The sequence below is a fragment of the Amblyomma mixtum genome, chromosome 2 (genome assembly GCF_055824585.1).
Source record: "Amblyomma mixtum isolate Tamu chromosome 2, ASM5582458v1, whole genome shotgun sequence".
NCBI classification, from domain to species: Eukaryota; Metazoa; Arthropoda; class Arachnida; order Ixodida; family Ixodidae; genus Amblyomma; species Amblyomma mixtum.
This window is the reverse complement of record NC_143013.1, coordinates 172,885,614-172,957,307: the sequence shown is the minus strand read 5'-3', so window position 1 is coordinate 172,957,307 and position 71,694 is coordinate 172,885,614. Positions and strand designations below refer to the sequence as shown.

Here is a 71,694-nt window from a genome sequence, read left to right as displayed (position 1 = left end):
AAAAAGAAAATAGCATAATCTGCCGTCTCCCTTATAAGTCTAAAGCAGCGCTTAAAGAAAGTAATTTTCCTGTTCAACTGAACCCCGGATCCTTAACTTACGCATTGTTCGCCAGAATTACTTATGTCCTAAGCTTAATACAGTCCGTGGGGCAGTTTGCATTCTGCTCGGCAATTATCACATTGTGAACATTTCCGGTGCACTTGCATTTTAGTTTAGCTTTCGTCATGAATCTCCAAGCGGCCGCTCGGTGTTTCTTTCAGGGAAGATGCGTGGTCCGAACATTGATGCGCCTTCCTTTCTGACCTATGCATCCGCTCCCAGAGGAAAGGGGAGCCTGACAGGCGATTCCTTGAACAGAGCGCATTGCGCATCCGCGTCTCCTGCAAATTTAAAAACGATTGTTTTTAGTCACGTAGGCTTATGAAGAAGTATCTTTGGTTTCGCTCTGATATAGCTCCTTCTCTTGTCATTTTATAATTTCCTCTTTGACAGAGCCATGTTTATTTCGTTGTGTGTGTGTGTGTGTGTGTGCGTGCGTGTGCGTGTGCGCGCGCGCGTGTGTGTGTGTGTGTGTTTGTGTTTGTGTGTGTGTGTGTGTGTGTGTGTGTGTGTGTGTGTGTGTGTGTGTGTGTGTGTGTGTGTGTGTGTGTGTGTGTGTGTGTGTGCGTGCGTGCGTGCGTGCGTGCGTGCGCGCGCGCGCGCGTTGTGCGACTGTCGCAGTCACTTCGCACGGCGAAGACGAAAAGTTCTGTTTTCATTTCTTCTCTCGCTCCCGATCAACCGACGGGTAGCGACTTCTTCTGTTTCGGCCCGGAATTAGCCCGGCTCGGAGTAGAAGGGAAAAAGGCGCACTGCACAGACCCAGCTTGCGCAAGCAGAACGCTACTCTCGTGACGCAGAAGCTGCTCGGGGCGGAAACAATTATCCCCACCGTGCTGCGCGAACAAGAGGCGAGGCTGCACTGTCCACCGCCCTGTGGCGTGACTCCAAATGAGCCGGGGGCACGTTCGGCTGTGCGCTCTTTCCTTGGGCTGCCTGCGCGACTCTCGGGCAGGACAGAGGGCACGGAAATATCTATAGCTCGGACCAAGAGGGGAGGCGGCGACAAAGCAGTGCGCTGTGTGAGCTGGGGTGAGAGGTCGAGCCCAGACGTGCAGCCGAGACCTGAACCTGGAAGGGCCCGTTGTGAGGACGGTTGCAACCACTGTGTTAGGCACTCTACGCAGGCGTGATGTGGACGGCGCAACACTGCTCAGTTTATTCTAGCATGGTGGTACGAAGTATTTTGGCGAAAAGATGCACATCAAGAAAAAAGCGAGTTACACAGCATTTTGACATTAAAAAAAAATACCCTGGTGTAAAAAATGGTAGAAAGAAGGTAGGTAGATGGTTTCTTGACACTCACAATGCCAGAAACACAGTTCTTTTCAGTTTCGCAGGTCAACTGGTTAAGCCACTTCAGTAGACATGTCTGTACAAGATTCACCCTCCTCATCCCAACATCTTTCCCCCTTCACGCCTTCCTCCCCCTGACCGGGCCTTCCTCGTCGGAGGGAATACCAACATTGAAACCACTCCAATGATGTAAGCTTTGCCCAGATGAAGACAAGTCATCTTGTCGAAACGTTGCCAAGCACCCCGAGACATTCCCTTCCCTTGCTCACTTTGTTGGTGTAAACAAAGCAGGTCATCAAGGAAATACTGGAAACGGAGATGGTTGGTACTGCGCCGTCAAACGAATGCGCTTAGCGGTGGCAAAACGACAGCATGAAAGATCTTGCTATTATACTCGCGATATTGTGTCCTTATTTTGGTCCATTTCCTGCCACACTACGAGACAATACAATTTCATTTAGTGCAAAGTACTGTTGTTGTCATGACAAATCCACCCCGAAACTTTCTTATTGGTCTCGAGGATCATGACGTTTTCCGCACCACCTAATGCGAACATCTGAGGACTGGAATGTGCGAGTCCTTTCACTGGATAACCAATTGGGATTATGCTAATCAGACCCACTCTTTCAAATTAAACCATACTATTCCTCCCACTAATCCTCACTAATGTACATTAATCATCCCTCTATTCTACACTAAGACACCTAAGTACACCCACTAAACCACCGTAATGCCATTTCTGCGGTGGGCCTACTTCCATATGCTACTGCATTTTCTTTAAGAATGTGGTCACGAAGGGCCCAAGTTTTTTTTATTATATGTTCATTTTCGTTTCTGTTATTTTATTGTTCTATACTTTCTTGTTTAAAGTGGTACCTTTCGCACCTGCGCCGCCAATAGCCTTAAAGGGCTGCAGTGTGTACAAATAAATAAATAAGCACATAAATAAGTCAATAATTAAAAAACTGAGAAAAGACAGCAAAAGAAATACAGAGGCTGGATACAAGTCGCACGTAGACAGGAAAGCCAGGAAAAAAGGGGCACAACACCACATACTGTCGCAAGAGTAGCCAAATCTCGAATGCGGGGACGAAATCAAAAAGCATTTATTTTTGTTTGTTTATTTATTTATTGGGGTTTAACGTCCCAAAGCGACTCAGGCTATAAGGGACGCCGTAGTGAAGGGCTCCGGAAATTTCGACTATCTGGGGTTCTTTAGAGTGCACTGACATCGCACAGTACACAGGCCTCTAGAATTTCGCCTCCATCGAAACTCAGCCGCCGCGGCCGGGATCGAACCCACGTCTTTCGGGTCAGCAGCCAAGCGCCGTAACCACTGAGCCACCACGGCGGGGCCATTTATTTTTCATTTATTTATTTTACCCTCAGGGCTTACAAAGGATTGTGGAGGGAAGGGGCAGAAATTCAAATGACACTCTGCAGCTCATTAAGAAGGGGAAAATAATAATAAAGGAGAAAAGAAAGGTAACAACAACGAAAAAAAAAAGAAAAAGAAGCGGCATGTATCCAAACCACACGGGTGGGTAGCAAATACGCAATAGTTTGGTTGAACAGAATGCAACAGAATACAGCATCAACGTGTTAAAAAAAAATGAAGGAACAGTCACACAGAACATGATAAACGCCAAGTGCGAGTAATAAAATTAAAAAAAGGACTTCCAAATATGTTAGTAAGGAAAGTGCGAAAGTGATGGTTGTCGGTGATAGCGACCAGGGCAGCAGGTAGATAGTTCCAGTCACGGGATGTTTTTGGTAGGAATGAATGCGATACGTCATGGTGTCTTGGCGAGGTATGGCAATGATCGACACGCAATGATGACACTTTGTAGCAATGATCGACACGTGCAGAAACATGAGCGGCATCTGTGATCAGGCGCCATCTGAGTTGATGGTCATGATGATAAACCTTATGAAAGAGGCAAATACGAGAAATCTTACGACGGATAGCAAGAGGGGGCAAATTTAATCTTTGTTTCATGTTAGTGACGCTTGCCGTGCGGTGGTAATTATTGAGGATAAAACGAGCAGAGCGATCTTGTACGCTCTCCAAGGTTTTATTCAGTGATACATGGCCAGGGTGCCATATGGATGAAACGTACTCGAGATTGGGTCGGGCATAGAGCGCCACGGTCAGTGCAGGCTAGGGAATACTGGAACGCTGAACAAAGCAGCTCGGAGTTTTGCTGACTTGATAGAAATGAGTGAGACCCACCTTAGTGCAAACAACGGCGGACAATAATGTAATATAGCGAGGAGATTACGAAGCACTACAGTGCGCAGTACAATCTAGACAAGACAGGAAGAACAAAAGAAGGAAGATACCAGATGCGCTTTAAACTGTAGCTTATGCGTTCACTTCCTTCTCTCGTTTGTCCCGTCTAGAATGTTTTTTTTTTCACCATGAATATTCATGAACTAGCCCAAACCTCTGATTTTCCACAGTAGTACAAAGGCCACGGAGACAGGTGGGGAAAATACAGAATGAATGCAACAACTACAGTCGAGTGTGCGATGAGGACAGAGGTAGTAATGCTTAGGAAATTGAAGGCCTTCTTAAGCTACATGAGTAACGCTCACACATCGATTACATGGCGCAAACAGTATTATACAAAGTGCTGCGGAATAAAACACGCAAGCATGTAGAAAATTCGGCTTACGTACTAACCAGCAGCACGTAAGGAAGCACTTCGTACAAAGCACACTAGAGAAAGACAGTTTAAGAGCGCCAAGTAACCGGCACCGCCGTATGGCACCCGGACATTGAGCCCATGCAGGAACACGTCATACTCTACAAAAAGTAAAGAAAAAAATTAGCTAAGCTTTAGCTAAGCAGCGTAAGCAGCGAAGCTCAGCGGAAGAAAGCGTAATCACTGACTGCTCATTTACATCCCTGCCCTTTTAACCTCTTGTATTGTCGTAGGAGCCAGACTCAGGCTGATTTCAATTCGCCGCTGCGACCGGCGAAATGTCATTTTTTGACTGACTGCGAGCGGTAAAGGCAGAATAAGTCACAGTTTTTTTTTCTGTTGATTTCGTTGGCAGGCCTATGGGACAGGGGTCAATGCACTCAGTTCTGGCGAACCTCTGGCGACCAACGCGGCACGTAAAAACAGCCAATCCTGTCAGTGTAGCCGCGCATGCTCACGCCCAACTTGCCTGGAACCAGTCGTCGTCGCTAGATGCCGTGCGCGTACGTGCACAGAGCGGACCAGAGCATGCAGTTCTGGAGTTCTAGATAACTCTTTTGCCTTTCGCATGTCCCTTTTATTGTTGCCGCTGCTACCCGGTTGCCTGCTTGCACCCAACTTGCTCTTTACTAAACGTTGTTTACTGATTGCAAATGAGGCAAAAACACGCCGATGCAACCTCGACGCTTGCGTGTAAGAAAATTTAGAAACTGCCATCTTTGAGGCGAAACGGGAATAAATCCGCTCCGTGTGCTCCTAAAGTGACCTGCAAATAAGCAGGGTCGGCAGAAATATGGAGCGATAAAGAAAACATTTTCTGCTCTTTATTCGTCATATTAATAGCGTGTAAAAAAAACAACCCCGAACGCAATACGTTCAGCTTCTCTCCTATAGTGATCTTCGTCGGGCATTACAAGCGTGAAAGCTCACTGTTATTGCTGCCGATCCAGGCTTGCAGTGAATTATCTCTGCCCTACACAAAGTGCCTAAATGCTTCCTTTCTTTATTAGTGTAACGTATTTAAACTTTAATTCCCAGTGATAGAATGGGCGGTGTTTCCTACTCATTTTTCTTTAATGTGCAGTTTGGCCTCCACGTCGAAACAGTAGCACGCGCGGCAGCCAGGAGGGGTCAGTATACATCTTGCAGGTGAGGCCAATGGCGAAAGAGTCCCCTCTGCTCTTGTCGCAACCAACAGAAGAGGAAGCGAATAGCACCTTCAGCCAATAATGTGGAGATCGACTAGTTGTTGCGTCAATAAGAAAGAAGTCAGCAGAGGGGAAAAAAAGAAGAAAAGGGACTACAGCGATGTGGTTTGCGAAGACTGGATATGCTTTATTGGGTGCGTGTGTGTGTGTTATATCACTAGAGCGGGAGAGCTTACCGCACTTTAGGTCCTCTGCATTGCGCACGTGCATACGCCTTCCACAATGTGCATGTCCGGAACCCACGACTGCAAGAATAAAGCAAGTTGACTTTCGAAGGGCACTGTGATGATGATGATGATGATGACATTTCACCGCAACCGTTGCTGAGCAGAGCTTCCGGCAAGACTTGGGGGCTGGTTGGCAACTGGGAAGTGAGGAACCTTCAAGGACAAGAAGTTCTTTGTCTACCTCTCCCAAAAGAAAGAATAAATGGTGATTCTTCGCACTAATTACAGTTGGAAGCCTCGTAGCCGGAGCGGCCGCAGCACTCAGATGAAATGTGGCGTCTGCCAAATAAGTCATGGGACATTGTGACGTCAACACAACTTTTCCATCATGGCTGGTGGCGACCTGCCCCCTGGTCTGCGAGAAAATCGCCCACCGTGGCTGGTGGCAGTTAAATGAATGATGGGTCTCGAGAGTTTGCCCGAAAAGAGCAACTTGGGTGTTGCAAGCCCCACCAATGGGTGTGCTTGAAACAGCCACCCGCCCACTGTACTACTGCACCAGGACTAGAATGAGGACTCCCAGGGATCTGTGAATGTAAATTAGACAATGACTAACTCCGCATACATGGGCATTAAATAATTCACGACATACCCTTAGGCGGCGCTTAAGTTTTTCTCCCCTGGAACGTGCCGCCTGCCCTTCTGGAAGTGGTGCGTGCCAGCGGGACACCCGTGCCCAGTGAACCGCGACCGTCCCTTTACCAGCACGCAACACATGGTCTCTAGCCTTGTTTCACTGCTCAGAAGTGAATGTCGCTCTACCCCGACCTTATGGGGGCCTCGTGCACCCACCCCGACCCCGACCTTATGGGGATGCACTTCTATCGCACCCGCAGCAGCCACTGGCGTGACGCTGGATCGGCGTGTACGTAATGGCTTCCTCGAGTGTCCCATCGCGCCATTATTTCTATTTCGTTCATCACAGCGACCCAACCGCCGCAAAGCGCAGGCACGTATACGGCGCACATTAGCTGTGCGTGCAGAAAGGACGCTGGTCTTGGGAACGTCCTCTGCCTCTGTGTTTCGCTTTTCTTTTTTTCGTTACGATGCCTGGATGTTGTCTGCTCACGTCATAGCGTTAAAAACAGGTGCATCGTTGTCCAGTACCGTCGGTGCTTTTTACGGCAGCGCTGTCTTCGAGCCGTCTGGATGTAAAAAGGCAACTTCCGTTTTGAAGCCGTCATAAAAGTTGAAGGAGGTGTACATGAAACGTACTTCAATGATGACTTTCATTTTAGTGCGCAAAAGACTTCTGGCCGCACTCCCTGGGTTTGAGCAGTGTGTGTTTGTCTCAAGCCTCTCAGTAGCAAGCGTAACTCCTTCAAGCGTAATTGTCTCACTGGGTCAGTGGAAAACCTCAATCGCGTTGTGAACAGGCGGTGGCGTCCACTTACAAATTGAAGCAGTTATCCGCCTTTCCTTTGCGGTGCCCTATGATTGGTCCGCATGTGTCCACGTGGTGTTGATGGTGTCCCTACCACCTCAGCACATTCATAGGTCTACTAGAGCAGTCTTGTAGCGGTCACGCAGTGCACCACTCCCCGGCAGTTGGCTGTTTCAGAAGAAGCCATTGGTGGGGCTTGTGAGACCCAGGATGCTCTTCCCTAGCTCCCCTGAGGCTCATGAGCAGCGGACCGTGTGGAGGAGGCAACTGCATTGAAGTTATTTGAATTAATTTCATTGCCACGTCTCGCGGATGACAGGTAGCTCACAACCAGGTTTGCAGGTTGGCGCATGCCATGGTGGCCAGGTTCTGATGATGTCGCAAGGTCGCGTGACAGCCCTTTTTTTATGGGAGTTTAACGTCCGAAAGAGGCTCAGGCTATGAGAGAAGCCGTAGTGAAGGGCTCCGGAAATTTCTACCACCTGGGGTTCTTTAACGTGCACTGACATCGCACAGTACACGGACCTATAGCATTTCGCTTCCGTCGAAATGCAACAGCCGTGGCGGGATCGAACCCGCATCTTTCGGGTCAGCTGCCGAGCGCCATAATACTGAGCCATCGCGGCGCCAAGGGAATGGAGAAGTGGTTTTCGTCTCTACTACCTTTCCGACAAATGCTCTCCGCACCACTAATAACAATGAATTATGACGTTGAAGTTAACCTAATGCGCCTTTCTCCAGTTGTATTGATGCTTCTAATGCTGATCCTGGCCATGACTGCATCACTTTGAAAATGCTCAATATTCTCGTTGGGGACTCTCCTGTATTACAAGTGGAAAATTATTGCTTCCGACACTTTTGGATACCTCCCGAGTGGCAGGGCGGGCGCTTCGCTCTGGATAATATTACGCCTATTTCTTTTGCAATATAAAAGTATCGGTGTCATCAGTGCTGCGCATAGGCTACCCCAATGCAGGAATACATGCCTGCTGACCCGTGTTCGCAGGTCATAGCAACACAGTTTCCACGTGAAACTGCCAGAGGTACGTCAAAGTGGTCCTTCCGTCTGAAGCGCTGGGTGAAATACGGGACATCTGCGACCAGCGAGAATGCATACAAAGAGCGCGCCTTCGCAAAGACTGTTTCCCGTGCCGAGAGTGTCACGAAATTCACACAAGGGAGGCGGGGGGAAGGGAGGTGCTATGGCCATGGAACTTTGAGTGAGGCAAAGGATGAAGTAAGCAGTGAAAGAAACGAGGATGCTAGCTTTTGCACAAGAATAATGCTGACTTTTAGCAACGCGCGTTCGCTACCGCAACTCCTTCGCGCGCCGCCAGAGCTCACCCGCAGATTGGCCAAGATGCGCCAGGCATGGCGCACCCATTCCTTTTAAATTTGCGCCCAAATAAAATCTTAAACAACAACACACCCAACTCCTTGGCATGTAGCGCCATCTGGCGCCTTCACGGCGATCCTCACTGGTCTCCGACCACTGCCAGTCTCGTGGAGAGCTCGCGCTCCGCTTGAGACTGGCCGTGATCTCGACGCAGCAGGTTTCCCGGCTTGTGGGCACGTGGCGCCATCTAGTGCTTTCGCAGCGAGCTTTCCACGAATATAAATATCGGCGCCTTTTAAGGCGGAAGCCTTTAATGTCTCATCGTTGTAAGCAGCAGTTGTCGACAGAAAATGTCACGCTTTTCAATTGGTGGAAACGGTCGTGACGTCACAGTGCGCGAATTTCAAACCGGGCCAATTGTACTTTGGCTAGTAACCATGCAACCAATTGAAGGGATCGTATAGTGATGCTCCAAGTAAGTGGGACTGAGCTTAGTTAATTGGTTAATTAGACAATTAGACTAATTAGCTTCACTAGTCAGGCCATATAAATAAATAAAACCGATTAAGAAATTGGTCGAGCTCAGGAATCGAACCCCGGTCTTCGGCGTGAGAGACGAGCATGCTACCCACTCCGCCATGCCTGCTCGATGGTTTGGAATGAACAAAGGCGCGTCTAGTGAATACGCTGTCTTCACTCACTCTCATTCTCCTCCATTCCCTTCCCGCGAGGTTTAGGTGTCCACCGACAAATGAGAGACAGATACATTTCCTTTCCTCAAAAACCAATTTACCGACGAGCGAGGCGTAGAACCGAATGGGCGATGGCGTTCTATGGACTCCTTGGCAGCGTTGCAAGACGCTGTCGCGTTCCACTCTTAGGGGCGAAGCTTAACATCTTAACCACACATCAGTGACCACACTTTAGGTCAAAAAAGTGCCCCCCTGAATTTTGTGAGACAGTTACTGCGTAATTTCCTTTCCTCAAATACAATTTTCATTTTCTTCATTACGGCTCCTCTTTATCTATCTTCTTTCACTCCCACTTCCTCCCTTCCTCTACGGTGCGGTTCAGGTGTCCACCGAGATGACAGAGAATTACTGCGCCATTTCCTTGACTCAAAAAGCGTTGCGTTCAAAGGGCAAGGCATCGCGCTGAACGGGTGGTGTTCCGTGGACTCCCTGGCAGCGCTACAACGCGCTGTCGCGTTCCACTCCTTCGCTTAAGCCTCATTAATTAGCAGTTAATTAGTATTCAGGCATTAATCAGTAATTGACCATTAGTTAGTGATTTGTCATCACTTAGTAATTAGTACTCAATTATATGTGACGCCACCGGTGCCACAGAAACAGCGAAGGTGGTGCGGAAAACGCTTCCGCCTCTACCCACTTTAGACAGTCAAAGTGCCCCCTGAATTTTCTTTTCAGTACAAAAATTTCCATTTTGGTGCCGTGCGTATCTGCCTGCGCAGCGTTGACGAGGCAGAGAAGCCGTGCAACCTGACTTGAGAAAATATGAGGAGGTCGTCGCTGCAAATGTTATCCAAAACGGATTTATGAGCATCACGGCCTTATTTAAGTATTACACCAGTTACTTCCCGGATAGATCAAAAAGCCTTGATCATGTTTGCTGCGCTGCATAGCTTGCGGTAGATCAGACGACTAAAAACCCATATGCATGTTTTTCCTTAACCCATGGAGGAAGAGAAAAAAGAGGAGGGGTCCTTTCCACAGAACACCCTGGGAGGAAAGTGTGAAGGAAATCACGTGGTTTTTCCACGATCGGGAGGCTGTCTTGTCCGGGCGGCTTAGCAACGGCGTCGTAATTGCTGCTTGCAAACCGGGCGGTAGCAGACGGCCGCGGCGTAGCATTTGCGGTGCGGCGTAGGCGTGCTTTCCTCAACTGCTCGAGTTTGTTTTTGATCGTGCTCACAGGTTGGCCTTGGCGCCGTTCACTCATATCTCAGGTGGAATTCGCTGCAAAACTCTCGTTCTTGCGTGCATTGATTTCAACGTGCTCGGCGACCACGATCGCACGGGCATTTTGTCTACTGCATCACTGCTCGGAGCCGTCGGGAGACCACCGCTGCTCACTGAGGAGTACTCGAGCTGTTCGTTCACCAGTGATTTAATACGCCGTGCGCTAGAGGCTGTCGGCGTATTGTGCGGACGTTTCGCGTCCTGTGCGTGCAGTGTGCGTGTGCCATTCGCGCTCCCGTTTCCATCGGTAGTGAAACCTCGTTGCTATTAGGCGTGTTCTTGCAACGCTCCAGTGATCGTCACTGGTGTTAGTGTAACTGTCATTTCCGTTTTTCGCGATTGCGCTTGTGTGAGCGGCGGGGGCCATGACATATGGGCGGAGGGCGATATTTTAAAGGAAGGAGCGGCGCTCGCTTTGCTCTTAGTATACTGCAGAAACTTTGTTATACGCCCATATCATGCGTGTAACGTTTGAAGCGTCTAGCGAGCTCTTGCTTTTGGGACGTACCGGGCTCAAGTGTATTTGTTCATATCGTGGCCAATGTGCTTCTGGTCGCGCGATATATGTTTAGACTGGTTTCCTTTTGCAGGTTTCCAATTGCTTTTCTATCTGATGTCATGGTCAAGGAGTGCGAAAAAGGCGAAGCTCTAACTGAATTTGGAGTCCTTTTCTCATGTGTTTATTGTGCCCATGTCCTGTGATAGTGATATTTGGGGTAAAAAGTACTTAGTGCAGTGAGGATCTACATGTGCGCTGAATTTCATTGATATGCCTGTGCTTATGTTGAAGAAAAATAATTTGAGGCATTCATTACGTGCAATAAATCGACCTTCGTTTTATGTATTGTCGATCACAAGTAAATTGTTCTACTATGCAGTGACATTACAAGCTAGTAATACATCAAGTAGTGAAAAGCGGTGCGTACTACAGCTGCAGCTCTGCACATTAAACAAGAAACACAGCATTGAAATGGTGCACAACACCGTGAAACTTATGCTGCAGCCACTGGGTATTCCTAAAGTTCTAGAAGTCTAAAAAGCTACGGTAATATACATTACGCACAATACTAGATATGTGGATATGTGGAACATGCTATGTTGCCATGCTATAAAGGGTGGATTTATGGAGGGGGGCAGTCACATTTTAAACATGTATTTCTTGGACTTTTTTCATTGAGAAAAAGATGTTCAGAATGGTTATCCTGTGTAAAATTTCAGATAAATCCTCCCCTGCCATCTACTATATGCACTTTGGCCCTCTCCGTTTCTGTCACCTGTGTGAGTGGCTCTTGGAGTTGTGAATCAAAAGTCATTGCTGGCACGGCCACCATTACAACACGTTATGATATTACACTTTGCGTTGAGGGTCAAGAACTCAAACTTTTTAGTATACTTACCCATCCTCACTGCTGTATACGAGAAAGCATTCCTTGCATCATCAGCCGTACGAAAACATGCTATGAAGATAAGTATAGTATTTAAGACCAACAACAAAGTACTGCAGAATTTTTCTTACCCTCACTTCTGCAGCAGAAGGCACTGTTGACACAGCCAGCTTCCCAAACATATGCAATGGAAGCAGATTGCAACATTCAGCAACAAGAGCTGCATTAAAAGGTAGGCTGAACACTAAGGTGGGGTGTGACCATGCATGGCAGCATTGTTCACGACTCAGCCGAAAGCAGACAAGTGCACACTGATATATTTGTCGATGCTAGAAGCGCGTCCCACCAGGCATCGGATCCAGGAGCACCGCCGCAGTGCCGAAGGAGGAAGGAAGCGTGGGCCGGAGACGGTGAGTAGGGGAAGAGAAGGAAAAAACTGTAATCACATATTTACATTATTTACATAGAGCGGGGCTGAGAATGGCTCTCAGTGGAAGGGCAACGTCTTCGTCAACCGTAGTCGACTGGAGCTAGCAGGCTTCTCTTCGCCACACTCACGGCCGAGTTAAATATCGTCCGGTTTCCCCAGATCCCTGGCTGGGGAATAATGGTCGACGAGCACTGTCCAATCAGATGGACCGAAGGGGGCGTTCTTGATACCACCCACGGCTGGGCAGGTGCGGGTTTTTCCACTCTCACGCCGCTGGGTCGATGAGAGGGGGAGAATGCTGACTCATCCAGCCCTGTGGGAAAGGAATCTCCCGAAGTCCTCCAGCAGGGGAATGAACTTGCCTCCCCGCCGATTGCCCAGAACGCGAGTCGGGGACACAGAATTCTTCAATTATCCGCCAGCGTGACGGCGCCGCCAGGTCGCCTCCGCATTCACGGTGGTTGCTCGGACAATAGCTCCTGGGCCTCGCCTGCCTTCGTCGCCGCTGCACTCCGTTCAAGGAATTTCGCTGGGATTACTGCTGACAATGGCCTTTACATTCCTGCTACACTAATCCGCTGAGGCTCGGAGGGGCATTCCAAGCATCCAACTTCCCATGGTCGTCGCGAGGTTGTCGACCTCGATGAATGTTCACGGTAGCTGCATGATCGGGCCCACGTGGTCCGAGTGGACACAGGTGTGACGGGAACACACAAAGAGAGTTAAGGGGGGGGGGGGGGGGGGTAGAAACACAACAGCACGTCCGCCGCCCGAAGAGGTCTCGTAGTGGTTGCAGCCAACGCTGCTGCGCGCAGAGACCTGGAGTTGTGTCCGTTCGTCCTTTGGTCACAGCTGGGCCCAAAGGTTCTTCTTGCTTCGTTGACAGCTGTAACGAGCTCAGCCAGCAAAGTCCAAAGCCCAACAAGCAGAAAGCGCCAAACTGACTTCAAGAACCGCCAAGCTGTTTTCGGTCAACAAAATCTCTTTAGAGAAAATGAGCTGTAGCGTGAAATTTACGTCCTCCTCCGAAAGTTGACATGTTTGACCAAACCAGAATACACAGAGCTTGTTTAGCCAAAAGGGAGGAAAATTTTCTAAAATTTTGGGGGGGTGCCGTAGCACGGTTTATGTCACAGAAAGCCACCGCCCGTGAGAGCACGAAGGGAAGGTGGAGCTGCTGAACACACATACAAACAGACAAAAATTATTCCCGCTAAAGCAAAAAAAAAAAAATACAAATTTGCATAGCGGAATAACGTCTGCGGAGTCAGGAAAGGGCATTACACGGGAAAGCTTCGGCTGAGGCCATCAGCGTTGCCGTTATCTCTTACGTTTCTGCAACGCATGTGAACTGAGTCCCGCAATGCCAAGCTCCAAAATTTCGCTCTCATCTTTGTACAGGAGAGTGTAATGAACAAAAGACAAAAAACAAGCATTAAACTCAATATGAGATTATGCGTCATATCCGCCCCTTGCGCGGCCGCGGTCCGACAGCTGCTTTAGCAGATGAGACATTGCATAATGCTAGGAATTCCAGCTTGCATTGCTGTACAGGAGAGTTAAATGAACAAAAAGAAACAAGCATTCAACTCAAGACGGGATTATTCCTCGAATCCGTCTGCAAACAGCGTTGCGATCAGAGGAATTTACTGCTTCCTATTTTTCAGCCGCCCCCTTCGCGGCCGCGGTCCGATAGCTACTCTAGCAGGTGCAACAGGACACAAGGCTAGGAATTTCAGCTTGGGACCCTTAACTGTTCCTCGTCCAAGTCTCGCTGTTCTGAAGTTTGGCTGACGCTCAGAAAGCAGAATGCGAGAAGGGAACGAACGAGTGCGAATGCCGTGCCAGCGTATCCGTCTCTCTCGGATCGGGTTCGCGCGTTGCGTTCTCTTGGTTTGTGTTCCCACGGGGCGGGTGCGAACACTTGAGCACCGAGGTGCCAAATTGGGGCGGCTACGCGGTTCGGATTTCAGTCGAGCATTCAACAAGGGCCGCACTTTCCCCTTAATTAACTCTTCCCGTTTGGCCACCTCTGTGCGCTGCCGCTCCGTGGAAACCTTCGCAGGTGGTTTGCGTGGCGCGTCACCAGCAATCGCTGAACCATTACAGGTAAAGTCGCTGGCGTTCGCCTCATGATCAGTTTGTAAAATTGCCTGTTCTAGCTCACCACCGTGAGAATGTATCAGGCTTACTGGGTCATGTTTGCCCTCGTCACCCGCGTGCTCTGCTGGCGCTGCGAAGTCTGGAGCCTTCGAAATGGTAAGGACCTGCGCAGCATCATCTCCAAAACAAAGGCCTTTTTCTTTGGGCAGCATATCCAAGCGATTTGAGAAAATCGAGGGATACTGCAAAGGCAGGTTTTGGGAGACGGCTGCCTTGGTCAGACGCAGCTCGAGGGGGCTCTCGATCGCGACGCGGGCAGTAAGTTGGTCGTGTTCGATACCTTTCCTATCCTTATACTGGCGGTACAGCAGGCCAGAACGGAGCTGGAAAGGTATGTTCTTCCGTGACACACCTATGTCACTTTGGGGACTCAAGTTGCGTAGAGATTGGTCTTTCTCTTGCTCAGCGGTGAACGTTTCCCTGTCCACACGAAGGAGTTCGAGAAAGCCATCTGAGTGAGGCAACACTAGATTCGTAATCAGTTCCTCACCTAGCCCCAGCTCATCACTTGCGCCTGCTTCGGAAGACTCACTATAGCCTGCACTACTGTCGGTACTCTTTACCCTTGTGCTACAAGTGAGTAAGTCCTGGGCTGGCTCGTCATTAGGTAACGCGGAGCCGTCACGGGTAAAGTCGCCGGCGTTCGTTTCATCGCCAGTCTTTACTAGAGATTGATCTGCCTCGTCACCGCGAGAATTTACAGGCTTCGGGCTTACAGGTTGAGGTTTGCCCTCTTCAACTGTGTGCTCTGCTGGCGCTGCGATCTCACGAGCCTTCGAAATGGTAAGGACCTTCGCAGCGTTATCTCCAAAACAAAGGCCTTTTTCTTGGGGCAGCATATCCAAGCGATTTGAGAAAATCGAGGGATGCTGCTTAGGCAGGTTTTGGGAGACGGCTGCCCCGGTCAGACGCACCTCGAGCGGGCTCTCGATCGCGACGCAGGCAATTGGCAAAGACACGCAGTTTTCATTGACGCATAACTCGTTTTCGGGTGTTCGGTCGCGAGCGGCTGTCGTTCCCTTATCGCTGAACTGATCTTTGTTTCCAAGCAGCGATGAGGCGCATTCCTCGCTTACAGTAGAACTTGCAGTTGCCACCTTCAGCGCGCGACTGCTTTCTGGAGGACTACCTTTTTGCGCTGCGCCTACGCCTATCTGGGTTGCAAGGACAATCTGTGCGGCATCGCGCTTTTCAGCTAACGCCGCGCTCTGGCTTGGAGCTCCACAGTCGCTGTCAGGTTTGCCCTCTTCAACTACGTGCTCTGCTGGCGCTGCGAATTCACGAGCCTTCGAAGTGGTAAGGACCTGCGCAGCGTTATCTCTAAAACAAAGGCCCTTTTCTTTGGGCAGCATATCCGAGCGATTTGAGGAAATCGAGTGATGCTGCTTAGGCAGGTTTTGGGAGATGGCTGCCTCGGTCAGACGCACCCCGAGCGGGCTCTCGTTTGCGACGCGGGCAATGGGCAAAGACACGCAGTTTTCATTCACGATTTTAATTTCACTTCGCGCCGAAACCTCCTGATTTATTGTCGAATTCCTCTCGGCGCGCTTCGCCAGTAAAGTTTGCAACTCCAAACGCATTAAAGCAAGTTGCCTTTCATCGGCTTCCTTGAGACGAAGGCGTTCTTTTTCTATCCTGTCAGCCTCCTCCTTAGCGGCTTCCTTGCGGTAAAGGCGCTCTTTTTCTATCCTGTCAGCCTCCTCCTTAGCGGCTTCCCTGCGGTAAAGGCGTTCTTTTTCTATCCTGTCAGCCTCCTTCTTAGCGGCTTCCTTGCGGTAAAGGCGTTCTTTTTCAACCCTGACGGCCTTCTCCTTGCGTTCATTTTCAACCCTGTCGGCCTCCTCCTTAGCGTTCCTGATTCCCTCCTGAATGACCTCCCAGGTCTCCAAAATTTTGTCACCCTCCTCCTTAGCACCACATTCCTTAATAGCCTCAATCAGCTGCGGCTTTCTGTGACTCTTCCTGGCCTCAATACCCAGCTTTTCACACAGCAACATCAACTCTGGCTTCTTTAGCTTGCTCAAATCCATGGCAACTTCCGAACGAGGACTTTCGTAAAATAAGCTGCTACGTGAAATGCTTAAGCGAGCACGTGCAGAAAAACAATCTACAGGTAGTGATAAATTTCCAGAGTTATCAAGCCTGGCAGATTCTTAAAGAAAGTCAAGCGCTCACCACTGCTGAAGCCAGAACCAAGCGTGGAAGATCCCGCCGCTGCCAACCAGTTGATATATTTGTCGATGCTAGAAGCGCGTCCCACCAGGCATCGGATCCAGGAGCACCGCCGCAGTGCCGAAGGAGGAAGGAAGCGTGGGCCGGAGACGGTGAGTAGGGGAAGAGAAGGAAAAAACGGTAATCACATATTTACATTATTTACATAGAGCGGGGCTGAGAATGGCTCTCAGTGGAAGGGCAACGTCTTCGTCAACCGTAGTCGACTGGAGCTAGCAGGCTTCTCTTCGCCACACTCACGGCCGAGTTAAATATCGTCCGGTTTCCCCAGATCCCTGGCTGGGGAATAATGGTCGACGAGCACTGTCCAATCAGATGGACCGAAGGGGGCGTTCTTGATACCACCCACGGCTGGGCAGGTGCGGGTTTTTCCACTCTCACGCCGCTGGGTCGATGAGAGGGGGAGAATGCTGACTCATCCAGCCCTGTGGGAAAGGAATCTCCCGAAGTCCTCCAGCAGGGGAATGAACTTGCCTCCCCGCCGATTGCCCAGAACGCGAGTCGGGGACACAGAATTCTTCAATTATCCGCCAGCGTGACGGCGCCGCCAGGTCGCCTCCGCATTCACGGTGGTTGCTCGGACAATAGCTCCTGGGCCTCGCCTGCCTTCGTCGCCGCTGCACTCCGTTCAAGGAATTTCGCTGGGATTACTGCTGACAATGGCCTTTACATTCCTGCTACACTAATCCGCTGAGGCTCGGAGGGGCATTCCAAGCATCCAACTTCCCATGGTCGTCGCGAGGTTGTCGACCTCGATGAATGTTCACGGTAGCTGCATGATCGGGCCCACGTGGTCCGAGTGGACACAGGTGTGACGGGAACACACAAAGAGAGTTAAGGGGGGGGGGGGGGGGGTAGAAACACAACAACACTCATTCAGCATAAAACTGAGAGGCTTGTGCTATCCACCAGAGAGCGCGGTTAAAGTGCGGCCAGTATGTGGAACACTTTTATGCGAGCATAGCATGCAAACAACCCAATATCAGTAACCTTGCTCAGGGATCTCATGCATGAACCTCTAAAGTCATTCTAGCAAAGAAGGATTTTTTTTACAACCTCATGAGCACATTTGACAGCTGTCCACTCAAAAATCATTATGCTCTCAAATAGAAAGCGTTGCAGAGTACCATTCAAATATAAGCCTCGTGCCAGCAAGCTGGACATGAAAGGCTTCCAGGGTAGCCATATACTAAAACATTTCAGGAAGCTTAAGTTTAAAGGCAGTACTTTACACTGCATTAAGGTGGGATAGTTTGTTCGGAAGCTTCATGAAATACACTGTGAGATCCAAGACACACAGCATTAAAAAAGAAAGAAAAAGAAAAAAAGGTGCATTCAGGCAATCGGTATGTGAACTCTCTTATTTTAAAACGTTCCCCAAAGTTCTTATAAAACTTGAAAATATTTTTGGAGAAATGGCTCAAAAAACCTGATCTATCGGTGACTATTGCATGCAATACTCAGTAAAGAATGCAGGGGCTCGTTCGGTCGAATGTGAAATTTACCGTTGATTTTATATGCGACTATTGTTGCGTATACCTTTATGTACTCGCTGTAGTTTCTACCGGCATTACCTGCCATTAATTCGATCTTGACTTAACGTATTCATTGATCACACGCGCCCTCAGGTTATTCTAAACTGAAGGTAGACACGTGCGCCAAAGCAGATGAGTAAATTTTTATTCTTTTCACAATACAGCCACTACCAGTGGCGTAGGCAGAAATATTTTTCGGGGAGTGTTATACGCCGCCGTTAAAAAGAAAAAGACCCTGCGCTTAAGCAATACCTTAAAGATTTTTCTTCTTTAATAAAGGCGAAGGGTTAGTTTTGTTCACTGTAATATCTACATAAAGATACGAATGCACACAGGATCCCGAGAACTTCATTCATAAAAAACATTTATTTTCTCACAAAAGAAAGAACTCAATCGAAAAAACATGTCCATTTACAATATTTTCACATCATACACAACACAAAAGCTTCTGCTCTGCAACAAAGTCATCAACTGCAAACAAATGGCATTTCTCAAAACTTCTACCCCATACATGCAAACCTGCGGGGGCCTGTTCTCATGCGGTAGCACGCTCCTTCGTTGGCTTTGAAACGCGCGCGCAGTCGACGCGGCGGCGTGACGTCAGCCCGGACAAGATGGCGCCGAGCTTGTTTCCGGCTTCACAAAATATCACGTGACGGCCTCTCCTCTAAATTTTCCTTCCTCCAAGCCTTAACCGAACTTTTTGGGTTGCTAACAACTGTCAAGCATGCAGAAAACGTATGTGTGCTTACTCGCCTGTTTAGTTTTGTGTTGGTTAATATCTTCGAGTGGGCTAGTCAACGAGTCATCATAAAAAGTGGCAGTTCGACAGAAACGAGCACGACAGTGAAGACACATAGACTACAATACGAGCGCAGCGCAGAATTTTTTTTTCTTTCTTGGCTCAGAACTCCGTCACTTCTTGGAAGAACTCCGTTGTTGCATAGCTTCGTATGTAGAAAGGTCATTCATGACCATGGGTTCCGACCCGCTTTGGAATAGCCGGCAACGAGGGCTCTGACCGAGCCGCTAGTGCCTGTGTGAATAGAGCAGCGAACTTCAACAACATCCCTGCCATAGAGACTACACACCATCCTTGCGAAAACTAATAAAATACTTGTGACGAAAAGGACTGGAACTTTGAAATCCGTAATAAAGTACACATCATTAATTAAAGCACTAATTCCCACCCATTGGATATAAAAGGTGAATTTCCATGAATTCACCATTAATGGCTCCTTGGTAGCAAAAATATAAAAAAAGCGTTGAGATTTTTAATTAATTACTTATTAGCTGATTTTGGATAATCTTTATAACATCTTAGTGCCTAAGGTCCACAAAACCATGTGCTAGCACACAGGCGTGTGCAGGAATTGAAGTGCAGAATTCCGAACTTCTCTATAATCTGTGAATGCATCATTATTTTAGGAATTTTTTTTCGCGTTAGGGGTATACCTTTCACACGAATTTATCTTCTCGCGGTCCTCCTGCATCTGTGGCAGCTTATACTTTGGCCTTGCGTTGATAAATATTTGGACAAGAGTACTACTTGAAGTATGCGGCAGTTCAAGTAGATATGTTAAATTTATTCACATTTTTGCGCGCTGTATGACTTCGGGCGGTAATGGTTTAAACCCGTCATTAGCAAATGGCGGAGGGTCAGAAACAGGGAACGGTTCAAAGAAGTTGTCTTGTGCCGCCAGCGAAATGGCCTTACACGCTTAATTAACCCGCAGCCACCTCTTAATACAGAATGGACGCACCAGTCTGTGAAGCGTGCTCAGAGATTAGCATTGATGCATAATTTCTTAGTTTTTACAAGGTAAACGTGCGGTGAATTTCCCCACGGTCTCGACGGGAAGAGGCCATTTCTCGCTTGGATCTCCTTCGCGACTGCGGATTTTTTCTCGTTACGTTCACATGCAGTGAAGAGTTTCTTTTTGGTCCAACAGGTTAATCTAAGCACATTAAAAGGTTGACTTTGAAAGCTATGCGTGCAGTAAATGTATACGCACTCATACATTGTAATGATTCTCAAGAGGCAGCCAGTAATTTATGATCAGCAATCTCGGACTTTACTCTAGTATTTTGTTCTAAAACAATGCCAGTGATCGAGAATAAAGGATAAGAGGAGAGGCAGTAGTAGTAGGAGAAGAAGAAGAAAGAACCCGGCGAACGCAAACGCTTGTGCAGCCCCGGGTCTTCGCTGCCTAGCCTGGTTATGTGCCACTGTATGCCTCGTAAACTCCAACAGCGACAAGCGGCCGATATCCAGCCTTCGACTCCTGCAATCGAGATTCAAAGTGCCTCAGCGGAAATCTCCAGCTGCATTTCAGTGAGTAGCTCTTTGCTCCCCATACTGATCTCATTTTTTCTTCGTTCTTCTCCCCAGCAGCACACCGAGAATGAACCGCGTGAGCTAAAGCATCCCACGAGAGATAGGGAGCAGGAGCATATAGGTAACTTACTTATGCTCCTTCGGCGTCTCAGATGCTCGACGCCAGAAGCATTATGCAACATCTGGCAGCCGCAGAGGAAAGACTGATGCATTTGGCAAGCTTGCGAACGCGCAGCACCGCAGCGCGTGCTCGAATGCAAAATACGGCAGGATAGCGCGTATCGCTCATCGAGCACGCCCGCGCCGACCAGAACAGTGTACTTTGGTGCCGGTAACCATTTAGTTTGTGAGCGACTAGCTCCACAGGAAGCTTCAGGCAGCGTAAACTGTCATCTTGTCGTCTTACGTCATAAGTGGAAATGTGCGCACATTGAACTGCTCACGGCAGGGAATGTCATCATGATCTGTCTGTAGCGGACGCTCTGGGTTATGTTATCTAGCCGAAAGAAAATTAAGAAGAATTTAACAAGAAAAAAAATGTTTAGCCGGCTGCAGGAAACTCGATCCTAGCCTGCTGCCTCAAGCTACAGGAAAAAAAAAAGGTAACAGAAGCAAGGGATTTAAAGAGGTAAAATGCAGATGATGGAAGATGATTATCTTGTCATGGAATGGATTGCATAGAGTGCCCCTGGCCGGTTGAGAGAATGAACCTTGGGCGCTCATGTGATCGATGTGGTCCACTTAACGGCCATATGGCCGGGTGGCGGGCTTACAGAATCACATGATCTCAATACCGACCGCTCAATATAATGATGACATGGACTGATCACATGGACTGAGTATATGACCTCAGTACAGATCGATCAGTAGCCGCCAATATGACCGGTGCCCTCATAAGTACGAAGCTTGAACTTTGTGTATCTTTGGGCACCTCAGCCCTTCGTGCAGACTTGTTCGATCAGGACAGCGACCACACTCATTTTTTTTGTCCCCGCGGAAGCCACAGGTCTTCACAGGTTTTTGTACCTGGCAAATTAGCCTTTCGCTTACGGTTCTGATCAGAGCTGATATTCGAGGTGTTAACCCGTCTTCGTATCTTCATGGATCCGTATTCCTCCGGTGCTCACTACGTTACTTGTTCTGTCGTTGATTCCTTGCAGACAACCACAGGTAGAGGTGAGCTGAGAGAAAGGAGGAAAAGAACCTTCTCTGTTGGAGGCGATGGCGTCGGGCAGCGCCTCGCCGGCTGGAACGTCCAGTGGTCGCGGGAAGGTAAGAGTGTGGAAGAACCAGTTTCGTACTCCCGGGCGCAGGATAAAAGAAGGAAAGAAAGAGCACACTAGGGACAGAGGAAGCAAAGAAGGTTAGAGTAAAAGAGAGAGGGTAAAGTTAATGAGCCCCTGGAGAAAAAAAAATAATGACGGAGAGGAGAACTTTGTACTACCCTGGACAAAAGTGATTAACCCTACCTCCAAGTTCCGAACCGTGCCGCACTACATGTGCGCCGATATCAACACGAGGAGTGTATCGTCAATGAATGAATGAATGAAAAACTTTATTGGGAGATTTGTGAGGGGCATGTGTGGGTGGGGTCTCTAGTCTGGGATTTCAGCGGCGGCCGCTGCTCTCCGTGCTCCTGCTACAAGGGTCTTCTGGGCCTAGAGACCAGAGCTTGACAGGGAAGCCTCCCACGCCTCATCAGTCGGCACTGTATTCGTATCGTCAGGTGGATTGTTTTGGCAGGTGACGCGGGCCTCCTCCTACCCGCACAATTTGCATTTGGGGTCGTAAGGCTCGGGACGTTTTAGGTTGAGACTTGCGGTTAATTGTAAATGCCAGTCTGGAGGCGTTGCTATATAACCTCCTCCGCTTTGGAGAGCCCCTTGGTTGGGGGAGGATATCTTCTACGAGATAGTCTGCAGTGTCGTATCCTCTCCGTGTATGTCGCCATGGGGCGCGGTTGGATGGGGTGGGGGATTGATGGGTCGAGTTCTGTGGGGAAAACAGTGCAGGCAGTGCCATGGGCGCACTCGCATCATCAAGTGGCACCCGCAAGTAGCGGGGCACGGTTCGGAACTTGGATGGGGAGGGTAGGGGGGGGGTCCATTATTTTTGCCCCCGATAATGCACCAATTTACAACGTGTATAGCTTTCGTCGGAGATATACAGCCCATCGGGTTTGCTTATGGGACTGCGGATGGTCGTGCATCACCAGTGTCCTAAATCTGTCGAAGATGAAAACTCTTGTCCTTAATCCTCTAGAACGTAGAACCTCATCAGGGGCTGTAAGGGCATCGCTAAGGGCTCCCTAACTACTACTACCCCTACTACTACTACTACTAGTACTACAACTGTTACTACTCTAATACTACTCATTACTACTTCTACTACTGCTGCGACCACTGCGAATACTGCTACTACTACTACCACTACAGCTATTACTACTCTAATATTACTACTAGTGCTACTGCTATTACTCTAATACTACAACTAGTACTACTACTGCTAATACCACCACTTACTACTGCTACTACGACTGCTACTGCTACTACTACTACTACATCTTCCACCACTACTACGACTACTACTACTACTACTACTGCTACTATTTCTACTGGTCCTGCTACTGCGACTGCTACCACTTACTACTACTACTACTATTACTACTACTGCTACTGCTACTTCTACTACTACCACCACTACTACTACTGCTACTGCTACTACTACCACCACTACTATTGCTACTACTGCTACTAAGCTTTCGAAAACGTGAAAAGAGATTAAAGGAGATAGCAAATGCAGGGCAGAAGCAGAGAAAAAAATGAAAATCCTAGATATGTACAAGAATATGAATGGGGAGCGACAATCTCCAATTAAAGAATTAATGTCCCCTTAAAGATGTCTGACATTATCGGACCAATATTTTGAAGGAAATGGTTCATTCTTCCGATGCGCAGCAGTGTCTGTCTTTTAAAGTTTTTCCATCGCTGACATCGAGCAGTCAATACCGCCGTAGAAACCCGATGGGGAATGATGGCAGAAAAAAATGCTGAAAGCCTGCTGAAAAGCGTTGAAAAATTGAAAGACAGCCGGCGCAATATCAGCGGATATATTGATTGTTATAGTGAAGTTTTACAATATATGAGAAAAATATTTTTCGTTTGAAAAATGTTTTTTTTTCCAGAATTGTTTGGGTACGTGCGCAGAAAAAGCAATTTTAGCTAACCTGTGTTAACATAGGCAGCCCGTTGAATGCACTTCCTTCGAAGTGTTGGAGCATATGGTAAGTGTGTCGCGAGGGTTATTGCTGGTTATGCTGTGCTCTATGAAACTTATTTCGTCGAAAATCTGCATGTTAACATCCTCGCCACGTAAGAGTTCATCTTAGGCTGCAATCTATTGGAGTTTACACCTATAGCAAATTACTAGAAAACTCGGACCATTGGGCCTCCCATTACACGAAGTTAAAGGAATGAAATTACTTGCGACGGGAAGCTCATTTCAAGGATTTCTTAATACACAGCACCTATTTCGTCTCTAGTTCCTTGCAGAAAAAAAAAAAAACGCCTCGCATCTGAGTTGGTGAACTTCTTAAATTTTCAGAAAAACGGAAGAAATTTTTGAAAGCTTGTCATCATTTAAATGGGACAAGAATTGACCAATATAATTTACTCTGGTTACACAATTGCACTGGCTAGATGGATTTAATCTATGGCTTATAGACAAAATTAAAACAGCGCAGAGTCCAGGTGCTGATAGTTCTCTGTTCTTCCAATTCTCCATGCGGCCTTTGGGATTGTCACGTAGCTATAAATTTCTAAAAAGCAATGTTTCCCTAGAGTGAAATTCTGCATATTGCTGACGTAATACGTTTGGTCCAGACAGTCTGCTCACTACAGTCATTTCATTTGGCTTGAATTTCAAAAAGCGATAATTTTTCTGTCATTTATTTGGTTGTCTGTCGGATGCTCGTAAAGGTTCATTTTAGTATGTTGCAGTAGAACCTCGCTGATACTCTCTCCACTGGCAGGCTATCCCGGCTAAAACAGTAAAAATGATGAGAAATATAAATGCCCCGTAGAGGACCTTTCTTCTGATAATGCGATGTCCCTGCAAATGCTTTGACAACATCGCTAATTTGCGATCACACGGTATACGTTTAGCGACCAAAAAGAGGAGTACACTAAGAGAAGAGCAGATCCAGCCCGGGAGCCACTCGGTATGAGCAGAAACGAAGTGGCATTGTCACTGCGGCTTCTTTGCAGAGTGCGAGCGCAATGCGGCGAAGCATCGAAACTAGGACAATACAAGGCAGCATTTTAGCGGCCATGCCAGGAGGCGTGCGGCACGGACACCATTGCAGTGGGCTACCAGAGTGGCTTGCCTGCAGCGCACGAATGCGAAGGGGGGAATCATGCAAAAGGACGACGAATCGAAAGCGAGCGAAGCAGGGCTGGGGGCACGTGACACAAGCAAAAGTTCTGCAGCAGCTACCTTTCAAAGCGGCTTCTGCGCTGTGCTTGAGCTCCAGGAGGCAACGAAAAAGAAAAGCCATGACAGTGAGAAAAAGTATCGGCTACTTTTACGGTATATTTCGAAATTTCTGTCGTTCTATGCGCAATAGAGAAGCGCACAGAAGCCTACAAGCGATGGAAAAGCTGTTCTGACTTTTGGCCCACGATCCACCTTTCCCACACGGTCGCTCTGCGCATGCTCGCCTCTCCTCCTCTAACTGCACTGGTTGAAAACAAACCGCCAGCTTTTTCTGCGTATGCGCTGTTCATGTTAGCGACAGGCACGTGCGATAGACGCCGCCAGCTGTCAAACGCACGCATACATTTGCAGCTTCGCGCGTTCCCGTGGAAGCTAATCGCGGTTGCTTCCACATTTGTGTTTGTTTTAAATTCCTCCGTGGTTTTCAAGCAGTTTTCTTCGAAACAGACAAATTGTCGCTCACTCCCCAGAGGGGGCACAATTCGTGAAAGAAGGGTCAGAGAGGGTGTAAATACATGTCATTATAACGCACTCTTTCCTGATTTCCAGTACCTTAGTTCTTCTGGTTGGCACCTTTTCCAGGAGCTCAGCACTTTGCGCAGTATTTCTTTTAAAAGAATATAAGTGATGAGGTATTGAAGAATAACTCAGTGTAAAAGTGCATCTTGAAGCTTTGAAAATGTTATGAGTGGAATGTCTTCATGGGTGCCCTGAGTGAGGATTTCGGTTTTGCTACTAGCGAAACAGCTCTTGGTACTACCGGAGACAAAAGTGGTATATTCCACGCAGCGGAAGCCGGAGCAACGGAAAACTGCGTTGCAAAGCCATCTACAGGCGCAATCTCGGACCCAGATAGCCAATGCGTTACCATCATTGTCAGCAGGCATGTCGCTTGGCTCGTTTCAATGTTTTCTCCGGTAGCTCGCCAAAATGCCGCAGTTTTTCGTTGCTCCGGTTCCCGTCGCGTGGAGTATACCACTTTTGTCCCCGATAGTACATCGTTGAAATTTAGTGACGGGCGCTAATATTCTGGCGAAAGTGGCGACAGAAAGACAGTCGGGATACCTCGAGCTCCGAAAATTCAATCCCCGAATCTCTGAAACCTGAACAGTAACGCAGTGCGAAAAAAAAAAAAGAAATCTCAAAATAAGTTTAAATGCGTGAAGAGAAGTCCTGACTCCAAGCTCGGGACCCGAGGTTGATCGAGATTCGTCGGGCAGCCGACGCTGTGAATCAGTCGGTAGGTACCTCGGCTACTGAGCCGCAGTACCCGGGTTCGAACGCGGCCGTGGCGGGCGAGTTTCGATTGAGGGGAGGCGCAAAGATGGCTGTGTGCTGTGCGATGTCAGCGCGCGTTAAAGATCTACAGATGGTCGAGACAGACAGACAGTTTCTACGACATTGCAGTTCATCTTACACGTGCTCTTGTTGATACGGCTGCAAAGCCTTGTGTCTTTCTTCCAGGTTATTTGGCTACTGCTACCGGCGCGGGGCCTCATAACTTTGTGTTTGCTGCGTGATATGCGATCTAAATGCTCCTGAACGGTCTTGGCCACGCGCGACTGTTTAACAATGTTCGAGAAGCATGTCGATATTAAAGATCTGGAAAGCTTTTAATTCATTGCGGCCGAAAGGGATGATTATTTTTAACTATGCACCTGGCCTTACTGCCGGCACCATCTCCCAGCTGTTTTATTTTAACAGAAAAAGTTCGCACAAAATTTGTTCTTCACCACATCGCGTGTCCTTTTTTCGGTGCCTTCGTCGCTATGAGACAATAAAGAATAATTTTAAAATACTATATGTACTGTGAAATACGCTTAACGCTATTGAACTGAAGGACGTTATTATTTATGTCGCAGCCACACTTTTAGTGCCAAATTAGATAACTCAGGGGCAACGAGAACTCTAGCAACTATGATGCTACAGTTCTCGCTAGAGATGCTAGAGATGCTATGATGGGATCGTACTGGAAAACGGAGTAACAACAACGTATCCACTCCGAAGCCAGCGCCTTGATTCGAAGCGCTTCACTATAACAACGCTGTCTCTTTGTGTTCGCCACACTCATTATCTTCATCATTAGTCTGAAATGCCCACTGCAGGGCAAAGGCCTCTCCTTTGTCTCTTCAATTAACTCTGTCCTTTGCCAGCTGCGGTCATCGTATCTTCGCAAACTTCTTAATCGCATCCGCCCACCAAACTTTCTGCCGTCCCCTGCTACGTTTGCCTTCCCTTGGAATCCACTCTGTTACCCTTAAGGACCAGCGGTTATCTTGCCTTCGCATTACATGCCCTGCCCAAGGCCATTTCTTCCTCTTGATATCGAGTAGAATGTCTATAACTCGCGTCTGTTTCATGACCCACCCCGCTCACTTCGTCTACTAATGTCACACCTATCATTTTCCTTTCCATAGCTCGCTGAGTTGTCGTTAATTAAGCTGAACCCTCTTCGTTAGCCTCCACGTTTCTGCCCCGTAGGTAAGTAGCGGAAAGTACGGCTGCTGTATACTTTTCTCTTGAGGGATATTGGTAAGCTACCATTAATGATCTGAGAGAACCTGCCATATGCTCTCCACTCCATTCATATTCTTCTAGTTATTTCCATCTCATGATCCGAATCAGCTGTCACTGCATACACTAAGTACACGTATCCCCTTACCACTTCCAGCACCTCACTACCAATTGTGAACTACTGTTTCCTTGCGAGACTGTTCAACATTACTTTGGTTTTCTGCATGTTAACTTTAAGACCCGTTGCTCTGCTCTGCCTGTCTAACTCACTGATCATGCTTTGCAGCTCATCTCCTGAGTGACTTAGCAACGGAATGTCATCAGCGAAACGCAGATTACTTAGGTATTCTCTTATCCCCAACTGTTACTATTTCAGGCATCGGAATACCCCCGTAAACCGGCGGTGATTAGCATTGGCGGGATCGTGTCTGCATGCCTTACACCTTTCCTTAATGCAATTTTATTGCTAACTTTATGAAGGATTATGCCAGCTTTGCAGTCGTTATAGACATCTTTCAGTATTTTCCCATAAGACTGCTCCACCCTGATTCCGCAATGCCTGCATAACTGCAGAGGTTTCCACTGCGTCAAACCTTTCTTCTAACTCTAGTCTGCCTCAGTCAGATAGTACTATCCTTGATGTTTTCAAGCGTGAAGTAAAAGGGCCTAATTTTACACATGAATTGCCCAAAGGCAACCAAATCCACTTTCTGGATATTAGTCTGGAATTTACGCCCTCACATATCTCTTGGTCCTACAACCCCAGAATGAACAAGCAGTTACTACCCTTTGACAGTGCGCATTAAAAGTTAGTTATAAGAGCGATTGTTCACCTTGCCTGCCGTTCAGCTTTAGAAAAGTCACGTGAACACAGAATGAGTTCAAGTCTTAACCGTCAGACTGAGAGGTTGTATGCTGCCGGGTATCCGCCGCAACAGATAGCCTGTGTTTGTGAGAGTCTGCTACAGAGGATGAAGAATACGAACCGCCAAACGAACGAAGACCGAAAACCAGTGTGTGTCATGCCTTACCTGCACCGAGTGTCTCACAATTTAAAGAAAGTAGCAGGGAGATACGGCGTCCAACTCGTGTTTGCGGCGCCATGTAAGCTAGCTAAACTGTGTGCAATCATGAACCGAGATGATAGACAGCAAAGATGCACCTAAAATCATAGTCTTGAGTACACTGAATGGGCCAGAGAAGTTATTTATCAGGTGCCATTATCCTGTGAAAAAAGTACATCGGACAAACTGGGCGATGTTTTAATGAGAGGGCGGCTGAACATGTTCGCAATCTTTCTACCAACTCAGGAGGAAATTTAGCTTTACATTGTAAGTAGTGCGAAAAAAGTGATTGTCAACCGTTTCTCGAAAGCACAGAGTTCTCCGCTGCGGCTAGAACCAAAACGGAAAGGGAAATAATTGAGGCCATCCTAATCGCAAAGAATTCGAAGAATTGTGTGATCACACCGTCCATTATGCTTTCTGATAAAGAAATCTCGTTTTTAGAAAGGCACACTTTAAACCGTCCATTTTAACCCTGCACCTGTACTCTTGTTTTTTTTTTTGCCATCCTTCATAGATTTTAGCCTGGTTTCGCCTTTTCATTGCTCGCGTCGCCTTTACCTTTGTTGTTTGTTGTCTCCATCTTTCACTCTCAGTTTCACAGTTTTAGTCTCGGTGTTTTTCTTAGTTCTTAGTTCTTTTCAGCCTGCGTTTTTTAGTGGCTTTGCACCTTCATCGTTTATTGTTATTACTGTTGGTTCCGCGTCTCATCCCATTGCTGAGTAGGTTGCGCAAGTAATACAGCGTTTTGTTGATGCCCTCTTTGGTGGTATTGGTTTTATCTTCACTTTTAGGATCTTTATCTTCCAGTTTCCATTTTCTTTTTCCTTGTGTCTAGGTATGAATGGTGCGTAAGCTTGCACACACTGGTATAGTTTAGATTGGCGCTCTGGCGGGTCGGCGCATCATATACACGTAACTGTCAATACTTATCGGTTTTTATCCCAGCTGTGTCATGTGGTGGTTGATTAGAGCGTATAAAAGGTACCCGAAGCGTTTTTTGAATAAAAGTTGGAAATTCTGCGCTCAGTGTGTGTACGTGTTTTTTTCTGTCTCTGTCCGTGTTTTCTTCGCACAGTTTAATCATGAACTTTCTCGTAATCAATGAAGGCTATATATAGGGGCAGGTTATATTCGGCAATTTTTGATAGTGTGAATATTTTCTATTGCAGAGTATCCTTTACAAAAGCCTGCATTCATTTAGATGACTGAAGTCTAAGGATTTCCTGATTCTATTAGAGATTACCTTAGTAAATGCCTTGTAGGAAACGGACAGTATGCCGATCGGCCTGTAATTATTCAAGTCCTTGACGTCCCCCCTTCTGATGAATTAAGATGATATCACCGTTCTTCCAAGCTTCTGTTGTGCTCGAAGCCATAAAGCATTGCGTATGCAGAGTGGCTAGATTTTCTAGCACAATCTCCCCTCCGTCCTTCAACAGATCTGCTTTTACCTGACCCTCGCCAGCTGCTTTCCCCCTTTGAATTGCTCCTAAGGCTTTCTTCCTATTTCGTTACTGATGGGATGACGCATTGTTGTGCGCTACTGTCTTCTCTCATTAACCTTCTGATTACATTTCCTACTGTATAGGTTTGTGTCGAACTCTTCAACTACTTGAACTATCTTGTTCATAATGTTAATGGCATTGCCCTCGGTGTCCCTTAGCGCATACATCTAGTTTTTACCTATGCCTCTTCAACACTGTTAGGCTATCTCCGTTTTTTAGAGCATGCTCGATTATTTCCGTATTCAACTTCCTTAGACGCCTTCATGTTTTGGCGTTTATTAATCACATCTTTCGTCTCTTGAGATAGATTTCCGGTATCCTGTCGAAACATCTTACCGCCCATTTCTACAGGCGCACTCCGTTATGATAGACGTGCGATTATCGTTCATAGTTTGAACATTAATAAAAGCCGAATATCTGTTCTGCAGCGAAATCCTGAACTTCTCTGCTGTCCCTCTTACCTCTAGCTCGTTAATGAGCTTCCGCGGCACTAGCTTCTTCCTTTCCCTCTTCAAATGTAAGCTAATTCGAGAGCTTACTATTCTATGGTCGCTGCAACCCACCTTTCCGAGGGTGAGCACATAGTATAAAGTTTATTTCATTTTTAGTATCACCAGTGGGGCTCTTCCACGACCACTTCCTATTCTTTTGTTTGCTGAAGAAGGTATTCATGAGCCGCAAATTATTTATACCTGCGAACTGTACTAATAACTCTCCCCTGCTAATAGTAGAACCTATGCCATAGTCGCCTACCGCCTGGCCTCCTACCTGCTTCTTGCCTACCTCCGATTTAAGTCACCCATCAGTACAGTGTACCATGATTTTAATTTGTTCGTTGCTGATTACATGTCTTCATAGAAGCTTTCAACGATCGCCAGGCTCATCCCCCACTTAACTCGTAAAATAGCGACGTAAGATACAGATTATCTTGAGGGGCATGCGAATTGTGAGTGGCGGTACTTTTTAGCCTTTGAAATTCCTCTGCGTACGTCTGCGTGCGCTCTGCTAAAATTACCTAATAGTGTGAACATTTACAATATCAGCTCACCTTGCTGCTCGAGACTGCGCATGCAGTGGCTCTCATTAGAGTTGTTACCCCCTATGGCCTCAGCCGCAGCCTCCCGGCGCCGACCCCTCGGAGGTCGCGGACAGCCTGCTCCAAGGCTTCGTGGTGTCGGACGAGCCTCGGCAGGTCCAGGAGAACGTCTACGTCATCCTGGGCCACGGCAGCTACCAGAGGCACGTGCTGCTCTGCGGCACGCTGTCCATGTTCGTGATGTTCCTCAACACGCACGCGCACAAGCTGGTCGGCGCCCCCGTGGCCCACTGGTGCAGAGCCCCGGACGAGCTGCGCCACCTGGGAGCCGCCGAGTGGAGGAACAAGGCCATACCCGTCCAGCCGGACGGCACCTTCAGCCGCTGCGCCGTCTACGACCCGCCCATGCCGGTGCGGATACGTCCCTAACCCCCGTATTCACAAACGCACCTTACACTTATCTTTTCTCTTCATTCACTTAAGAGGGCCCTATCGTGTTTCACAATCAAAACTTATACTTAAACTGAGCAGTTTTGCGGCCTTAACTTATGGGTAAGTGGGCATTTTTCAAGGTAGGCTGGGAGCTACCTTAACGCGTTTCTTATCACATCCAAGATGGCTACCCACTATGAAAGCTTCTCTGCGCAAGTCGACTTCGTCGCCTTGAGAAGAGAAATGGAAAGCCGGGAAGGTCGACCATATGGGAATACATTACGGCGCATACTTCGGGACCGCATCAACCCAATGGAACATTACGAAGACAGGGAATTTCTCTCCCGGTCCGTTGTGGGAGGCAATTCTTTTCTATGGGATCAGCGGCCCGGTTCGGATGACGCGGCTGTGTTACGTTCTGTGCGAGCCGAGTGAGACGCGCGCCGGCGTTCTGGGCCAGCGGAGTGAGACGCGCGCCGGCGTTCTGGGCCAGCCGAGTGAGACGCGCGCCGGCGTTAAACAGAAAATATATACAAAAAACAAAACAGAAGCAACTGTTTTCAGGGAGAGAAAAAGAAAAAAGCAGCTCCGAATAACGGACGAGCAAAAACTGCGAACACACGCACACATATACACAACAGTTTGGACTGGATTGGATCTCATGGATCTGAACGACCGCATCTGTGGCCAGACTGAAAACGACGATCGGCTGAAAAGAGCATTTCCGCTCTTACATTTGCATTAAGCTTCGCGAACACAAGAATCAGAACTTAATTTTCGTTTATAGTCACTAGCAGCATGTTATTTTTTTAAAAACGTGCAATTAAGCGCTCAAATAGTTGGTAGCCTCGTTCTCAGGCATACTTTTCTGAACGATAAGTGGCCCTTTCATAAGGCATCCTTTTGGTGCGTTAAGGCGGGTTTTGGAGTCGCACTTAAGCTTTCCCTCAATCTTGTACTTTCTGAGTCCTTATGAAAGTTGCCCTTTTGCCATAAGTGTAAGGCTGGTTTGCGAATACGGGGGTAAGAACACTAGCAGTTACGTTACGGCGTTCGGCTGTCGAACTCGAAGGCGCGGCATCAAATTCCAAACTTGGCCGCAGTAGTGCGACTGAGGTGAAATTCAAAAGAGGACTGTGTGCTGTGATCGAAATTTTTTCGGAGCCCTCCACTTCGGCACCTCTTTCCTCTTCCTTTTTTCATTCCCTCCGCCATAACGAAACGCAAGAAGAACGAATTTCATTCCTTTGTGCAATGTCAGAGCACGTTAAGGACCCCCAGGTGGTCCAAGTTATCCTGGAACCCTCCGCTAGAGAACTCTATATCTCTTTCTTCTTTCCCTTCCATCTTCTCTCTTCCCTCACGGCGCGGTTGAGGTGCCCACCGAGAAGTGAGGCAGCTACTGCGCCTCTTAATTTCCTCAAAATATATTTTCATTTGCGTCCTCTGTTCCACTGAGGTGTTCATTGAGATAGTTACGGCGACTTTACTTTTTTGATAAACGGTTATTTAAAACCATTTGTGGCACCTTTGGCTAACTGAACGCACGACCTCCAAATTTACTTCTGCTTGTAGAATGTCTTCTGCTTGACTAAAGATCTGCCACAGACATTTAGCACCATTCATGTACTTCCGTTAATCCGTGGCTTTTTATCGTTTTGACCTAACGGTCACGTATTAAAGTAAGGGGTGCAGTTAAGACATCGTCGCGAAATTTCAAATTAGATGTTCGTGAGAAGACGGACCGACGCTACACTGAAGCCGCGCTATTAAACACTGAATGACGAGCTGCGTCGCAGCTCACTCTAAAGACTCTTAAACTACTGCTAGTGGGAGAGACCAGTACACCAACTAGCCCACATGGGTACCTGGTTACTGCTAGTGGCCTGAAGCAGGCTGAAAACCTTGGCTGTTAACAGCCATATTTCCTTGCTTACCGTAAACTCAGGAGAGTCTGCAAAGGGTTGTCGCTTTCTTGCCGGTGCCGCTGTGTCGGTGATGAGCTTTTCTTTCAAAAAGCGCCTTGGACGCAAAGTGATGTTTGCATGGGACCAGAGTGCCAGTTTTCGTGGTGTTGGGGCGCCCAGTTGGCGTCTGCTTCGTATCAGTCACCATTGCTGGAGAGAAGTTTCGAGCAAAATTTGTCGTATTACTCCATGCCACGCATGATGTCATATTAAGTATTGATTTTTTACGTGAATGCGGGGCCACTTTGGATTGTGGAGCTGGAGAAATTTCTCTCCACCGCAATATGCAGTCTACTTTTGTGCAGGATTCACCCGATCGCAGTGATGGAGCCTTTAGTGTCACGCAAGATGTGCTTTTACCAGCCATGCCAGCAATGTTCGTCCCTGTTCACTCTTCGGAAACCCGCACGGGCACCTTCCACTTGCTTGTTGAGCGAGATGTGCACAACGCAGCGAAACGGAATTTTCTGGTGCCCCGGGCCATTGTTGCCGTAGTCGACGGTTGCGCACAACTATGGACAGTGAATGCTTCGTCAGAACCTGTTTTGATCCCATCGGGGCTTAAACTCGCTCGGTTTCATGCTTATGACATTCTTACTATCCGATCCGTGTCTGAGCGCGAGCCTTTCAGTCGAGCAGCAGACGTTTCCGTCAATATCATGCGCATGATCAGCAAGTCGCTTCCGTCTTCCGAACGGCTCGCTTTACAGACTGTTCTTACCCAGTATGCGTCGCTATTTGATTTCACTCAGCCAGCCATTCCACCTTCGCTGCCAGTTTCTCGCACGCAGCACCACATCAACACCGGTACCGCTCATCCGATCAGACAGAAGCCTTATCGTGTGTCCCAGGCTGAACGAAAGCTAATCAACGAGCAAGTGCAGGATATGCTACAGAAAGGCGTCATCCGGGAGTCGTCAAGTCCATGGGCTGCTATTGTTATACTGGTACGCAAGAAGGATAATTCCTGGCGCTTTTGCGTAGACTATCGTCGGTTAAATGCTGTGACGAAGAAGGACGTCTACCCGCTCCCGCGTATTGATGATGCCATGGACTGTCTTCAATCTGCGTCGTACTTCTCGTCGGTTGACTTGCGCTCTGTGTATTGGCAGATCTCCATGCAACCATCGGATAGGGAGAAGACAGCTTTTATCACGCCCGATGGACTGTATGAATTTAATGTCATGCCCTTTGGGTTATGCAATGCCCCCGCTACTTTTGAGCGATTTATGGACGCAATATTGCGTGCGCTTAAGTATGAGGTCTGTATGTGTTACCTCGACGACGTGATCATTTATGAAAAGACCTTTCGCGAACATAACAAAAGACTAGGTATGGTGCTGGCTTGCTTCCCAAGAGCTGGACTGGTCTTAAATTTCAAGAAATGCCACTTTGGTGAACGGCAAACCCTTGTCCTCGGCTTTCTTGTCGACAAGGATGGTATCCGGCCAGACCCACAGAAGATCGCTGCCGTACGGAAGTTTCCACAGCCTTTCTCTTTGAAACACCTTAGAAGCTTTATGGGCCTCTGCTCATATTTCCGCCGCTTCATCCAAGGCTTCGCCCAACTCACTCGTCCTTTGATTTCCCTCCTTCATAAAGACGCCCCGTTTGTGTGGTCGTCTGCCTGTGAGTCTGCCTTCCAGCAGCTGAAGTTTTTGCTCACTTCTGCACCTGTTTCGAGCCACTTCGACCCGGCGGCGCCGACAGAGATCCATACCGACGCCAGCGGTGTGGGCGTCGGCGCAGTGCTTATCCAACTCCACAACGGCGCCCAGTACGTGGTCGCATACGCAAGTCGCACTTTGACCAAATCTGAAGGCAACTACACCGTGACGGAGGTCGAGTGTCTCGCTGTCGTCTTTGCTGTGCAAAAGTTTCGACCATATCTACATGGACGTCACTTCAAGATTGTTACAGACCATCACTCGTGTTGGCTTGTTGGCCTCCGTGATCCTTCCGGTCGACTCGCTCGCTGGGCCTTACGCCTCCAAGAATATGACTTCACAGTGGCGTATAAGAGCGGCTGATGCCACCATGCTGATGCCGACTGTTTGTCTCGTTTCCCTCTGGCAGACACGGCAAGTTGCGAAGAGTCCTAGCCTTGCGACTTTTAAGCACGAAAAACTCAACGATCGTAGTCTCCAGCCGTTGTTTGATCAAGCCCGTACGTCTGCTCCTGTAACTCCGTTCGTCATATCGGAGGGCGTGCTGTATAAGAACTATTCCGTGGAGGGTGCACGTCTGCTTTCGGTTGCCCCTACCAGTCTTCGTGGCATTGTCCTGCATGCCATGCATGATGATATTTCTGCCGGACATCAAGGGTTTTCTCGCACGTTACACAGGAGGCGGCAACGCCTTTACTGACTTGGACTTTACAAGACAACTCAGCAGTACGTTGCAGGCTGTCTGCAGTGTCAACGCTGTAAGCATCGCACTGCCTCACCCGCCGGCTTGTTAAAAGGGAAGTAAGGTGGTCTGATCGATTTCAATTGAAACAGATCAGACCACCTTACTCCCCTTTTGAGAAGATCGGGGACGACGTGCTTGGACCGCTTCCCAAGTCTACAACGGGCCAACGCTGGATTATAGTTTGCGTCGACTACTTTACTCGCTACGTGGAGACAGCTGCTCTTGTGTCCGCCAAAGCAACAGACGTCTCGTCCTTTTTGCTACACTCGCTGATCCTTCGCCACGGAGCTCCTCGTGTCGTAAGCAGAGACCGTGGGCGCCAGTTCATTGCCGATGTTTTGGAAGAACTCCTACGGCTCTGCAATTGTGACTATCGTCATTCGACACCCTATCATCCGCAAACGAATGGCCTGACGGAGCGCATCAACCGCACCCTCACGAACATGTTGTCCATGTATGTAGCGGCCGACCATAAGAACTGGGACACCGTGCTACCGTTTGTAACATACGCTTACAACACCGGAACACACGACGTCACTGGATACTCTCCGTTCTTTCTGCTCTACGCGCGCATACCACGCACCTTTCTGGACACGATTCTTCCCTTTTCTGACCATCGTGATCCGTCCATTGCGCAGACTCTCTGCCGTGCGGAGGAAGCGCGACGACTAGCTCGCCTCCGAACACTCAGTGCACAAGTTCGCACCAAGAGCCGTTACGACAGTGGACACATTGCGGTGACGTATGAGCCCGGTGACTACGTTTGGTTGTGGACGCCACTGCGTCGACGGGCCTCTACCAGAGGAGGATATAGAAGAGGAAAGGCAGGGAGGTTAACCGAAATAATAATCGGTTTGCTACCCTACACGGGGGGAAGGGGGTGAGGGGATAAAAAAAAAGAGAAAGGAGAGTAACAGAAAATTGAAGTCACTATAAAACGTTAAAGTCACAGCCTATCGTGCAGGCCAGAAGTTCTCAAGAAGCGGAGCAGTGCCTTGCAGGCCTTCTCCGCCGACGACCGCCGCGGCCAGGGGCCGAGAATCTTCATTTCCGTGAAAGGGCGTGCATCTAGGCGCTCCAGCGCACGGCTGAGAGACTGCCTTTCGGTGGTGTAGGCAGGGCAGTCACTACCAGAAATTCCTAGCAAAGTACTGCGGCCCTTTTGTTGTTCTGGATCGCCTCAGTGACGTTAACTACACAATCGCCAAAGTCACCCCAGGCAATCGCCGTTCTCGCAAGGTCCAGGCCGTTCACGTTGCCCGTCTTAAACGCTGCAATCACAACGCTAACTCGCTCGAGGACGAGCTTCGACTGCCCCGGGCGAAGTGTTACGCCGCGCTGCGGCGCTGCCGCACTGCAGTTCAGTGGAAAGAAGAAGATGAACACGGTGTGCGCGAGACTGTGGTGGAGCCCGCTTGACGCTGACCGCCCCAGTGACGTCCCCGATACCGACTTGTAAATAAATCCGTCCCCGTTCTCGCAACTTCGTGACAATATTAACGCGATGCTTTTTATGGACATTTTTTTGTACACGTTATAAGCCACCGGCACGCGACTTATTATTCTGGTTGCAGAAATAGAGAAGTCAGCTGCCCTCCAAAAGAAAAATTCAGAAAAGACACTTAAGACTAGTCTGCTTACATGGGAGAATTTCTAAAACATTATAAACGCTGTCGTTGTTCGTCGGCGTTCGGGTGGTGCCGGCGTCGAAGCTGTTGATGTTGATGGCTCACTATTAACTAGCACACAGCACGAGCACACAGCACGAGCACACAGGTACTGTTATGGAAATATCGAAGATAATGTTCCCTTTTTCCGATGTGTAGCAAAATCTTTTATAGTTTTTCCATCGCTCTAATCAAGCAGTCAAGACTTTAAGACTTCCATGAAAACTAATGGGGAACGCTTTTGACGGTAGCGAAAACAGATACAGTATTGATTGTGATATTTACAGTTATAGTGAGTTCTTACCAATATTTAAAAAAATGTGCTCATAAACTTTTTCCTGTACAAAAATGCTTTGCCTACAACGGTCACGTATGTTCACCGCCGCCGATTTGTTTAGTTGCTTGTGGGCGCAAGTGAGAACAATAAATAGTTCATTTAGAAACAACTTCTGTCGGCTCGTCCATAACCCACGGCATTGTTACCACCACGTGACACCTGGTGGAGGGGCTGGGTACTGATGTCCTTGACGCCCTCACCTTCTGGGAGCAGCCGAGGCACCCCAAGCCGCCCCCAATAAGCGGACACCGCGACAGCCAACGAAGCCGCTTCAACTGAAGCCCGTCTGCAAAGCAGTCGCCATCTTCACAACCTCCCTCAAGAACGTGGACCTTCACCAGACCATAGCTCCAGTCATTCCCCCCCCCCCCCCCCCCCCCCGAATGCCACCCATTTTCAACGGCACCCCGGGTGAACATGCAGATGACTGTCGGAACAGTACAGTCGAATGGCAGCCTTCAACAAGTGGGACGAAATTACGAAGCTTCAGAAATTTTTATTTATATTAATGGAGCTATTCGTAGGTGTTACGAGAACCATGAAAAGTCAGTGACGAGTTGGAATACATTTAGAAATGAGTTCTTGAGGACTGTTCAAACGTATTGTACAAGGAAAGGCTCGGACCGAGCACATGAACGAGAAAGTCACAGCGTAAGTAGAAGAAATGAAATGATGGACCTGTTCTGTCGTGCGCGTCCCGAAATGACAAAGAAGAATAAATTTAACCTCTTGATGCGGTGTGTAAAAGAACAACTTTTTGCTGGAGTCATGCGTGATTCCACGACTGTCGCAAATCTATCCAGATCAGCAAGCAATATCGAGAAGACCCAGGGTGCAGGGACCCGCCTAATACACCCGCTCAACTCTGCCCTCTGCAGTGCACCCGGACACCACGCCTACCAGCAAATGCAGCTTGGAAATTATACGTTAAATCGCCCGAGAACTGTGCCGTCTGCTGCCGACACCATCGCATCCTCAAGTCGCAACACTGGCGGATGCTATCCGTGAGGAAGTACCGCGGGCGTTGAGCTGCCTTCGCATGGCGGCTTCAGCCCAAGAACGCCTACGCTGTGCGCAGCCTAAGGCGTCCCGTTAACACACCTTAGGAGCCTTATGTTCTACACCATTGACTACCGCCGACCACCCGTTTTTCTGTTTCGACAAGGCGCACAAAGGAAAGCAGACGTCCGGAGGACCGCCCACGAGCGCTGTCCATTCTGCTTTCATGCGGTGGAGCCCGCCACATCCTTCGCCACTACCTATCCAGGCGTATGGGACTTTGTGGCTTTTCTTTTCACGCTCCGCTACCACGCCCCGGCCGGCGACCGCGGGAGATCGACGATTACCTCCATCGAGAGGAATATGTGCCGAGCTATACGACTCGCTTACCATCGCTTGGCCACAACTACGCAGAGGTCGTGCGTAGAAGATCCTCCAGCCAGCGTAGGAGAAACTATACCAGAAGCAGCAACCTTTGGAGGTGAGGTTGCTCACCAGCAAAATGGCAAAGATCTCGACCGACCACGCCGCATGAAGGCTCCGCCCGCACTACACCCACGTTGTACACAATGGCAAGCTCGACGACGACCCGACCCGACTTCGAAATGACGCCGCCCCTCAGAAAAATGACAACAACATGATGCAGCCGCAATCACCGCGCACAACGAAACCGAGACCGAACTCCCAGGTCAACGTGCAATGCGAAGACAACATCCGACCTTGCATTCGCTATTTGGTGGTTGCACGGTAACGGCATTAGTGGAAATAGGCGCCCACTACTCAGTCATCAATGGATAGTTCGCCACTCAGCTGAAGAAGGCGGAGACCGCTTGGGACGACTCGCAGGTACGAACAGCTGGAGGCCACCTCATCACCCCATCGGGACGATGTACTGCCAGAGCGAAACGGGTGGGCACACGTACTCAGAGGCTCTATTAGTGCTACAACAGCGCACCCGTGACGTAATTATAGGCATGGACTTCTTGGCAGAATGTCGAGCGATTATCGATCTGAAGTCCAAGTCGACCGCACTTTCAATGCATGGCCCTACCTCCGAATTCGGCACTGCAAAATCATGCAGCGCACAGGGTGCTTGAGGAAAAAGTGACATCCCCCACCTGCTAAAGGATTACAGTCCCCGCAGCCTTTGGCACTGCAGAAACATCGATGGCATCGTAGAAGGAAATATGCAGCTACTCTGGATCAAGGAATCTCAAATGGAAGAGTCATGAACGAGTTTCTGAATGGACAAAGCTCCGTGTTGATAACAAACTTCAGCCGCGAGTACTGACATCTGAACAAAGGCACGGTCATCGCCTTCTTGGAAGGAATTGCTGAAGCGAGCAACACATTCGGCTACTCGGGCACGGCGACAACGATTCCACTGACCCGAACCTCGAAGCTGACATTCGACATCAACCTGGCTCTGCCCAACACAGACGACAACCTCTTCAAAACCTCCTTCGAAGTTACGGTGACTGCTTTTCTGCCTCGTGAAAGGTTCGACGAGCGGCTGCTGCCAAACATCTAATAATAACATCAGAAGACACCAGCTCCCTTCTTCAAAGCCTCCGTCGTGTGTAGATGCGCGAATTCCAATCCAGCTGGGACCAAGTCGAAGAAATGCTGCGCGACGATTTCATACAGCCAACGAAGAGCCCCTGGGTAACACCGGTTGTCCTCGTCAGGAAGAAGTCGGCTTTACGTCGATTCCTGCCTATTGAACAGTGTAAGCGACAACGACGCCTGCCCTCTGTGCGGCATTGACGATACCTTAGACCGCCTCTGAGACGCCAAGCACTTCTCGTCGATCATCTGAAGAGCAGGTATTGGCAAATCGAAGTCGATGAAAGGGATCGAGACAAGACCGCTTTGATCATGCCAGATGGGGTGTGCAAGTTCTAGGTAATGCTATTTGGACTTTGATATGCCCCAAAACGTTCTAGCGTGTAATAGACACAATACTGGCAGGTCTCAAATGCAGATATCTCTGGTATACTTAGATGATGATGATGTCGTCTTCGCTTCGAACTTCGGCGACCACCTGGAAAGGCTTGAACAGTGCTGTAGGCAGTCAAGCCACCAGAGCTAAATTTGAAGGCAGAAAAATGCCACTTCGCTTAAGGAGCTGCTCATTCTTGGCCACATCGCCAGGAAAGATGGAGTAAGCCCAGAACTACCGAAAACAGCTTATGTCGCGCAGATTTCACAAACGGCCTACAAGCAAGCTGTGCACAGATTCCTGGAGCTGTTCGCATATTACAGACGGTTTGTTAAGAAGTTTTCGCGCATTGCTGAAATCTTGACACAGTGCCATTATTAAGCAGCGCCAATATGCGCGCTAAAGGACACTATGTTTCCATTCTCAGTGCTTATTTTGAACTGTCCGTGTTTGTTTTCTCTAGTCACCTTACTTGTTGTTTTAAAGCATCGCATCGATGCTACTTTGAGACGGGAGTAATGCCGCGTTTATTGGTACGATTTGTTTCTTCACGCTCAAAGGCCTTGGCATGAGGGCTTTATCAATTTTGTTTTTCACGCGAGATTTGACCAGTTCTCTGAAAGTTTCCCTGCTTGCTTTTAATTGAGCGTGGCCGAGAGTGGCACGCATTCTGCATTCTGTCCCTCGACGACCGCTGAGCACGCTCGTTGTTTGAGGGCGCAAGTGAGGCCCAGATAAAATTCATTTAAGAACCATTTCAGTCGGCTCGTCCATCGTCCACGTGGCAATATTAGTCATGACATCGTGAGCCACAGTGAAAAAAGACTTCTCTTGCAGCCATAAAGATGGCCGCGATTCTGTGAATAAACTGCTCTTGAACCCTGAAATATTTTCCATTAACATACTTACCTCTCTGCAGGCAGGATTTGTAAAGCTTGGAAGCGTAAACAATTTCATTTCATTTCATTTTATTACTTTGGAGTTGTTACAGGGTGGCATGGTAATATAAGGTAAAAAGTGGTTTTTAATTTTGAAGCGTGAGCTACATTGGCCTCAGTCTCGCCGTTTCGCGTGCTCCCTCCGTCGATCATACTGCGCATGCGCGAGGAGCAAGCGAGGTCACTACGCAAAGCTGGCGCTCCTCGCCGCGTGCGCTCGCCGCCACCTCTGCTGCCTCCGCGCATAGTCACGTGACGTCACTGCTCACGCTACGTATATCCTGGCATAGCAGAGCTAAGTCACTGTCAACTTTTTTTTCGTTACTATTAGAAAAATTAATTGTCACGCCGTACACATTGCAGGCCCGTTTCAGAACCCTACGGCATGGTGAGATGAACCTGATGCATCAAAACTGCTATCTAATGGTGGTGGAGACATGACCCTGAATGAACTTCGCAGTGCAAACGAACTTAGCACCGGTCCAGGGCCTCAGGTTGTCGGTCACACTTGCTGTAACTCAGATTATTTGGAGGCTACCAGGCGGCATCGAAAAAATGTGCTCCATAAGCAGAAGTAATTTATGGAACGCATAAACTTGACCTACGTAAACCTAAGCCCACTTTTCTGCCCTGCTCTTTTAAATTAGCTCCAGCGAGTAAAAGTCCACGTATTTCTGGCCTCGTGGGCTCATCTTCCACGCATTCCTGACGTACTTTTGTCAGCCGGTTCTTATTACTGCCATACAAATTTATTCAACCTTGCACGCACAGTTTACCGTTGTATGTCCCCTGAAGGCTTCTCAGGTTTTTTTTGTAGTGCTAAAGCATTACTTCACTTGCAATCATGAAAAGGCCGATGGGTCTGTGTACCCTCGACCTTTGAGATGAAGTTATTTGGAGGCGGTGTGGCTAGCGGAAAGTAACGTGGCACACATGTTTAAAAAGCTTTGTCTTGGAGATGTGGTGGCTACTGCATGGTTACGTGGTATGAAAGTTTAAATAAATTTGAAGCGTGTGTGCCAAAATTGAAGCGCAATGAATTCGAACGACAATGTGACGCAATGTCTAGGCAAGAGCACAAGCGAATTCGAAAAGACAAGTTAAGGCAATAAATAGTTCAGCTGATTCGAAACCAAATACTTTCGCGCATCATATCCGGCTTAACGGCGTTGAAACTCTGTAGTTTTTGTTCGTTAACTTATTTCTGTGTACACATGAGTCGTTTATTTCTCATAGATGCGGCGGTTCCTGTTCTGGGGCAGTTATTAGTTTAACGCCAGTTTTCTCGTAGTTCCTTCTTTACAGCCATTTCCGTCTTTTAAGAGCACCGGAAACCTTTCTTTCCAACTGATTTTATTAAGTTGCCGCCTTTAATGACGTTTCTTATTTCACAGCTACAAAAGAGCTTGTCCCTGAGATTGAACTGCCACAAGTGCTTCGGCGGATTTTGACAGCTGTGAGCAGTGCGATCGCGTGAAGCAGGTGGCGGTCCGCATTGCTTGCTCTTGCACCAGCCCGCATAAAGCAGCGTCAAAAGCTGAGACAATAACATCAGTAAAAAACTGGCAGTGGATTAGCTCTGCCATACCAGGATATAAGTAGCGAGAGCGCGAAGCGGCGAGCGCGCGCGGCGAGGCGCGCCAGCTGTGCGCAGTGACGTCACTCGCTCCTCGCGCATGCGCAGTATGGTTGACGGAGGGAGCACGCGAAACGGCGAGACTGTGGCCAATGTAGCTCACTCTACAAAAAGCTTCACCGCCAAGGAAAGGTGTTCCTCGCGTTGTATGCATTGCGCAGGACGAGCATCTCCAAGAGCGCCGCGCAGTGCCCTGCAGCGCGTGGGACTACGACACGGCGTGGCCCGAGGACAGCATCGTCAGCCGCTGGGACCTGGTGTGCGAGCGTGCCTGGATGTACCAGCTCTCGCCCCTCACCTACATGCTGGGCGCCGTGCTGTTCGCCCCGGTGGCCGGCCTGCTCGCGGACCGCGTCGGTCGCCGGCCCATCATCAGCGTCGCGGTAGCCACGCTGCTGCTGTCCAGCCTGGGGGCATGCGTCGCCGACACCTTCTTCTACTTCCTCCTCACCAGGTGCGAGATCGAGGGAGACGCCATTGTCACCGCTGTCGTAGGCAGACGAGTGGTCGGCGGCCAAGTTCCGGTGATTCGAGACGCCACCTTTGGTAATAGACCACAATACAAAATAAATCCTTGACATCGGCTGGTGTGATGCTCTGAAGGGTTTGCAAGGGATAGTGGTTTCGTTTGGCTGGTACGCTTCCCAAAGATATGCGCATTAACGATGTCATTGCTCAGAACCTCCCTCCAAGTATGTCTAGATGACGATGACAAGGAGGAAGATAGGAGGAAAGATGATTAAGCCAGAATACAATCGTTCTTGAGTGAACCTGGGTTCGTACGAAAAAAAAAAAGAAGCCTAGAAGTCGAAGAGGTCTCCCCAGTGCCATGTTTACGGAGGAGAAGAAGAATATGACTGCGGGCCCACTCGGTCTCGGGGAGGATAGAAACACCACCAGCTGCAGAGTATGCACTGAGCATGAGACAAAATTTTCCAGATAGCTGCGATTATTCCCTTAGGACAGGTCTGGACATCGTATAATGGCCTTCACATGATCGCTGTACTTCGTGAAGAAACCTTGCACGTCTTGTTATTAAACAGAGTAGAATACGTCCCGCTTGTCACGAAATATCAGGGGGATCATTTCTTCTGCAGCCATCGAGTAGAAGAGGTACTCGAGGTAGTCAGAATATCTTGTTCCGCGGAAGGCAGTGGTCAGCGTCCGCGTCCGAGTGGTTGGGCATTGGTGGAGACATACAGCGTTTTTCACCTAAGACTTGGAGTTTTTAAAAATAGGGTTTTTGAGCTAGATGAGCGCTTTTTCGGCATAGCATTGCTAGCGGTGTGGTACATCCGAATACAGCTAAGACATGCTATCTAGCAGGCATGTTAACTAATATTCAATAGTTGACTTTTTAACTTTTACTCTTAGGCTCTTTAATTATTCAGAGGCGTGTAGGTCAGCTTAAGTAAAATTTATCTAAGTTTTTAGAATTTCACAAATGCGTTTACCTTTGGCGCTGCTACGTGCCCTGGAGAGGTTGCTTTGCCTTCAAGCTTCTTGAAAGCGCATTACGTGTTTTGGCGAGATATAACCAATATTTTCTGTGCCATAGTGCCGAGGGTAACCACTTTTTCCAAATTATGAAAACTTCTGTGGATGTTACTTGCGATGGGATACACGTTTCTCAATAATTAAGGAACTGAACACTAGTAGTTAAAGGTTAACTAGTAAACATTTGTTAGCCAACCTGCTAATCAGGAAATCTTAGCTGTGCGCTGATGCATTACGCTGGTGACAATGCTAGGGCGAAAAAACCGCTCTTCTAGGTAAAAACGCTGTTTTTGAAAATTGGGAATTGAAAATGAATTGAAAATGGCGGGGCTAACAGTCACCGTCTTGGTACATCTGGCCGGACTTGCAGACGAGAGTAAATGCGTATTCCTGCAAGCGCAAGGCCCAGCGACCCAGATGGCCTGAAAGGTCTCTAATGGTGAATTCCAATGGCAGATCGGGATCAAGTTTTTCTGCTCGGTTTGGATCAGTCGTATTCCAATGGTAAAATGGGAGCGCGAGTTGTATGTTCCAATGGCAGATCGGGATCAGGCGTAAATCCCGGATCGCTCCGTGGAGCAGCGATTCTTGATCTGCCGAAATCGGCGGATTTGACCGGAACCTCGCGTGACGTTTCCTTTTCCGCCGCGTCTGCTTCCGGTCGCGACCGGCAGCAGCCGCTTCGTTCCTGTCGTCGCTACGTGGTGAGCCGGGCGGGCCGGGACAGACGGGCACTTTCCAGTCAACAGTGGACGGCAATGATCTTGCTTCGAGCCGTGCGGCACTAATTTTGCTTCATGGAAGTGACAGTTCCGACTCGGGCACTGAAAGCTCAGAGTCCAGCAGTGAAGATTCGTCTGAAACGGACAGCGAGTGTGAAACTGCCGGCCTGTATATGCCTGCCGCCGGCGTCAGAAAAATGCGCTAATATTCTTTGTTCGCGTTCATAACAAGCCCTGGAGTAGAGGAATGTAACAAATGAATCATTTTTGAGGATCGTTGGCCAATACCGAGTTGCTGGTAGAAGTGATAACTGCGATACAAGCAAATTTCTTCCTGATGCCCAGTGCGGCTGGCCTGCTGTCTGCTAGCTCCGCTGTTGGAGGCGTCGCAGAAATCGATCATGTCTTTATTTTATTATGAGACGAGGAGCACAGTAAAACGGTGACGCGAGTAGCACCTTTACTACAGCGCTGGCCAATTCCGAAGCGCCCTCAGCTGCGGCATCGATGAAAAACAGTTAGGCTTAGCGACGACTACGGCAGCCAGGGAGAAACGTTGGCCGGGGGGCAGCGCAGTTAGTCGCTCGGCGTGTCCGCGGGCGGCGTCGTTGCCGAAAGCTCGACTGTCTCGCTGATTGGTTCAGCGGCTTGCGTCTCGCAGTCGCAAGGCTGGAAAATCGAGCAGCGAGCAAATTGCCTGCGCGTCGTCCGCCACTTCTTTCGTGAACGGTAGGGACAGGCTCACCGGCTCTCCGAAGACCGCGGCCGCATACTCGCGTGTTCACGGAGAGTGGACCATCCTGTACATACGCTTTGGTTTTGGTTTTACATTACGGCCTTCGTACTACCTCCTTTTTGTTTCGCCGAGACGGCGTCTGTCAACGCGGAGATCGCGCCTCGCGCAACTCCTGTCGCACTCGAACACGAAGCTAGCAGGGCGTCCGCTCCGGCGGCGCGCCTAGTTTCCGCGGTCGCCGCTGCGGCGCTGGCGTCGCGCTCCCGAGGGATCACTGGCATTCCAATCGCAAACTGGGAGGTGGCAAATCTACGCGCTCCGACGCGCTCCGTACGCGATCCGACGGAGCGGTCTCGATCTGCCATTGGAATTCAGCATAAGAGAGGACAGCCAGCACAAGGCATAGGGGCCCGTGACTACGCAGAAGGGGCTCCCAAACAAATAAGGGAGGAATTTCGTGAACGCCCAAACAAGTGCAAGGCACTCCCACTCCGTAATAGAATAGTTACGTTCGGAGGGAGAGAGCAGGCGGCTGGTGAAGGTAATCACACGATAGTGCTCGCGATGGCTTTGCGAAAGGATGGCTTCAATTCCATGGCTACTGGCGTCTGTGCAAAGTTACGTAGGCGCAGATGGGTTGAAATGGGCCAGCACAGGTGGAGAAGTGAGTGCCGCAACAAGTGCTGTGCAGGCACGAGCTTGGTCAAGGCCCCAGGAGAAAGGCACATCCTTCTTCAGGAGGATGGTAAGGGCAGGGGCCGTGTCTGCGATGTTCGGGATAAACCAGCGGAAATACGAGCAGAGCAAGAGGGAACTGCGCACATCGCTTGAGGAGAAAAGTTTGGGGAACCGCCGTATGGTATGAACTTTGTCAGGGTCGGGCTTGACACCAGAAGCATCCATCAAGCGGCCGAGAACCTTAATTTAGCGCTGGCCGAGGCTGCACTTCTTGGAGTTCAATTGGAGACCGGCGCGGCGGAAGACGGCAAGAATAGTAGAAAGGCGGCGTAGGTGGCTTTCGAACGTGGAGGGAAAAACGACTACGTCATCTAGGTAATACAAGTACGTCGTCTATTTCAAGCCGCGCAGGGGCGAGTCCATCACGCGTTCGAATGTGGCAGGAACCTGTAGAGGACGGAAGGCATGACTTTGAACTATTACAGGCCATCGGCAGTGACGAATGCAGTCTTCTCAGGATTCTGCTCGTCAACAGCAATTTGCCAGTAGCCTGAACGGAGATCAATAGAAGATAAATAACTGGCACCATGTGGGCAGTCGCGGGCGTCATCAATTATAGGTAGAGGATAGACGTACTTCTTTTTTATGTGATTAAGACGGCAATAGTCGACACAGAATCACCAAATTTCATCTTTCTTTTTTATCAACACTGCAGGGGACGGCCAAGGACTGCTAGAAGGCATGATAATGTTGTTCGCCAGCACCTTGTCCACCTCGGTCTAGCTGACATGGCGCTCAGGAAGGGAGACACGATAGGGCCTTGTGTGCATGGTGCTGGCATCGCTCGTATTGATGAGATGGTCGACAGTAGTTTGGCCAAGCGGACGATTTCCGAAATCAAAGACATCACTGTAGGAAGCTAAAAGGGTGCAGAGGGCGCTGGCGTGGGCAGGTGGCAAATCCGCCGCGATCATTGCAGAAGTAGGGTCCGGGCGTGAAGCAGTCGAGCGGGGAAGGGCATGGAGATCAGACTGAGGCTCCGCTGTGAGAGCAGAAACTGTGCATTCGGCCAAAAGAAACAGTTCAGCGAGTGCGATGCCACAGCGTAAAACACGGGGAGAGAGGCTTGCGTTCAGAATCTGAAGGTAGGGGCGGTTGTCGGTGATGGTCAGGACGGTGTGTGGAAGGATGACATCACGCTGAAGGACAACTTCCTTGATTGGGTAAGGTGGGTAAGAACTCAGCACGACAAAACACCTAGCGCTGGCCGTAGTCGACAGGACGACGGTAATTCGAGCTGTGTTGACGTGGGGAAAAGCAACGGATGCGGCAGTGGCGGGATATGTGGCCGACACGCGAACAGGTCAAGCAGATTGGCCGGTCGTCCGAGGTGAGGCAATCAGCAGGATTCCGGTAGAGGTAATGTGGCGGGATGGTCGAAGTCGGTGAAGCAGCAGCAATCAGTGGAGCGCTGGCTGGTGAACAGGGCGATGTAGAGGATAGGCCAGAAGTGGAACCCACGTTCACAAACTCTTGGCGAACGACGGCCTGGATCAGGGAAATCGTAGCGTCGGCCGGCTGAGGAGCGAAGACGACGGGAGCCATAGCCTCCAGTTCTCTGCGTACAATTCGAGTTGAATTGGCAGGATGGGACGGCTGTTGCAGTGTTGGCAGGTCTGCGCAGGAGGATGTCGCCGCCGTTTTCGGAAGATGGTCAAAACGGTGAGCAATACTGCGGTGTTTATCGTGCTCAAACAGTCGGCATACCTGGAGGACGGAGTCGACCGTTGCGCAATCTTTGCACAGGGAAAGACTAAAAGCGTCACCAGCGATCCGCTTTAGGATGTGGTCCACCTTGTCGGTCTCCGACATGGCGCTGTATACTTTACGGCACATAGCGAGGCGGCCTGGATGTAGGAGAGGTATAAGTCGGTAGACGACTGAGCTCGAGAAGCAAGGTCTTTTCTAGCGCCGAGCTTGTGTCCGACTGGTTTGCCAAACAGGTCCCGAAGCTTCTGTTCACTGGTGTCCCAAGAGGTAAGGCCTTCCTCACGCGTCTCGAACCAGACGCGCGCCGTGCCCACCAAGTAGAAGATCCCATTAGCAAGCATGAGGGTCGCGTCCCAGTGGTTATGCTTACTGACACGCTGACAGCGAGTTAGTTCGACACCGACGTTATCGGTGCAACAAAAGGTGAGTCGCGAGGCTGCGCCACGACAGCGGTCAGCGCTGGTGGTGACGCTGCGGCCGGAGGTGTGTCAGGTGGCATTGTGAAGGATCCAAGCTGAAGAACGCTGCGAGATCCAGGGTGTGGTTTGGGTATGGCACCCAGCACACCCTCCAGCAAATATTGAGGAAGGGGGTAACCTCAGCAGTAGGCGCGACAGACCGCATCCAGGAGGCACACCAAAAACCAAGTCGCACAAGCTGCAGAGTCCTCGTCGTTGTCAACAGCACAGTGACAAAAATTAGGGTGGGCGTGTAAAAAGAAAGAAAAATAATAGCGCCCGGCCCGCACTGCTTAGAGCACAACGGGCTATCAGCACAGTGACAGAAGGAAATGGTCCTTGCGTACCGATTTAAAGTCCATATAAAATTAAAAACAAATAAATTGCCTTAGGTGGGAGCTGCGCAGAAGCGATAGCGCCGTTGTTTGGCTGTTTGCTCCTGTTATTTACGCTTCAGTAATTACCGTCGAGATATTTTTCTTGCTTGTGAATACATATTATAGTCAGATATAACTCAAGAACGAAGCGCCAAAATGTCTCTCAAGGTACCCATCAGCCAACAGCTTCGACCAAATTTCTGGAATCCTTGGCCGATTCTCTTGGACGTCCTAGCCTGAAATCGCAAGGGGCGGCATATGATTGTCGAATAACAGCTGCGTCATCGGATTAACCACGGTATCATGAAAATCATTCGAATTTGTGAGGCATCTGCCGCTTCTTTCTTTAGTTCTATCCGGCTCTATTCAGTCAAGCTTAGCCAAAACGCAGTGTACAGGTAGGATCAGTATAAGAGGGAACACAGAAGTGCATGGCCTCCGCGCATCGCAGAGCGCTACCGCCATCAGACCATGAGAATAGGTGGCACCAGGGGCATGCGGGTAAAGAGCAAGCCGGTCGTTCTTACGGGGCATGCTCCTTTACCGTCGATTCTCGTCGCCTCTCGCTGACAACAGTCCACGAAATGCGTTGGCCCCGCGCTCCCGTGTTCCCTCTCACATTGCTTCTACCTTTACGTCACAACAAATGTGTCTGTACGGCACGTAATGCCTTCGCAGACTCACCGTGTCGGGCTCCGCGCACTCCATCGTGATGCTCCTGTACATCCTGCTGTACGAGGTGACGGGCAGCGAGCGGCGCTTCGTCTTTGTGCTCATCGACACCGCGCTGCCCTTCACACTGGTGCCACGCATGGTCGAAGCACTATCGTGGCTGCGCCCGCACTGGTTCCTCGTCCAAGTGTTCATCCTGGCTCCCACCGGCCTCCTCGCCTGCTGCTGCTACCTGCTCGAAGAGTCCCCCGTCTGGCTGCTGGCCACGTGGCGACTGCAAGAGGCCGAGCAGCTCATGCTGGCCGCTGCAAGGCGCAATGGCGTTGACCATGCGCGTGCCAGGAACAGCTACCGCATTCTACGCGAGCAGCTGGCAAAGGTGCAGGCGGAAGCTGCGAGCTCTGCGTACGACGACAGGTTGAGGGTAGCGCACTTCCACACCCGGGTGGTCACTGTGGCGCTGTCCTGGTTCACCCTAACCCTCGTCCTGTACACATTCACGCTGCGGCCAGCTGAGGCACCGGATGAGATCTTGGAACTGATGCACACTTGCCTGCAAGTGCTCTGCTACGTCTTAATCTACCGGCACATGCACCTTAGAGGGCACCGCAGCGCCCTCTTGGTCGGCTTCGTCCTTCTGGGAGCGTCCATGACTCTCCAGGCGGTGTTCGCCTACGGGGCCCAAGAGCATGCGGCGCGCCTGTCCGCTACTGTAGTACAATGCGCCTGCTACTGCGCAGTAAGCCTAAACTACGGCTATACGGCTGAGGTCTACCCTACAGTCATGCGCAGCATCGGTATGGCTTTGTCGTTCGATGTTGGCCGCTTGGGAGGGTTGATGGCCGCCGCACTCGCACTGACCGACGGCGCCGACGCTCTGTTGGCAATCAACCTCGCCATGGCTCTGCTCGTCGTGCTCACAGCTGTCGCCATCCAATGGCTTCCCGAGGTGATCGTGGTGCAAGAGCCCAAAACAAAGGCGCTGAAAGCGCTTAGCGTCGAAGAGCGCAAGGAAGCGATTAAGGCGTCACTGACTCCGCAGCGACGCCGTCGTGCTGGAAGCGGGCACTCGTCGCCGCGGCTGTCGCTGACAGCATCGCAATCGCCATACTCATCTCTCGCACCTTCGATCATTCGAAGGAGTCTGAATCTCTTCTGAAGCGCAAACAATGACACATGTGCATCAGCAGCTCGGTTTTCTTCTTTCATTTCAAGGTTTTTATGTCTTCCTTACCATGGACTTTTTTTGTTATTCTTTTACTTTTCTTCGAGATTCCTCAGTTACAACCGGACTCGAAGACGGACTGGTTGCGGAACTATGCAGCGCTAGCGTGCTCATTAAGCCAGTGTTGACTGCCAGATGGCTCCTCACAACGACATGTGCAAACACGCTTCACAGGCGGTGCATTGCATTTGATTTGAGGCCGCTCCGCGTGGAACCTTCGTGCTCCTGAAACACACACTACGTCTCGAAAGTCATGAGCCTCGCTACTTCATAAATTGGAACGCAAATTGAAAACAACAAGTTTAAAGAAACACATCTGCCATCACTGCCTATCTTGACGTGTATTTGGTTTTGCTGAACTGAAAATGGAACTGTTTGTCGTGTCGGAAGCCTCGTAACTTAGTAATTTCGACAGTTTTATTCCTTGGCGCTTGTTAAGTTTTTTTGCTACTGAAAACTTTGAAACCTCACTGTTCTCAACAATTTGGATTAGAACAATTAGATCAACTAGGCTAATGTTCTCGACAATTAGAACAGCAGATATCGGCCATTTAATTTTCTTGGCAGCCCGTCGTTGAAGTCACTACAGACTTGAGGCTAGATGATTAGGAGCGCAGCGTGTTGCTTTTCCTCCATGATTGCCCAACGCGACAAAACACAACATCCAGCACTCTGCGCTGACGGCAGTAGAGTTCAGACGATATCCCGTGAAAGGAACAAAATGGAAGCAAGCTTCAGTTTTGCTTAAATGGCACACATTTGCACAATTCTTTTCTATTCTGTACGGAGTTACATTTGGTATGAGTGTTTTAACCTTTGAAATACCCGGTTGAGAAGTTTGTTTCTCTAAATATAACAGAAATGAGAAAAAAAAAGTAGTTTCACGCTTCGTAGTAATTTATAACAAACGGTTCGATTTGGCTTTGATGTATATGATTCATCGTGCCTGTACCATTCTGTTCTGAATGTTTTGCTTTACGATCTCCATGTCCTCCACAAAGAAAGAAATGCACGAGCGGAACTTTTGCCTCCACCATTTTGCTAATAAACCTCAGAATTCACGCACAGGCGAAGCACATTGAACATCTGTTGCTCAAGGCGTGCCTTGTTGACTTCACGCAACCTGGCCTAGATATGCCCAGTGCACCTCTGGCGTTTCTGTCGTTTGCCATGCAGCCATAACACATCAGATGACTGAGATTAATGATGCAGTTCAGGAAGAAGTCATGTCACCAAGCAAATGCTTATGATGAAGTTCATTATAGCGCATCAGCATGAAAGGGCACTGTGGCTGTATGTGAATGTGCCGGAATTTATTTCGAACAGAACAATAAAACTAGGCCTACTTTGGAAACATGCAGTATTTTCCTTGGCAGTTTTTAATTTTATCCTAGAACAAAACGTGGTGTTAGTGGCAATGCAACGAATGAAGGCGTGAATTTGCTCACGAAACTGCATATTGTAAAAAACAAGTTTTGAAATTACCGCTTGACTGCATGAAATTACGATGCACAACTGCAGTTTTTTAGCCGAAGTGCATGCAGCGGCTTGTTGTGTAGGCAATGTCACAGCTGTACCCCAACGCGGATCGAACCGAATGGCACAAGCTTTGAGAGAGTCAGTTTTCGTGAGTTCACTTTGCAACGAAAAGCTCAAAGCAAAGAAGAACAGACCAACATCAGGATGATCACGCAGCCGCCAGTACCAGTTCCGTCCTTGCTTTAGGGATTGCGATACTCCAGCCTTACACGGTCAGAAATGATGAGGTCAGGCGGGAAAGCTCATTAACCTGCGAAAGAGGGTCACGAACGAGCTCGTAGAATATTAAAACCAGCCTGCCAACAAGCGCCACCAGGGGCAATTTTAATTCATCCCGACCCCAGCTACCTAAAGCTCGAGCACCAGAATGATAATGTTAAGAACGCCAAGAAAGCAGCTGACATGTTTACGCCCACCTTGCAGTACGAAGTGAAGCGTGCCATTTTGAAGCGATGAGGCTTGCATTAGAACAGTGAAACGGTCATACGCAAGCACCTTCGTCTACGCAGCCATGACAGCTTGGACGTGTTCACACACTCGAGCATGAGAGGGCTATGAAAGGAAGGCGCGATAAACGAACGCATTCACACGGTGAATTGAAGGCGCACATTGAAAGGGCAAATACCACTGGTGTCCTGAATTTTCAGTTGAACCGGGAGATGAAATTAGGAACGAAAATGCCTCAACATCACATAGCGCTGATCGCGTAATGGGGTGCGTAGGCCATCAAAGAAAATGTCATTATCGGCTCTGTATAAAAGTAGCACGAAATGAAAACGATTTCGCGGTTAGTGAGATTACGCACGTCGTGGCTTTCGCAACTGTGACCGTGAAATTGTGAACGAATTGCTGGACTCAAAGCCCCCCTTTTCTAAGTCAGCCCCCACTCACTCTCGGAGTATAACCGACAACAAATACAAAAGGTTACCAAGGTTTTTTCTGAAAACAAGCGTTCGCACTAAGTTTGTTTACGTTGGTTTTAGTGAGAAGACTGTGCTTCCTTTGGCACATCCACTTGCTTGATGATGATGCTTTATAGTCATCTGCTTTGAAAATCTCTCACGCTACGGCCGCAGACAGGCTGGTTCGAAATTAGCCGTCTACAGCTCCAGGCGAAGTGTATTTTGCTCACAACTACAGTTTAAAAACTGCTAACCTCTGCCTTCTCAGCCTAATGCAGTATGCAAGAGTGGAACGCACTTCGTATTGAAGGCTTCTTGTCAAATTTTGTTCCAATTAGATTATTCAGAAGAGTCAAATGAAATGATTCTTTAAGGCACGTATTCTAATTCCTGCATAAAGATTGTTAAATGAAGTTCAAACATTTTATGGTGGGAGCTGTAATACTTAGGTTCTTAACCCTCTGTTGAGAGTCTGGGGTGCGGCTACGCACTCTTGGCTTCACCCCACCACCGGCTCCAGCGGCCGGAGCGTCCAGGCGGTGGTTTTTCTTTACGTTGCTTGCTTACAAAATGGAAAGCCTGAGATCAGCCGCAAGATGAGATCAGCGGCAAGCAGCAGTTTTGCCGCTAATCTCACCTAAATGGGCTCAATATTCCAACAAGAGAGCGAGGAATTATTACCCTTTTTTTCGCTCTTTCGAATGACAGCGGGGGTAATGTTGCGCCTCTGCTGTCCGGAAGGGTATACGAGGTCTGTTAGAAAAGTATCCGACCTTTTGCCGAAGAAAAAAAACTTGCATAACTGGAGCGTTGGAAACCTAATCACCTTCAAAGTAGTCTCCTTGGGACTGCTCACACTTCTCCCAGTGGTGCTGCCATTGTTGGAAGTATTCCGAAAAGGACCCTTTCGGAATGGAGTTTAGCTCAGCTGTCGTTACAGCCATAATGTCCTCTCTTGTCTGAAATCGCGCTCTTTTCAATGGCCTCTTGATTTTGGGAAAAAGCCAGAAGTCACAGTAGGCCATATCAGGAGAGTAAGGAGTCTGTGGAACTACAGCAGCCTGGTTTTTCGCGAAAAAAGTGCGAATTTAGTGCGAGGAATGTGCAGGAGCATTGTCATGATGGAAGCGCCAATTTCGTGTTGACCTCAACTTCGCCCTCTTGCGCCGCAAGCACCACGCAGGCTACGGAGGACATCCCTGTAGTATTCTTTTGGTCAATGTTTACTTTGTGTGGTGCGTACGCGTGGTGTGCCACACAGAGGGAGTCAAAGAAAGCAGTCAGCATCACTCAGACATTGCTGCGCACTTGGCGGGCCTTCTTTGGTTTTGGTGACGTGGAATGCTTCCATTGTGAAGACTGGGATTTGGTTTCCGGGTGGTACCTGTACACCCAAGACTCGTCACCAGCGATTATGGTGTTGATGAAGTCGGGGTCACTATTTGTGGAATCCAGCATATCCTGTGAGACTTAAACACGAGACTGCTTTTGCTCCGCCGTTAGCAGCTTCGGCGCGAATTTCGCCGCATCTTTCTCCATGGCCAAATTTTCGGTGATAATGGAATGTTCAGAAAAATTGGTGATGTCCACCTCTTCCACAATTTCTCGGGTAGTCACACGATGGTCGCGCGTCACCACAGCGTTCACTTCGGCAATGACCTGGTCATTTCAGCATGTTGATGGTCGACCGGAGCGTGGCTCTCTCTGCACCGATGTGCGGCCGTCTTTAAACCAATTGCACCACTGCTTAATCTGTTTGCTGCTCATAGCAATGTCACCGAAAGCCGTATGAATATTCCGAATGGTTTCCACTTGGCTGTCTCCCAGTTTCTGGCAAAATGTGATGCAGTAGCGCTGCTCCTGTCACTCCGCCATTTTCCTTGCAATAAGAAACCGACGAGAGCACTGCGCACTGCCTCACTCAAACGCTGCGTGCCAGTGACTGACGCTATCGGCAGGCGGAAAAAAATTTGTGCATGCGCGCGAAGGTTTAAGGTAGGCTGGTGCAAGCGTGCTTGTTTCAAATCCATCAGGTGTTCGTGAAAAAAAATAAAGTCGGATACTTTTCTAACAGACCTCGTATATTGTAGCACTAGCCGGCGTCATGGCTGCGGCCTACATCCCTTTTCTTTCGCAACCATTTCTATCGGCTCCCTTCCGTTTGTACGTGGCAAAGTGGCCCCGTAGAAGTCAGCCTACGGGCCCGTTCATTTTCCTCCTCCTCCTTCCTCCGATCTCAGCAACAGCAGGTCTCAGCTGTTGTGCCGAGAACATCGCCGGTTGGGTCGGCAGTGCCGTCTCGCAGGCCTGCTATAGCATACGAAAAAAAAAAATCGGCAGAGACACTAAAGGCTGCTTACAAGCGTGAATGCTAAAGCATTGGTGTTTCTGGATGCGCTAGCCATCACCCACACACACACGCCTATGATACCACCCTGAAGCACTGTGCGACGAACGGTGGCAGCACAGTTTTGATACGAAAGTCTGGGAAAGCATACATTTGAAGGTGCATTTGTCGTCGGTCCGAATCCCTGTTGCAAGCCCGCCACCAACTTGACTAGCACATGTAAGCTATATGTAATGAGAATGGTATAATATCACTCGGAACGCTTTACGGCAAGCAGTTGCGTCACAATGTTGGCAAGAATGTTGTCAGGAAAATTGGCGCCACATAGTGGTCGGGCAGTGGCGAGCATGTATTGAAGGACATGTATAGGATTTTGTGAAGTGGCGGTGCTCGGCTTGCTGTGTGCATCATACGGCCGCTTGGTGGCCTCGCCCTATTAATGCGAAAGCATTAACTAGTCCCATTACGAGAAAAGCCGGCGGCCTGTGTTAGTGTGTGTACTGTAAATCCCAACGACGGCAAGAAAAATTCAGGGGGCACTTTGGCTGTCTAAAGTGCGTAGAGGCGAAAGCGTTTTCCGCACCACTTTGACTGTTTCTGTGGCACTGGTGGCGTCACATGTAATTGTACTAATTACTAAGTAATGACAAATCACTAATTAATGGTTAATTACTTATTTATGTCTGAATACTAATTAACTGCTAATTAACGACGCTTAAGCTTCGCCTTTAGGAGTGGAACGCGACAGCGTGTTGTAGCGCTGCCAGGGAGTCCACGGAACACCACCGCCCGTTCGGCGCGATGCCTTGCCCTTTGAACGCAATGCTTTTTGAGGAAAGGAGCTCGTGACGACCTATCCTGCCATTCATGTAATACTCCTCGCAGCGAGTGACAGAATTAAAAACCGGGAAGAACAAAACGACAAGATCCGACACAAAATTGTGTGGGTACCGGGGCACACGGGAGTTCCGACGAGACCGCGGAACTCGCGCCAGCACCCAGGGAATACTCGGCCATACTACAAAACTATAGAGGCAGAAGAATGCGATATCCCCCACCGCACAAATCTCTCAGCAGAGAGGAAGCTGTCACTTGGAGACAATTACAAACAGGCTCTTTCCCAAACCTACATATACTAAACAAAATGCACCCTACGATATACACGAACAAATGTCCCTGGTGCGACGAAAAACCTACACTATACCACATCACATGGGCCTGCCAAAACATAGACGTGGTACCCAAAATACAAAACCCGAGTGCGGAGCAATGGGAGACTCTGCTGTCCAGCGACCGCTGCGAAGACCAACAAGGTCTGGTACAGCGAGCTCAACGGGCGGCAGTGGCCAGCGGAGCCCTGGACTGAGGGCAACCGACCACTGATTAGAGGCGGACGAATTCGACAGAGAAGGCTCCTGGGGGTAGAACCAAGACGTCACTGAAGATGCCCCCAAACCGCAGGAAAAACCATTAGTGTAAATAAAGTTTTCCCTTCTTTCCTTGAGGAAAGGAAATGGCGCAGTAATTCTCTGTCATCTTGGTGGACACCTGAACCGCAGAGTAGAGGAAGGGAGGAAGTGGCAGTGAAAGAAGAAAGACAGAGATGGCCCGCGATGAAAAAAATGAAAATTGTATTTGAGGAAAGGAAATTACGCAGTAGCTGTCTCACATATCTCGGTGGATCACCCGTGAACATTCAGGGGGGGAGGTGCACTTTTTTGACCTAAAGTGCGGTCACTGATGTGTGGTTAAGATGTTAAGCTTCGCCTGTAAGAGTGGAACGCGACAGCGTCTTGCAACGCTGCCAGGGAGTCCATAGAACGCCATCGCCCATTCGGTTCTACTCCTCGCTCGTCGGTAAATTGGTTTTTGAGGAAAGGAAATGTATCTGTCTCTCATATCTCGGTGGACACCTAAACCTCGCCGGAAGGGAAGAGGGGAGGATGGGAGTGTGCGAAGACACCGTATTCACTAGACGCGCCTTTGTTCATTCCAAACCATCGAGCTGGCATGGCGGAGTCTCCTTTGAAGGCAATAAAGAAAAAAAAAAGCTGGCATGGCGGAGTGGCTAGCATGCTGGTCTCGCACTCCGAATACCGGAGTTCGATTCCCGAGCTCGACCAATTTCCTACTCAGTTTTATTTATTTATATGGCCTGACTAGAAAAGTTAATTAGGCTAATTGAGTAATTAAGCAATTAACTAAGCTCAGTCCCACTTACTTGGAGCATCACTATATGATCCCTTCAATTGGTTGCACGGTTACTATTTTCATTGTAAAACATTTTATTCACCGGGAAGAGCTTGGCAAGAGGTCGCGTTAAGTGGTCGAGAGTACATAGCCCACGACGACCTAGTCAGTCCACTCCACCACCAAAACTTGCGTTCTGGGTTCAGAGCTAGCCAGCACGGTCTCCCACCGCTCGAGAGAAGGAGCTGTATCTAGATCACCCGGAGGTGGCTCTATTTTGCAGTCACACAGGATGTGATCGTAGGTAGCACGTTGGCCACAGTGTTTGCAGTTTGGGTTGTAAAGATCTGGATAAATGTGCGCGAGGAGTGATGGGGTGCGTATCGATCTCGTCTGTAGACGACGCCACGTAGCCTCTTGTTCTTTAGTAAGTCTTTTGTCTGGAGGGGGGAAAGTTCTCCTCTCTAATTTAAAATGATTGGTGAGATCATGATATGTGATCATTGAGTCCTTCGTGAAATTCAGGGAGCCAGACTCATCCACTGCCCGGTCGACGAAACCTCGGGCTTTATTGTGGGCTGCCTCGTTCCCCGGATTCCCCGAATGGGCTGGAAGCCATATCAATTCTGAATAATTTGGTGAGAATTTGGTTGCGTTAAGGATTCTAAGGGAGGTGTTTGTAATTCGCCCTTTAGCGAAATTATTGATACCCATTTTGGAATCGCTGAGGATGATGCTCCCTTGGGTATGTGCTAGGGCGAGGGCTATAGCCGCCTCTTCTGCCGTTTCAGAGGATTTCGTTTTGATTGTCGCCGAGACGATGTGGTCACCATTCTCGTTCACAACCACAATTGCAAAGGCATTGGTATTTTTGTATTCTGCCGCATCTACATAAAGTGTTGCAGCGCACTGTCTGTATTTCTTATGTAAGGCTTTGGCTCGTGCTTGTCTTCTACCCTCATGATGTAAGGGGTGCATGTTTTTGGGGAGTGGTTTGATTAGTAGGGCCGTCCTATAGTCGCGGGGTAAGTCTACTTTAGCATCGTTATTCGTAGGTTGAAAGTTAATTCCGAGCCTGGTAAGAATACTCCTGCCAGTTCTGGAATTGGCTAATCGCGCTGTTTGAGCCATTAAATGGGCTTCTTTCAGTTCATTGTAGGTGTTATGTATTCCTAACCTCATAAGCCTTTCGGTTGAGGCATTTAGTGGGAGTCCTAACGCAGCCTTATAGGCCTGCCGTATCATGCTATCCAATTTGTCCTTTTCTGCTTTCGAAAATTTGAGATATGGGGTGGCATAGAGTATCCTGCTTAGCGCAAAGGCCTGCACTAGACGGCATAAATCTCTTTTCCTCACCCCTTGTCTGCGGTTAGCTATGCGGCGGATTAATCGCGCCGTCGCTTCTACCGTGCGTTTTAGCTGAGTGAGTGTGTCAGTATTCTTTCCATTTGTTTGTAAATACAACCCCAGTATTCTCATGGTCTGTACCTCTTTGAGAGATCGTCCATTAACATAGACGTTTATTTGCGGGGGGGGGGGGGGGGGGGATGTCGTGGTACGCCTACCTCTTTGTTTACGACGGATCACGAAGAGTTCAGATTTTTGCTCAGAACAAGTGAGGCCGGATTCCCATGCGCATGCCTCAATCATGTCCACTGCTGCTTGGAGTGTGTCTTCTATGTAGCCTTCGCATCCTCTGGTTACCCAAAGTGTGATGTCATATGCATAGAACGTGTGATGTAGGTCTGGTATTTGTGCCAGTTTGGGGGGGAATTTTGATGAGGGAGAGGTTAAAAAGGAAAGGGGACAGGACGGAGCCCTGTGGCGTTCCTTTACTTCCTAGTGTGATTGGGGCAGACTCTATTGTTCCGACCGTTATCACTGCTGTTCTGCCGCCGCGGTGGCTCAGCGGTTATGGTGCTCGGCTGCTGTCCCGAAAGACGTGGGTTCGATCCCGGCCGCGGCGGCTAGAATTTCTTTGGAGGAGAAATTCTAGAGGCCCGTGTACTGTGCGATGTCAGTGCACGTTAAAGAACCCCAGGTGGTCGAAATTTCCGGAGCCCTCCACTACGGCGTCTCTCATAGCCTTAGTCGCTTTGGGACGTTAAACCCCATAAACCAACCAACCACTGCTGTTCTGTTATAAAAAAAATACATAGCTGTCAACGCTGCCAAAGGTACGAAAGTAGTCCTCTGCAAAAAACAAGCAAAATGTATCCGTCCGCCTCGCGTCGTGGCTGAGTGGTACGAAGCGCGCGCCTGTGTGTTCATTTTACAAGATGCCAAGGTTCGACTCCTGGCTTTTGCTGTTTTTTTTTCACTTCTTTTTTTATTTTTATTAAAATAATCATTAGGTAGAAAGTCGAAACTGTCAAACTCTAATGCCTACCTTGAAAAACACAGCGCTCTTTACTTGCTTCGAAGGGAAACGGCACTGTATTGTATTGGCGACGGACGTGATTGCGAAGTGCTTTTCTCGGGCAATGAGCGACTTTTTAGCATGCGGCACACAAGGTGATCTTATTCCAGCAGAGAGACCTTCTTTCTTGAACCTCGCAACTGTCCGAGGGCTCACCCCGGTCACCTCGCCCACAGTTTCGAGAACATCACGCGCAGTCTTCTCCGGGAAGCGCTTCCTTACGCTACAGTAAACGTTGACGATCACCTGCTTGCAGTCTTTCGAAATTTTCGGAGGCTTCAGCTTGGAGAATATGCGAGCAGGAGATGTTTTTAAAGCCGCAGTGGGCGAAGAAAACAAGCGAGTAGGAGATAGCGGTGCCATTTTCGCATTCTCGGAAACCGAAAGACGAAAGCAGACGACATCGCCGGCCGGCCTAGCTGCGAAAACCTGATACAGGAGGAGCCGAAAAAAACCCAGAAAACTGAGGCACTCTGTTTTGAAGAACATTAAAGAAAAAGCAATCTTTCTGCAAAATAAAACACCATTATCATTATACTGCAATAATAACCAATAATAACTTTAATTTCGAGTTCTTTACTCTTTTCACTTTTGACGCACTACATTACGATGCGGACGAGGAGCGCGAACAGGCGCCGTAGCCTCGGCTGCGTTGACAGCTATGTATGAAACGGAGTATAGTGAGGAATGATCGGATGTAGTTGTACGTCCTTTCTCCGCGGTTGATTTCTGACAAGTTTGTCAAAATGGCTTTGTGGGTGACGTTGTCGAAAGCTTTAGCAAGGTCTAAACCCAATATTGCTTTCGTTCCTGTTCCCTCGTCAGCTTCAATTATGTCCTTGTTAAGCTGCAAGAGTATGTCCTGGGTAGATAATTGGGCCCTGAATCCTAACATTGTTTCAGGTAGGAGGTTCATGTCCTCCGCATAGTTTTGGAGCCTATTGAGGATAACATGCTCCATGAGTTTGCCTAGGCATGATGTTAATGAAATTGGGCGTAGATTTTCAGTGCTGAGTTTCTTACCCGCTTTAGGAATAAAAGTGATTTTCGCGTGTTTCCACTCTGGTGGTATGTTGCATGCATGCCAGTATTTGTTCATAAGGTCTGTAACCGCCGCGATCGACGTTGCGTCTAAGTTGCTGAGAGTCTTATTTGTTACTTTGTCTGGTCCTGCCGCAGATGTTGTCCGCAGTTTTCCAATTGCGTGCCAGACCTCTGCGTCTAAATTTGGATTAGGAGTCCCCCGGTAGTCTGGTTGTGTGGTACCATCATCCGTGTTTAGATAACGTTCTGCTAGCTCTTTGATTAGGTATTCAGTTGTACCCTCATATTTATGTATGAGTCTGTACAGTTGACTTTGTTGCACGGGACGTGTTTGTTCTGAGTCGAGCAGGTGTCTTAGAAGATGCCATGTCTTCTTATTTCCGAGCTGTTTATTGACGCTTTCACATATTTGGTTCCATTGTTGTGTTTGGAGAGTAAGTGTATGTTCCTCGATTCGCCTCTCGATTTCAGCGATCTTTTTGCGTAGTCGCTTGTTGTGGTTTTGCTTCTTCCAGCGTTTTTGGAGGCCTTTTTGTGCCTGCCACAGGTGTAAGAGTTTTTAGTCTGCAATCTGCTCCTCCTTCTCAACTGGCACCACAACGCTAGTGGAGCTGACATCCTCATTCAGGGAGATAACCCAGTCGCTAAGGTTAGAGATCTCCTTTGGAGCTGTTTTGTCGCGAAGTTGCCTGAACTTGTCCCAATCCGTGGTTCGTATTTCTTTTGCTTTGTTTTTAAGTTTTGTCGTGGGGAAGGTGATGCTAAGGATGAAGTGATCACTACCAAGGTTTTGCCCGGTGTTGACCCACTTTGCGTCCTTGACGTTTTTAGAGAGGGATAAGTCTGGAGATGTGTCTACACATACACTGTTACCCATGCGAAGTTGCCTGAACTTGTCCCAATCCGTGGTTCGTATTTCTTTTGCTTTGTTTTTACGTTTTGTCGTGGGGAAGGTGATGCTAAGGATGAAGTGATCACTACCAAGGTTTTGCCCGGTGTTGACCCACTTTGCGTCCTTGACGTTTTTAGAGAGGGATAAGTCTGGAGATGTGTCTACACTGTCACGCCTCAGCAGTGACAGAACCGCACCACTCCCAAACACACGGGCGCCACGCCAACAACAACCTTTATTGCCTTCTCCTATCTCCCATCTCCCCGTCTCTCGCCGCCGCCGCTCTCCCTCCCGATGATGATCACCAGGCGGTCCGCTAGCGCCCTCTCGTTGCATCCCCCGGAACTAGTCCCTCCGCCACCACACTGTCCTAACAGGTCTCCCCCCCTCAGTGTGTGAACTGGTCGGTGAGTCTCGTGCCTCCGAGTGGTACAGTGTGAGCTGGTCAGCATGGGCAATGCCGTGGCGGCGCCCAGTTGTGGGGTCCTTCAGAATAAAGTTGTTGTCCCCTGTGCACCTAGCCACTCGGTAAGGGCCTGCACGCCGTGGGGCAAGCTTGGCTGATATGCCCTTGGCAGCGTCGCTGATCGTGTGGCGGTCGAGGAGAACCAGGTCACCCTGCTGAATTGTGACTTGCTTGCGGTGCTTGTCGTAGCAGGACTTCTGTTTTTGTCTGGCGGCTGCCTGGTGCGTCTTAGTGAAGGAAAGAGCTTCGTGAAGGCAGCGACTTATCTCAGCTGCGAAAGCATGGTACTCCGTTGCAGGTGGTTCTGCGTCCTGTTTGCAGTCTATTGGCTCGCATGGGGTTCGAAGCTCGCGGCCGTAACAGAGGAAGGCAGGAGTGTAGCCCGTGACTACACTTTCAGCTGTGCGTAGGGCCAAAGCAATCTCTGGGATATGCTGATCCCAGTCTCTGTGGTTGGTGCAATAGGCCCGGAGGCACTCCTTCACTGTGTCATTATGGCGCTCCACCATTTGTCCGGCAGGTCTGTAGGGCACAGTGTGTCGATCTTTTATGCCCCAATGCTTCAGGAGGCCACACCACACTGTGCTCCCAAAAGGTTTCCCGTTGTCACTGGATATTGCTAGAGGAGTTCCGTGCCGGCAAAAAACTTGAACCATGCAGTCCAGAATATTTTTGCTCGTCGCCGCACGCAGAGGAAATAGCTCAATAAACTTTGTGAATTTGTCAATCACAACAAGCAGATACTTGTGGTGCCGTGGTGAAGGGGGCAGTGGCCCGACTATGTCCACACTGAGTTCTTCCATGGGAGCAGTGGCCCATTGGCTGCTCATGAGGCCTTCAGGCTTCTGACGACGGGCCTTGGTACGTTGGCATACCTCACAACATCGCACGTACTTGGACACATCAGCTCGGATACCCAGCCAGACAAAGCGGCTTGACAGTCGATTTAGTGTTTTGTAGAAGCCAGCATGGCCACTTGTAGGATGATCATGTGCCATCTTCAGGGCAAGCTGCCGCAGGTGGGCTGGGAGCCAAGGCACCTTCTTGTTCCCCCTGTGCTGAACGAGCAATCCGCTGGGATCGAGCTCTGTCACCTCTGCCAAGTCCTGCAGGAGACGTTGGTCTGGGTCCCTGTCAGGGAGCCCTCTGCCCTGCAAAACATCCTTAAGCTTTGACAGCAGGGGGTCTTTTCCCTGGTTGTCAATCAGCTGCTGGGTATCACTAAGAACGGAAATGTCTCCTGGTGCAGAGAGCCCTGCTGTTGTCTCAAAGCTGATCTGGGACTCGCTTTCTGGAGTAGCGATCGGGAAGGTTTGGTTTGGTTTATGGGGTTTAACGTCCCAAAGCGACTAAGGCTATGAGAGACGCCGTAGTGGAGGGCTCCGGAAATTTCGACCACCTGGGGTTCTTTAACGTGCACTGACATCGCACAGTACACGGGTCTCTAGAATTTCTCCTCCAAAGAAATTCTAGCCGCCGCGGCCGAGATCGAACCCGCGTATTTCGGGTCAGCAGCCGAGCACCGTAACCGCTGAGCCACCGCGGCGGCTCGATCGGGAAAAGCGTTTCAGAGAGGCTAGGGCTTGGAATGTCTGCCCGGGGAAGAGGTGCCCTGCTGAGAGCATCAGCAGGAATGTTAGCGTGCCCCCTTCTGTGCTTGATTTTGCACTTGAACCCTTGAAGCCGGAGCACCCAGCGTCTGACTCTTGGCGAAGCCTGGTCAGTGGTGAACATCCATGCCAGTGAGGAGTGGTCGCAGTGCACCTCAAACTCGGTAAACTCCAGATAGGGTCTGAATTTGTCCACTGCCCAAACCACTGCAAGACATTCCCACTCTTGGACAGTGTAATGCTTCTCGGCCTCTGTCAGCACTCGACTGATGAATGAGACCGGTCGCAGCTGGTTGTCGGGACCTGCCTGTAGAAGCACGGCCGCAATACCTATTCCACTGGCGTCTGTTTCGACAATGAAGGGCCGATTCAAGTCCGGAAGGCTTGTCACCACATCGTGGGCCAACAATCCCTTCAATGTGGCAAATGCCTCTTCCTGCTCAGCGTTCCAAACCCAGCGCTGGCTTTTCTTCAGGAGATCAGTAAGAGGCCGGGCAACAATTGAGAACTGAGGGATGAAGCTCCGGTAGTAGCCTGCTAACCCCAGGAATGCTTGTAGCTGCTTGCTTGTGTTTGGACGAGGGTAGTCCAGTACAGCTACTACTTTCTCTTCATCTGGTCGGCACTGTCCTGGGGAGATTACGTGGCCCAGGAACTTAAGTGTCTGACGGCACACTTGAATCTTGTTAGGGTTAATGGTAAGACCTGCAGAGCTGATACGTCGCAGCACTTCATGGACATGTGTGGCATGGCTCTCTAGGGTCTCGGAATACACCAGAACATCGTCTAAGAAGGTCATGGCATACACATGGTTTATGCCATCCAAAACCCTGTCCATCAATGTTTGGAATGTGGCTGGACCACCTGCCACACCGAACGGCATTCTAGTGAATTCAAATGTTCCCTGGTGGCATATGAATGCAGTCTTCGCAATATCCTCATCCCGGACAGGTATCTGGAAAAACCCTTGGGACAGGTCCAAGCTTGAAAACCACTGGGCTCGACCAAGTTGTGCTAGCAGCCAGTCTGTCCGCGGCATGGGATAGGCAGGCACCTTGGTACGCGAGTTGAGTGGGCGGTAGTCAATTGCGAGGCGATAGCCCTCAGATTTCTTCGCCACGAGCACAGGAGCACTGGTCCATTGGCTTGTGCTGCGGCGTATGAGGCCTTGTTGGAGCATATCCTCAATGCAGCTTTCAATTATCTTCTGCTTCTTCGCATTCACTGGTCGCAGTTTGCAGCGAACTGGCAGGCTGTCTCCAGTGCCAATGCGGTGTTCAGCAAGAGTGGTGCAGCCAGGAGTCGTGGTAAAAATTGGATTGAAGATCTCTAGCACCCCCTCCACGCTTGTGGCCAAATATGTGGTCATGTTGTCCGAGTGATTGTCATTTGTGAGCACTGCATGGTCCACACTGGCAGCGAGGGAGGCTTGCTCTGCAAAGAGGCTGTCCAAACAGTAAGATTCTCCCTCAAGCAAGGGCTCTCTCACCACCACCATCTCGGCCTTGACAAAGGGCACAATGCATTGTGGCTCCATCCCCACCGTCCATCCTCCTAGTGCCACATGTATAGAAATTCCAGCCACCGTCAGAAAGTCCCTTCCCAACACGATGTCCCTGCAGAGATCTGGGACACACAAGAACCGCTGCCTGCGACAGCTGGCCGCCCACTTCATTTTGCATCTGAGCGCTGTGGTGGACTGGGACCAACCTGTTGCCAGACGCAGTGTTCGCCTCTCTCTCTTGTGCTTGGCCCCAGTAGCCTCTGCAGCTGCCATCGCCCTCAGCCCCAGTAGGCTAACACTGGAACCCGTGTTGAGCAGTGCCTGGAATGTAGTTGATCCTATCCGGACATCCAAGAGGGGCTCCCTCCTACCGGCTGTACTTGCCACTAGCAGTGCACTATCGTAGACGTCCGCCGGGGCAGCGTCTACTGGCGTCCGTTTCCCGGGCACTGGGCTTGAAAATGGCCTGACCGCCCGCAGCGGTAGCAAACTGGTGGTCCGGTTCGGCGTCCAGTCGCGCAGTCGCGAGCAATGTGGCCCACTCCTCCGCAGCGTAGGCACTGAGTCCGTCCCGTGTATGCCCGCTGGGGCCGAGGCGGGGGCAGAACAGCGGGTACTGCGGGTAGCGCTGGCATTACTTGGGCGTGTAGCTGATCCCTGTGGAAGGATGGCTGGATGGCCGCGGGGTGAAGGGGCCACTGGTATGCGGGTGACGTTGGGGCGGGTTGGTATACAGCCGCGGCTGCCGACTGGTACGCGGTCGAGGGTGCCGCCGTTAGAGCAGGCTGCAGCGCTGGAACGCCGAGTGCGGCTGAGGCTGGCCGGAAGGCCAAGTCCCTGGCCACTTGGTTGCCCGGGGGAGGAGGTGGCCTATACTGCAGTCGACGCCAAGCCCGCTCCATTAGGCTGTCGGCTGCCTTCGCCAGCTCCGCAAGGTTAGCGAACTGCATGCCCTCCGCCAGTTCTTGGAGCTGTGGGTGCATTTATCGAAGAACACGGGCCACCTTTTCTGAGTCTGGTACGTCGCCGCCGATCCGCTCGTAGTAAGCCGATATGGTATAAATAAATTCCTTCAAATTCTCCTCCGGGTGCTGCGTCCTGCTGTTGAGCTCCTCCTTCAGACGGCGTTTGGCGTCGATGGAGGCGAATTCCGCGCTGAATGCGAGCACAAATTCGTCCCAAGTGGTGAACGGTACCGCGAAACGCCACCACAGCTTTGCACTACCATCTAGTGCGGCCGGCACTACCTGAGTGAGTCTTTTGTCTGCGGCGGCGCCGGTTATCAGGCAAAGGTTCTCGAGGCGTTCAAGGAATTCTTCGGGCGTCTGGAGATCGTTCAATCCCGTGAATCTCGACAGCTGCGAGGCAATCCGCGGCACAGCATCACTAGGTGGATGTACCGCAGCCATCGCCGTCACAGCCGCCACAGCCTCCTGTGAACCGGAGGCGCCGGAAGGCACAGGTGCCGCCATTAGGCGCTCCCGAACAAGCGCGGCAACGCTCTCGCGCTGCAGCGCCGATCCGTCCGTCTGGCTCACCAAGAGCTGCACTACGTCCTCGGGAACGGCGATGGAGTTCATGTTGCTGTTGGATCCCGGACGAGCCCCCACTTGTCACGCCTCAGCAGTGACAGAACCGCACCACTCCCAAACACACGGGCGCCACGCCAACAACAACCTTTATTGCCTTCTCCTATCTCCCATCTCCCCGTCTACCGCCGCCGCCGCTCTCCCTCCCGATGATGATCACCAGGCGGTCCGCTAGCGCCCTCTCGTTGCATCCCCCGGAACTAGTCCCTCCGCCACCACACTGTACTAACAACACATCAACTGTTACCCATGCGTGTGTGGTCGCTCGGGTTGTTTAGCGTTGTGAGCCCTAGTGACTGTATGATTTGCCAGAGCAGGTTCGTTTAGTTTAGTTTATGGGGTTTAACGTCCCAAAGCGACTAAGGCTATGAGAGACGCCGTAGTGGAGGGCTCCGGAAATTTCGACCACCTGGGGATCTTTAACGTGCACTGACATCGCACAGTACACGGGCCTCTAGAATTTCTCCTCCAAAGAAATTCCAGCCGCCGCGGCCGGGATCGATCCCGCGTCTTTTGGGTCAGCAGCCGAGCACCATAGCCGCTGAGCCACCGCGGCGGCGCCAGAGCAGGTTCCCTTTCGTAGTTGCTTTGGTATATCCCCATGCTGGGTGTTGAGCGTTGAAGTCTCCCACAATTATTAGTTGAGCCCTAGCAGCCAGCTTTACTGTGTTTATCAACAAGTGTGGGAGTCCATTGCCTTTGTTTCTGGGCGGGTTGTATATATTAAGGATGAAGAGATTTGAGTCTCCTTTTTGCCTTGGTACTATTTCAAGTAGGGTGTAATCTTCTTCCGAATCATTTATAAAATGCTGAATTGCGGTGATATTTCTATGCACCAGAGTGGCTGTGAAGGAGCCGGCTGCGTTACTAGTATCATAATGAGGTGGAAGATATGCTTTATAGCCTGGCAGTGTAGCCCTGCCGCTGGCTTCTTGCAATGCAATCACGTCTGGGGTTGGAACAGACGGTGCTTGTTGGATGTGGAGCTGCAAGTGGGCCCGCTTGCGGCGGAAGCCTCTGCAGTTCCATTGCCAAATTTCAAATTTTTGGCGTGGTGCCATGTTGGGTTATAGATGGTTGTGGCGTCGTGGACAGATCCAAGATGGGGGTTATAGATGGGGGCATGGTTACTAGCCAAAGTACAATTGGCCCCGTTTGAAATTCGCGCACTGTGACGTCACGACCGTTTCGACCAATTGAAAAGCGTGACATTTCTGTCGACAACTGCTGCTTACAACGATGAGACCCTAAAGGCTTTCGCCTTAAAAAAAAGGCTGAGGCTTAACTTGGTTAAGCCTGGAGAATGCGAAGCATCATCGTGTCGCGTAATTTGGAGGCGCACAACCACAGCGACGGCGCGAGGTGGGCCCCCGTTTCTCCACTGTCGTGACGTCATCGTGTCACGTGGTGTGACGTCATGTATCACTTGATTTGGAGGCGCACAACCACAGCGACGGCGCGAGGTGGGCCCCCGTTTCTCCACTGTCGTGACGTCATCGTGTCACGTGATTTGGAGGCGCACAACCACAGCGACGGCGCAAGGTGGGCCCCCGTTTCTCTACTGTCGTGACGTCATCGTGTCACGTGGTGTGACGTCATGTATCACGTGATTTGGAGGCGCATAACCACGGTGAAGGGCTGAAGTGGTAGCTAAAGTAGTATGCTTCGCATAAAACGGGTGACATCATCAAGCGGTCGTAGGACGCACACAGCAAATCGAGAGCGTCACCATTTCGCGCGATCATACACATCTCGTTCGTCTATACCCCGCGCTGGCTCTCCTAAGTGCGGTGCCAGGATTCTCGACTACAGTCGTTCCGAAATTAACCATCCGTTCGTCTTATAGCGTTCCAGGTGGTGTCATACGATTCTCTTTGCAATAGCTTTATTAGTAGACGACTAGGCTTACTTTTTTCATGTAGCCAGATTTGAAGGCCACCCCAGGCAGTTAGGTGACGTCAGAATGCAACTGTCGATGGCGCACAAAAAGACGTTTTTAGACGCTGTGATGCCGCCCAATAATCCAGACACAGCAGTGTTCGAGGGACCATAGTAGATAACGGAAATACACGAGTGGCTGTGTCAGAACTGCGTTACTGATGCTGCCTGCGCTGTCATGTGCGCACACCCCTCTGCATTCTAATACGCCTTTAAATGAAACCTCGATTACTTAGCCCGTTACTAGCTGCATATTTATTGTGTTTTGTCAGAATGGACCTGCATTAGAAATTTTCTTTTTTCTGCAGTCAGTTTAAGCTGCTGAACGTCTCCTATAGGTGGAATTCACGTGACAAAACGGACGCCATTTTTTTGTCTACAGCGTAGCTTCAACAGCGCAGAACAGATCAAGAGTAGATAATTACTTTGCACCCGCTCTTTTCCAAAATAGCGATTACTGCGACATCGGTGAACACTTCCCATATTTCTCACAGAGTAAGCTCGGTCGGCTATGGTAAAGCACAACCTTTGTTAAACCATCCAGGAGTTTTTTTGTGTCAGTCGCTATTAAGAAATTGAGTGTCTTTGAGTCGTCGGGGCGTCCCGCTAAACGGCACTGCGTGGAGGCGGCGAGCAGAAGCAGGAGATGGGCACAGTATAGCTTACTCTCACACAGCATACGGCCTTCCAACCCACAGTAACAAGGCCAACACAAGGGCCTGTGAGATAATTTGATATTTAAAGTCAGCCCATTTGTTGTCATTTTTCAGAAGGAATTTGAGATTAGAGGATTTGTTAAGGAAATTCACTCTGGCTGGTGGGCGGTGAAAATTGTCATAATTTATGGCAGGAGGGCACTTGGGGCGCAGTACTCAGTTGCGTAAAAAATTGGAGGGCGCACTTGGGCCCGGCCTTAAGAGTATGACTTGACAGCGTTAATGGGTTAATGCCCATATATACGGAATTGGTCCTTCTAAACATTACATTCATAGTTCCCTGGGCGTTGTTACCACACTGGGCCTCCCAAGCCTAGTCACCACTGTTGGGACTGGAGCATCTCAGCCTGCGGCCGCTGTTGCGCAGACTGGCGCGAGAAAACGGTCGAGGCGAGACGGTGTGCCAAAGAAACATTCATGTGCAGTCTTTGTCAAAAGTTTAGAGCCCAGGGAGTTCACTTCTAATCTTTATACTGGGACTCCAGGAGCATTCATGGAAGTCCTACCTAATGCAGGAGGCAGTACCAGAAATCTTCTCATGTCCAGGAAATTTGGAGTGGCAGAGATCAATTAAGAACGACACAGTGTGGCTCAAAAGAAAGCCCCCTGGGCTCCAAACTTTTGAGAAAGGCTGTACATCTGGCCAGATCTTTAGCTGGCGTGCGCGACGGCCGCCTTTTCTGCGCTCCTGCGCTTTACGGCGAAGCAAACTTGCGAAAAGCTCAATACTAAGCACGGGCTTAGTGAGCCTGTGTATCAATTTGATATTTTCGCAAGTTTGCTCAGTCATAAGCTGCATGAGCGCGGAAAAAGCAGCCGTCGTGCACGCCATCTAAAGATTTGGCCGGCTGGACAGTATGTACAAGGGCTTTACATTATCGGCACAAGAGCCGAGAGTACAACGGGCTAGCACAAAGGAGCAGGGCGATGATGCGCCATGAGAGCGTCTTTATGGCAGGATGCCTTGTCTCTTACCCGTCAGCCGCTCCCATGCAGCGCGGCTCGGTTTTGTAGAGCCTCCGGTGGCGGTTGCAGCAGCCAGCAGTCAAACCTCCACTCAGGTCCCGACATTGGCCACCGTTTGAATTGGACGAATGGACGAGAGGGGCTCGGCCGTTGAAAGTTTTCAGCCTG

The 71,694-nt window shown here is 49.5% G+C and overlaps 1 protein-coding gene across 1 annotated transcript; it reads left to right on the top strand.

Annotated features, from left to right (window-relative positions):
• Positions 1–21,544: 21,544 nt before the first annotated feature.
• LOC149361673 (solute carrier family 22 member 7-like) lies at positions 21,545–51,338 on the top strand. The gene is made up of 4 exons (XM_089568122.1): positions 21,545–21,595; positions 31,015–31,350; positions 43,431–43,723; positions 50,186–51,338. The coding sequence occupies exons 1-4, from the start codon at positions 21,545–21,547 to the stop codon at positions 51,336–51,338; spliced, it is 1,833 nt and encodes a 610-aa protein (XP_089424248.1).
• The last annotated feature ends 20,356 nt before the right edge of the window (positions 51,339–71,694 follow it).

What these genes read in the sequence shown, in the direction of transcription:
- LOC149361673 (XM_089568122.1), top strand. Translation starts at nt 21,545, where the DNA reads ATGGCGTCGGGCAGCGCCTCGCCGGCTGGAACGTCCAGTGGTCGCGGG. An exon ending in CGTCCAGTGGTCGCGGGAAG is followed by an intron (nt 21,596 to 31,014) that starts GTAAGAGTGTGG and finishes CTATGGCCTCAG; the next exon opens with CCGCAGCCTCCCGGCGCCGA. An exon ending in TCTACGACCCGCCCATGCCG is followed by an intron (nt 31,351 to 43,430) that starts GTGCGGATACGT and finishes TGCATTGCGCAG; the next exon opens with GACGAGCATCTCCAAGAGCG.